The sequence below is a fragment of the Ovis canadensis genome, chromosome 6 (assembly GCF_042477335.2).
Source record: "Ovis canadensis isolate MfBH-ARS-UI-01 breed Bighorn chromosome 6, ARS-UI_OviCan_v2, whole genome shotgun sequence".
Classification (NCBI taxonomy): Eukaryota; Metazoa; Chordata; class Mammalia; order Artiodactyla; family Bovidae; genus Ovis; species Ovis canadensis.
Window position 1 is genome coordinate 21426497 of NC_091250.1, and position 72089 is coordinate 21498585.

Below are 72089 nucleotides of genomic sequence, written 5' to 3' on the forward strand. Positions count from 1 at the left end.
AGGGAAGAGCATCTATAATAGGGAATAATGAGAAAGCAGCGGTGAAGGAGGAGAGGGTGACTCCTCAAAGGCCTCAAAGCAGAGACAGTTAATACAGTAAATTCACTGAAACAGAAAATCTGACTACACAAGTGTTTAAAATGTTTCAGTGTATGACTCAAATCGATTGTTGGGTAGGAAATATATTTACAGACACTGAAGTAAAAATTTCAAATTGACTTGGGTGCTGTTCTAGAACTGTACCCTCATATACCACAGCTCTGTCAAAACAGGAGCAAGCTTGTGCTCTGGGCTTCTAGATAGGAAATGTCCCACAGTTTTCTTCTCTTTCCTTCCCTATAGGAGATGCTTTCCTTTATCAATCAAAAAGGGCCGTTCACAGAAGGCATCTTCCGAAAATCAGCCAGTATAAAATCATGCAGAGCCCTAAAGAAGAAACTAAACGCTGGACACAAAGTTAACTTTGATGATGAATCCGTTCTCGTAGTATCGTCTGTCTTAAAGGTAAGGAAAGTTTGAGCATCGTCCACACACAGAGTCAGTGTAAAGCTGTATGACTGGACCTTCACTATGAATGCCCAAGAAGCATAATAGGCATAAGAGAGGAAGGATCTGAAACGTGGAAAACACTTCACAAAGTCAAAAGTGAAGGAAGGTACCTCAAATGTTATGAGCCCCATACATTAGATATTTTCCTTTTTCATTGCACATCTTGCCTCCTGAACACTCCATGAAGAAGAATAATAAATTTCAAAATACCCACTTACACATTGAGCGTTTACCAAAACAAGCTTCCTGCTTTGGATGACTGCCTCATCACCTTCCTAATGAAGGCAACATTTCCAAAATAAAATTCATATTAAGCTTTTGGAAACAGTTAACAGAAGTAGCTTCCCAGGTGGCTCAGACAGTAAAGAATCTGCCTGCAATGCAAGAAACCTGGGTTCGATCCCTGGGTTGGAAGGATCCCCTGGAACAGGGACTGACATACGACTCCAGTCGTATGGACGGAGGAGTCTGGCAGGTTATAGTTTATGAGGGGGCCCAGAACTGGACTCGGCTATGGCAAGTGAGCATGGATGCAAGACAGATGTTTACTCACTATGGTAAACTCGTGTGTGTCTTTGTGCGTGTGCGTGCGTGTTATTCACCTAGTCGCATCCGACTCTCTGTGATCCCATTGACTGTAGCCCAGCAGACTCCTCTGTCCATGCAACCCTCCAGGCAAGAATCCTAGAGTGGGTTGCCATGCTCGACTCCAGGCGATCTTCCTGCCAGGGATCGAACCTGCCTCTCTTGCATCTCCTGCATTGGCAGGCAGGTTCTTTACCACTAGCCCCACCTGGGAAGTCCATTTGTCTTACAATGAATCAAAAAATGCTTAGTGAGGCCCCCAACATCTCTGATCACTTCATCATCCTTCCTTCCCCTGTCTCTCAATACCTTTTACTTTAAAATTAATGTACGGATGACTCCACCATTTGTTCGTCCTTTTTCCTCCTTTTTTCTCCCTTCCCATCTTTAACAACCTTTGTTAATATCTGTACGTTTAACCCATCACCCAAGGTTACAGTTACACGGTAACCAGTCTTACTACATGCCTCATCTTAAAAGCTTATTTTCAAAGTGAGCCCAACGGTCAAAATCAGTTGGGAATTTGGAAAAATTCGATAGATTTATACAAAAATAGACTGAGTTTGAAATGATACACCTAAATTACAAGCGTGTAGTTAAATTTCTACCAGGGCAATAATAGAACAGAAAAAAAAATACCTCTTGGAACTTTAGCAGCTATGAACAAAAATATATTGATGTAGTAATAACTATAGACAGGTTATTAAAATTATCTTAGAAACTAAATAACATGTGGTATTTCCTTGTCCCCTGTTAATGTTCGATTGTATGATAATAGCAACAGTGCAGATATGACTTAGAGGTGAGCCCTAGAACGCTTGCACCATCATAATACACACTAGGGATGCAAATAGCAAGTAGAGTGCTACCCTCTATAAGGTGCACACTTGGAACTGACTTGATTTGTGAGCAGGTGTTACTAGGCTCTTGCCTGTTTCCATGCTATAAGCATACAGGTCTTAGACAATCCCAGAGTGTTCTCTTCCTAAAGTTGATTGATCTTGGTGGGGAATCAAACTTTGCACCTTCGGCCTTGAGAATACCATATGTCCAAGCAACCACAGAGATGGTCTAAATCATAAATGAATACATCGTCAGAACCACATTGAGTTTTCCATTAAACTGTCTATAAACAGAGGGCCAATAGCAAATAGCCATGGCATATTCTGTATGAGTCATGTCCTGGCTTAACCACAAAGGGCCTGCTGCACACCCCCAGACTCCCAGAAGCCAAAGCCAGATGAGATGGTTGAATGGCATCACCAACTCGATGGACATGAATCTGAACAAGACCCAGGTGTTGGTGATGGACAGGAAAGCCTGGTGTGCAGTGCATGGGGTCGCAAAGAGTAGGACAGGACTGAATGGCTGAACTGAAATGGAGTGCTTCCTCCCTCCCAATACACTGTGGACACTCCATAAGAAGCATAGAGGAAACCTAATGACCATGATTGGGTACTGAATACCAATCACTAGAAAAAGTATGAGAGGACTGAGACTCTGTACGTTATCTTCATACTCTATCCTCAGTACTCAAAAGAGTGCCAGACACAAACAGCGGCTCAATAAGTACTGAAACAAGTGAACGCTGACAGGATTATAATCATGACAGTTGCCGCAGAAACACTGCCTGAAGCAGATACTCTTCAGAGAAGTCAGGCTGTATATTAAGACCAGTGGAAGCAAGTTGTGCCTTTGAAACTGGCAAGGCAATGCAATCATTTCCCCTCAGGCTTGCACAACAGTTTACAACTTCATCCATTTTCATAGGCCCCATTCTATCATATTAAGACTTGGTCACCAGGATAAACTTTCCAGGCCTCCACTTAGGAAGCTTACATTTGCAGATTCTATCCCACAGGTGTGAAGTTGCCATGTATGTAAATTTTCAGCTTCCTCTTTGGGGAGGATATATTCCATTCAAAGAGTTGCAAGGGTAACGTGTAGTTTACCCATTGGGGCTTTTGGTTTATTTCTAACACCTGCTGCTTAAAACTCTGTACAACTGAACTTTTATATGTTTTTTTTTTTTTTAAAGAAAATGACCGAAGCGATTTCGATACTAGCTTTTTCCCAAAGAGCACACATACCTCCGGTTTCTCTTAATATGTGTATAAGAGCATGTAGGGGTGTAGTCTTGTTTTATTTCAGAACTTCTCTTTCTTGAATTCAGAGCAAGCACTGTGTCTGAAGTAAACAAACAAAATGGGTATGTGCATTTCTTTTCAGGAAACGAATAGGATTTCGGGTGAGTTATCACCAGACCTTGCCAGTTTGTACTAATGTGTTAACATGTACACAAAGAATAAGCTCCAGGTGGTAGAAGGAGCTTTAGCCTCATTCTCACCACAGCCTAGACTCTACTTTTAGGCTTCCAATTTTAGCTGGGGAAAATCCAACCAGTACTTCTGAGTGTGCAAGGCTGTGGAGAATCACAGCCAAGCTCTGTGTGAAGCAGTCTGCGTGGCTGTGAAGGAATTGCGGACTGAATTGAATTTTTCAACTAAATATTTTCTTTGCAATTTCTCCATTGAACTTATCATAAGAATAATATATATTTTTTGATCTACATAAGGATTTTCTTCAAAATATCCAAGGAAGCATCTTTTCAGCCCGTCTCTACGATAAATGGCTTGATGTTATTGATCAAGGGAATGAGGAGGAGAAAATAACTGCGACCCAGAGGTAATGATGCTATAATTACTCAACTCTGAGAAAATGCAACCAACATACTCTTAGGAAAATATCAGCTTATAGTTTACAGCTGTGTCCTCTGAAATAATGAGCAGTATCAAGTGCTTTCACTTGAGGATACCCCTGGAAGCCAGTTTGAAAAGAGATGCATGCCTTATTGGCGACACTGTATTTTTCTCCTAATCTTATTAACATGGAATGCTTGGCCATTTTACACCTTCTGAATACATGAAACTGTTGGAGATAAAATCCACTGGCGTAGAAAGAGATGATAAAGAACCAATCCGCCAGGGGTATGATCTTAAATACAAACACATAACTAACCAGAGTAGGGCTTATCTGGTTCAGGAATTAAAATCAGTGAAACATTTTTGTGTGCATCCATGCCTGGCACTGTGAGAATGGACTGTGTACCTGGTAGAAAAAGGAGTACTGTGTTCTCTGTATTTCCACTTACTAAGCAAAATGACTCGCTTTATTCATAAGTGCTTTTTCTGTCATTAGGCTTGTAGACCAGCTACCAAGAGCCAATGTAGTGCTGTTGCGATACCTTTTTGGAGTGTTACACAACATTGAGCAACATTCCTCATCCAATCAGATGACATCTTATAATTTATCCGTGTGTCTTGCCCCAAGCATCCTTTCTCTGCTTAATTCTGGAAGCTCAGCATTTGAAAAAGTCACCAAAAAGGTAACAAGATCTCTCATTTTATGCCTTGTGGGGCAGAGTCCCCATTTTGAACCTGATATCTGTGGTATTAACACTGGTGAACCCGTGTTTTAAAGTGCACATTTTAATTACACCGCCTTGGAGTGGCAGAGTCCTACTCTGGTTGGGCATGGGAAGGTGTCTTTTAACTGAGAACAGTTGAGTCACTTCTCCCTTGCCATCCAAGGGATTAAACAACAGAGAGGTAAGAGTAGGACGATATGATAGAAAAGAACCTGGCTTTGGAACCGGAGAGCCAAGGTTCAACTCTCAGCCTCAACACTGAGGGTGTAAGAGCCTCCAAACTGTGAGTTCATCATTACACAACGATGACAGACCCAATACATCTGGTCCCTGTCGGCACATCTTAGGCGGCCTGGGCCATACAACCACCCGAGGCTCCACACACGCTGGCCGCACTCTGCCATTTGGGGCTCATTCAGGAAAATACTTGGCTTCTATTGTGTCTCCGCTAGAGGATGAGGAAGCTAGTAAAATATTTCAGAACATCCTAACAGAGCCATACCATGCCTAATAAGATCACAGCTCTTCTCCAAGCTCCCCTAGACAGCAAGTGTGAGGCAAGGAAATGTAGCCAGACAGACAGACATGTTTTCTCTCCAGATGCTTTCTTCCTTCACAACCCTCCTCCCACCCCCCACCCCACACAGAAACCTCTGCTACCTAACTTTCAGATATTTCTTCACTGAAGTGAATTTCACAATTTGTGTTGTATTTGATACTTTATAAGTTTTAATAAGATGCTATACATAAATTCTATATCATTGAAACTAGAAATATTTTAATAGAACTAAATAAAACGCAATAAGAGAATATACATTTTTGTCCCAAACATCCGATGTGATCTACTTACAAACCATCCTAGTTTTAAGCATGTAAGCATGATTAGAAAATTTTAGCTATTAAACCAGCCCACATATTATAACTTTAGCCCACTGACTAAAAGAATTTTAAAATTTGTGCCAAAAGTACTCTTGAAAGTATCACTTATTTCTTAGAAAAAACTGATATATATATATAATATATATATATATACACACATACATATATATATATTTAATCAAGTCTTAATTTTTCTCAGACCTCTTTTGCATTTTGTGTTAGAGCCCAGATTCACATATGAAACGTGATTTACTATTACGCCATATGTACAGTAATACGCTATTTTTCCCCCAAACTGTGTTACAGGTTTCTTTGATACAATTCCTCATTGAAAACTGTCTCAAGATATTTGGAGAAGATATCACTTCTCTCTTTGGAGAGAACTCAGTGAGTTGTGATAACAGTGATATCACTGATAACAGTGAGATTTCAGGTAGGTGAATAATGTAACTGGCTTTCATGCAAAAGACAGCAAGGCTGCCAGGGCTCCATGGGAGATCCTAGAGCCCAAATCACATTGTAAGGGTAGTAATTTCCATCAGCTCCAAGACATGGGAAGTTTCCCACTTGTGAGATCAAAGAAAGGATAAGGCTGTTCTGATTTCAAGAAGCAACTAGTAGAGCTTTAGGAGACATCACGGTTCAGTTTTGTTCAGTTGCTCAGTCGTGTCTGACTCTTTGTGACCCCAAGGACTACAGTGACCCCGAGTCCTTGGGGTCGAGGACTGCAGCGTGCCAGGCCTCCCCTGTGCATCACCAACTCCCGGAGCTTACTCAAACTCATGTCCATCGGATCGGTGATGCCATCCAACCATCTCATCCTCTCTCGTCCCCTTCTCCTCCTGCCTTCAATCTTTCCCAGCATCAGAGTCTTTTCCAAAGAGTCAGTTCTTCACATCAGGTGGCCAAAACCGAGGAGTTTCAGCCTCAGCTACAGTGAGATTGTTGTGTTTGGGGTGGCCTTTCTGTATTCTGGCAGCTTGTGGTTCCTCTTTATTGTGGAGGTTCCTCACTGTGGCTGGGGTTTTGCAGGTGGCTTCTCAAGGTTTCCTGGTTAGGGAATCTTGCGTCCATGTTCTGGTGGGTGGGGCTGGATTTCTCTCTGGAGTGGAATGAAGTGTCCGGTAGTGAGTTTTGAGATGACTGTGGGTTTGGTGTGACTTAGGGCAGCCTGTATATTGATGTTTGGGGCTATGTTCCTGCATTGCTGGAGAATTTGTGTGGTATGTCTTGCTCTGGAACTTGTTGGCTCTTGGGTGGTGCTTGGTTTCAGTGTAGGTATGGAGGCTTTTGGATGAGCTCTTATCCATTAATGTTCCCTGGAGTTAGGAGTTCTCTGGTGTTCTCAGGATTTGGACTTAAGCCTCCTGCCTCTGGTTTTCAGTCTTATTCTTACAGTAGCCTCGAGACTTCTCTATCTGTACAGCACCGATGATAAAACATCTAGGTTAATGATGAAAATCTTCTCTACAGTGAGGGACACCCGGAGAGGTTCACAGAGTGAGACGGAGAAGAGAAGAGGGAGGAGGGAGATAGAGTTGACCAGGAGAAGAAGAGGGGGAATCAAAGGGGGGAGAGCAAGCTAGCCAGTAATCAATTCCCTGTGTGCTCTCCACAGTCTGGACCCCTCAGAGAGGTTCATGGAGTTACACAGAGAAGAGAAGAAGGAGGAAGGAGACAGAGGTGACCGGGAGGAGAAAAGAGGGATTCAAAAGGAGAGAGACAGATCCAGCCAGTAATCAGCTCCCTAAGTGTTCTCCACAGCCCGGAACACACAAAGAGATTCACAGAGTTGGGTAGGGAAGAGAAGGGTGAGGTGGAGATAGAGGTGACCTGGTGGAGAAAAAGGAGAGTGAAAAGGGGGAGAGAGCCATCAAGCCAGTAATCACACTCCCAACTAAAAATGGGTAGAGAAGATTGGGTTCCTAAAGGTACAAAATTGATAACAAATACCAAAAAGCACAGATTAAAAGTCTAGAGTTAACGTGAACTCCCCAAAATACAATATTCAAAAAAAAGTCACCAAAAGTGATAAAAAATATATATATGTACTTTGATTACAAATAGGGTCCTTTTTCTGGAAGATAATAGTAGGTTATCAAAATGAAAATTAAAGGAGTACTAGAGGACTTAATAATTAAGAAAAAAATATTTTTAATGACAATGGTAAAAATATATCTAGGAATTTCTCTGGAGCTGTTGTGGGCAGTGTGGGGTTAGTTCAGTTTCAGATAGTTCCTTGATCCACCTTATACTTCTCAAGATCTATAGGCCCCTTCCAATGTAGTCAGTGCTAACTACAAGGTTTGAATCTGTTGCACCTGTCATTTCCAGAGCGGTTCCCTCTGTTTATTTTAACTTCTTCTGTTTGCTGGTCTCTTCAGTGTCTAATTTCCGCCCTGACATAGGGGATCGAAGGTGGTCACTCATTTAGGCTAACTGATTCAGTCGTGCTGTGGGCAGGTTGGAACACTGCAAACCAATATCACTGGCGTATGCTCACCAGGTCCCGGCCGCACTGGGTTTGCCCCCGCTCACGGTGTGTGTGCTTTCCCAGTCTACACTGCTCAGGCTCCAGGTTGCTCTGCCTGGAACTGTCTGAGGTGGGCCCTGGATTGCGTGCACTTCCCAGGTCTAAGCCACTCTGGTTCACGTTGGTTCTCAGGTAGTCCACAAAGGCTCAGACTCGGTTGGACCTGCCTCTTGTGCCCTTCCCCGGTCCGAGCAGCTCAGGCGACCAGGTGCTTGGCGGGCACAGTCACCCCCAGGTGTGGTGCGTCTTATCACCTCCTCCATCCCAGCCGCTCGGTTTCCTGGGTGGCAGCAGGTGTGCCCGTCTCAGGTATGCCTTGTGTCTCTTCTGGGGAGCTGATCTCTGGCTGCGACCCTCCCTGAGAATGTCAACCACCCAGAATCCCAAGAAGCCTTGGTAGGTAAATGGGAGCCTGCTTGCGGTTTTGTAGAGGATGCTCCTCTGGGGCTGACATTGCCCCTTTCTGGCTCTGGCTGCCCCCACCTGCCTCCCTGCCAGCTAGCTCTCTGGTGCTCAGTCCTTTGTTCTGTGAGTGGGCCAGGAAGTGCCTTAGGTTAGGGCTTTTCCCAGGATAGTTCTCTCTCTGTCTTTTTACTTTCTGTCTGGCTATCCCACAGTTTGGGTCAGATTGCCCTCAGGGCATTCAGGCCAGGTGCTTACAATGCAGCCCACACCTCCCTGTTCAGCCCCCTGCTTGCTGGTGGCAAATGTGAGTGTCTGGACTACTTCTCTGCTGGAAGTTGCTGTTAGGCACGTAATTGGTGGGTTTTATTTATTTATTTACGGTTCCTCCCCATTATGTTGCCCTCTGAGATTCCAAAACTCCCCACTGATCTGCCAGTGAGAGTGTTTCCTGGTGTTTGGAAACTTCTCCTCTTTTAAGACTCCCTTCCCGGATCAGATCTCTGTCCCTATGTCTTTTGTCTCTCTTTTTATCTTTTATATTTTTTCTTACCTCCTTTCGAAGACAGTGGTCTGCCTATCTGGGTGCCCGATATCTTCTGCCAGCATTCAGAAGTTGTTTTGTGGAATTTGCCCCGGCTCAAATGTTCATTCCATAAAGTTTTGGGGAGAAAGAAATCTTTCCATCCTATTCCCTCCGCCGTCTTAGGACCGCCCCTGAGACTTGAACTCTGGATTCTACCTCCACAGCAAGCTCACTTTCCATTCTGCTTCAGACCCAGGTTGCAAATGGAACTGGACTGAATGTTTACATGTCTGTATGTTTGTTTTAAAATCTTTCCTCTCACAATGATCCCTGCTACCACTCCAATATTGTCCCATGGACATTTCTTTATCTGAATAAAATGTCCTACTAATTTAGGAAGTATTCGGGCCAGAATAGAATTTCTACTGAAATTATTTGTCTTCTTATAGTTGTTATTCTACACCCACAACATTTCAAAATTTCACTTCTTAATGTTCAAACCCTAATTTGAGCATGAGGAAACACTAACCTAAATCTTGCCAGGACTGTTTAAGAAAGATGAGGTTATAAAGTTAACCTGTTTAACAGTCCCTGAAAACCCACTCCAGTATTATTATCTGGGACATCCACGGACAGGAGCCTGACAGGCTATAGTCCATGGGGTCGCAAGAGTTGGACACGACTGAAAAACTGAGCACCATACTTTTCATGGCTATACTATATATTTTTATTGGTCACAGAGCCAACAAGAACTCTAACACCAACCAATGTGCATGACGAATGGTCCATCTAGACCAGAAAATAAAAGTATAAGGCTTAATGTCTATTTTGCTTTCCGTCTCTGCTTCTAAATGAGCTGGACGTATAGCTTTGTAGCAACTGATAGAGCTTTCTTCCTAAGAGTATTCTTATTAAAGCTGAACAATGCATGAATACATTTGGAATATATGAATACCTGTGGGTAGCTTAGAAATAAAAGAATCAGGTTAAGAGTAGGGAAACCAGGGTGCATAAAGCAACTCCCCCCATATAAACATGTATTTTTGTTTAACATTTGTACATGTTAATTGGGAGAATCTCTTCCTGAATTTAAGAATGCATTTGCTTTCTTCATTATCTCCTTTTAAAATGATGGCAGTGGAATCTCAGGGCAGGAGGAGCCTAAGGCAAAATGATGGCATTCCTCTAGGAATGTGCACCTTCTGGAGGCTGCAAAATCAAATGGAGAATGGGGGTGGAGTCTGCTTGGGGGGAGGTGACCGATGTCTAGGCTGCCTTAGGCCCTTTCAAGGAGCGAAATTACCTTTATTAAGGCTGCTATGTGCCATGTCTTGTGATGAGTAGTACCTGATGTTATGTAGTCCAGTGAGGTGTAAGTAGCATCATTTCTGTTAAGTCTGAGCAAAGTGAAGCTCAAAGACTTTTAGGCAACTTATCCAATTAAGAGGCAGAATAGGAGCCTTCTAGTTCTCTCACCCAGCACCACAGTGCTTCAGTCCCTTGAAAGGACATGGTGATGTACTCACTATGTCTCAGAACAGACAAGAGGATGGGCATTTTAAAATATTTGGTTACATTCTCCTGTTGATTTTTCTACAACTTGGCTCCTCTGTTGACTTCTTTAGCTGGTTATTTAAGCAGGTTATTTAAGGAAATATTAAGCAGGTTTATTGAGCAAATACCAGGGAAACATTCTCAGCGGGCATGAGAAACTCTGAACTTCATTTTTCATTGCTGATCACTCTTTCTTTGAAAAGCCCTTCATCTGCATTCCTTTGACAGGGGCTGTTGGTAGTTAACATTCGTCTTTGGGTTAGCTGAGTAAGGTGTTACAGACAAAGGGCCAGCTGTAATCCTACCAAGTAGTCTGCATTTAATGACTACTTCCCAAGACCCTGAGGGCAGGAAGTCATCCTTGGAGCTGACTGAGGTGTGTGGCCTCCCAGAAGAGAGGTCCAGAGGCTGACTGAAAAGCAAAATCAGGCAGGATGTCTCATGAAAGGCGATTCTTTTGATGGGAGAAATTTGGGCATGACTGGTGTTCAGAAAGCCAAACAGGTCATTGAACCGAGGAAGGAAACTTACTACAAAAGTAAATGATAACCAAATGCTGCTTGATATGAATATTAAATATTTTGCTTTTAAAATGAGATCTGATACCCGAATCCACTGATAATAGTTACCATTAGGAAACCTGTATAACTACAGCTTAAGTGCCTCATGACACAGGGCAAAGGGAATAGATAGCACTGTCTGGGGAGTACTGTCACAGGGAGAATCACCCCTGAGTCTGATCACGCCTCTAGGTTTGCAGAATATGGGGAAGAAGAACATGTTAACACCACAAGGATGCAATTAGCCTGTTTCAGAGTGTGGGGAATTCTATATAACAAATGGTTCAGTTTCTCTCTTTCAGCCTCTGCCATGAACATGCTGCTGAATGTAACTGGTGGAAATAGGCTAAGTAAGCTAAACTACTACTACTGAAAATCTCTCTTCTACATTTGATTCAGACAAGAAGACAGTTAGTAAGAGTTCTGTCAAAAACTGGGCCTTCTGGTGTCGCTCCAGGACTCGCGAGGACAACCAACACCCACCTCTACCACCCAGAAAGCAAAAACAGCTCTTTGGAGTTGCTCTTGAGGAAGTATGTGATAATGACACCCTGCCCACCCCAATTCTGGTAGGTCTTCTTTTGGTTTCGGTAACCTTCCTGAGGAGGGGAGTTCGCAGAGATCAAGTGTTCTCTTCCCAATCTACTCCACATGAAGAAGTCTGGCTTTGTCCGATAAGTTTCACAATGTTATTTCAAAGAAAAAGATCTGATTTAGGTACTGCAGAGTCAGAAGGCAAATACAAGATGAAAAGTTACTCTCATCCATTCCACTGATTTCAACAAAGACCCATCTATCCCAGCTCAGACCAGTTAACGTGGATCTTTGAAGTAAGGCAGTTAGAGAAGGCGAGGTTGAGAAAAAGAATGAGACCTGGCACTTTACAGATCACCTTTAATGAGGTGAGACGGGGCAGCAGTCAGATTAGGGAGCTGCTGCCCTTACCCAAGAAGAGGAAGTCTATATAGGCATGGATGTGGAAAGCTACTGTCTTAAGGGCGCCGATTCTTCTGCAAGGTTGTTCAGAGTAGCTATCTCTTAAGCAGCTGGGGCAAGGAATTTTGGAGATCGGCCAGAGGCTGGGACCGGGTGGGAGCCGGGCGTAATCAACCCAATGTCCATTTTTTTCTTTCGGTGAGAGAGCTCTTGGTTTTGCATAGAATGGTGGGGAGGACCTGGAGGGGAGTTTAACTCCAGGCTATGTTGAGCCCTGTAACTTTCCTCAGACTCTGTGTGTAAGAAGCTCTGAGAGTCCACCTCATCCTCACATTGTCTCCCGGTCTCCTCCCTTGAAGTCCACACTAGTCTCAAGTCTCCTTCAGCTGAGTCTGCTCGCCCTATGACTCAAAATGTCTCACACGGATTCGATATGTAACTCAAGTGTTTAAGCATACAGTAGGCATCCTCTGGCAAAGATGAATCCTTTGATCCTGCCAGAATGTGTCAAAAGAGAGTCACAGAGTTTGGACTGTGCTATATCCAGCTAGTGTATTGAAGTGTAAGCATTAACTCTTGTTCACTGTCCACTCTCTCTCCAAGCACTACACTAGATGCAGGGAACTGTATGCTATATATGGAGAAATTTATCATACCAGTTATGTGCTAGCTACTACCCCAGACCTTGGGCTTTCACAGAAAATTTAGGCGGTAGCCGTGACTATCACCACCCTCACTTCATAAAAGAAAAACAAAAGAGCCTCACCCAAGAATGTGCTATGCCCAAAGTCACACAGTGGATGAGGAGCATAACAGATTCCACAATCCTTGAAACACCTGGTTCCAATATCTGTTATCTCTCTAACTTTGCAGACAGCAGAGGACATGAAAATACAGGAAAAGGAACTAGAAAGGCTGATGAGAAAGGAATGAGATCAGAGGAGGAGAAGCCTGGTTAAGCCTGAGTTTGAGGGGAGGGAATACAGGAAACAGGAATGAATGGGGTGGACAGTCCCTGGAAGGCGAATAAACAAATGGCGCATGAATATGGCAAAAAGATTTCCACACTCAGGGAAGAGCATCTATAATAGGGAATAATGAGAAAGCAGCGGTGAAGGAGGAGAGGGTGACGCCTCAAAGCAGAGACAGTTAATACAGTAAATTCACTGAAACAGAAAATCTGACTACACAAGTGTTTAAAATGTTTCAGTGTATGACTCAAATCGATTGTTGGGTAGGAAATATATTTACAGACACTGAAGTAAAAATTTCAAATTGACTTGGGTGCTGTTCTAGAACTGTACCCTCATATACCACAGCTCTGTCAAAACAGGAGCAAGCTTGTGCTCTGGGCTTCTAGATAGGAAATGTCCCACAGTTTTCTTCTCTTTCCTTCCCTATAGGAGATGCTTTCCTTTATCAATCAAAAAGGGCCGTTCACAGAAGGCATCTTCCGAAAATCAGCCAGTATAAAATCATGCAGAGCCCTAAAGAAGAAACTAAACGCTGGACACAAAGTTAACTTTGATGATGAATCCGTTCTCGTAGTATCGTCTGTCTTAAAGGTAAGGAAAGTTTGAGCATCGTCCACACACAGAGTCAGTGTAAAGCTGTATGACTGGACCTTCACTATGAATGCCCAAGAAGCATAATAGGCATAAGAGAGGAAGGATCTGAAACGTGGAAAACACTTCACAAAGTCAAAAGTGAAGGAAGGTACCTCAAATGTTATGAGCCCCATACATTAGATATTTTCCTTTTTCATTGCACATCTTGCCTCCTGAACACTCCATGAAGAAGAATAATAAATTTCAAAATACCCACTTACACATTGAGCGTTTACCAAAACAAGCTTCCTGCTTTGGATGACTGCCTCATCACCTTCCTAATGAAGGCAACATTTCCAAAATAAAATTCATATTAAGCTTTTGGAAACAGTTAACAGAAGTAGCTTCCCAGGTGGCTCAGACAGTAAAGAATCTGCCTGCAATGCAAGAAACCTGGGTTCGATCCCTGGGTTGGAAGGATCCCCTGGAACAGGGACTGACATACGACTCCAGTCGTATGGACGGAGGAGTCTGGCAGGTTATAGTTTATGAGGGGGCCCAGAACTGGACTCGGCTATGGCAAGTGAGCATGGATGCAAGACAGATGTTTACTCACTATGGTAAACTCGTGTGTGTCTTTGTGCGTGTGCGTGCGTGTTATTCACCTAGTCGCATCCGACTCTCTGTGATCCCATTGACTGTAGCCCAGCAGACTCCTCTGTCCATGCAACCCTCCAGGCAAGAATCCTAGAGTGGGTTGCCATGCTCCACTCCAGGCAATCTTCCTGCCAGGGATCGAACCTGCCTCTCTTGCATCTCCTGCATTGGCAGGCAGGTTCTTTACCACTAGCCCCACCTGGGAAGTCCATTTGTCTTACAATGAATCAAAAAATGCTTAGTGAGGCCCCCAACATCTCTGATCACTTCATCATCCTTCCTTCCCCTGTCTCTCAATACCTTTTACTTTAAAATTAATGTACGGATGACTCCACCATTTGTTCGTCCTTTTTCCTCCTTTTTTCTCCCTTCCCATCTTTAACAACCTTTGTTAATATCTGTACGTTTAACCCATCACCCAAGGTTACAGTTACACGGTAACCAGTTTACTACATGCCTCATCTTAAAAGCTTATTTTCAAAGTGAGCCCAACAGTCAAAATCAGTTGGGAATTTGGAAAAATTCGATAGATTTATACAAAAATAGACTGAGTTTGAAATGATACACCTAAATTACAAGCGTGTAGTTAAATTTCTACCAGGGCAATAATAGAACAGAAAAAAAAATACCTCTTGGAACTTTAGCAGCTATGAACAAAAATATATTGATGTAGTAATAACTATAGACAGGTTATTAAAATTATCTTAGAAACTAAATAACATGTGGTATTTCCTTGTCCCCTGTTAATGTTCGATTGTATGATAATAGCAACAGTGCAGATATGACTTAGAGGTGAGCCCTAGTACACATGTACCATCATAATACACACTAGGGATGCAAATAGCAAGTAGAGTGCTACCCTCTATAAGGTGCACACTTGGAACTGACTTGATTTGTGAGCAGGTGTTACTAGGCTCTTGCCTGTTTCCATGCTATAAGCATACAGGTCTTAGACAATCCCAGAGTGTTCTCTTCCTAAAGTTGATTGATCTTGGTGGGGAATCAAACTTTGCACCTTCGGCCTTGAGAATACCATATGTCCAAGCAACCACAGAGATGGTCTAAATCATAAGTGAATACATCGTCAGAACCACATTGAGTTTTCCATTAAACTGTCTATAAACAGAGGGCCAATAGCAAATAGCCATGGCATATTCTGTATGAGTCATGTCCTGGCTTAACCACAAAGGGCCTGCTGCACACCCCCAGACTCCCAGAAGCCAAAGCCAGATGAGATGGTTGAATGGCATCACCAACTCGATGGACATGAATCTGAACAAGACCCAGGTGTTGGTGATGGACAGGAAAGCCTGGTGTGCAGTGCATGGGGTCGCAAAGAGTAGGACAGGACTGAATGGGTGAACTGAAATGGAGTGCTTCCTCCCTCCCAATACACTGTGGACACTCCATAAGAAGCATAGAGAAAACCTAATGACCATGATTGGGTACTGTATACCAATCACTAGAAAAAGTATGAGAGGACTGAGACTCTGTACGTTATCTTCATACTCTATCCTCAGTACTCAAAAGAGTGCCAGACACAAACAGCGGCTCAATAAGTACTGAAACAAGTGAACGCTGACAGGATTATAATCATGACAGTTGCCGCAGAAACACTGCCTGAAGCAGATACTCTTCAGAGAAGTCAGGCTGTATATTAAGACCAGTGGAAGCAAGTTGTGCCTTTGAAACTGGCAAGGCAATGCAATCATTTCCCCTCAGGCTTGCACAACAGTTTACAACTTCATCCATTTTCATAGGCCCCATTCTATCATATTAAGACTTGGTCACCAGGATAAACTTTCCAGGCCTCCACTTAGGAAGCTTACATTTGCAGATTCTATCCCACAGGTGTGAAGTTGCCATGTATGTAAATTTTCAGCTTCCTCTTTGGGGAGGATATATTCCATTCAAAGAGTTGCAAGGGTAACGTGTAGTTTACCCATTGGGGCTTTTGGTTTATTTCTAACACCTGCTGCTTAAAACTCTGTACAACTGAACTTTTATATGTTTTTTTTTTTTTTAAAGAAAATGATCGAAGCGATTTCGATACTAGCTTTTTCCCAAAGAGCACACATACCTCCGGTTTCTCTTAATATGTGTATAAGAGCATGTAGGGGTGTAGTCTTATTTCAGAACTTCTCTTTCTTGAATTCAGAGCAAGCACTGTGTCTGAAGCAAACAAACAAAATGGGTATGTGCATTTCTTTTCAGGAAACGAACAGGATTTCGGGTGAGTTATCACCAGACCTTGCCAGTTTGTACTAATGTGTTAACATGTACACAAAGAGTAAGCTCCAGGTGGTAGAAGGAGCTTTAGCCTCATTCTCACCACAGCCTAGACTCTACTTTTAGGCTTCCAATTTTAGCTGGGGAAAATCCAACCAGTACTTCTGAGTGTGCAAGGCTGTGGAGAATCACAGCCAAGCTCTGTGTGAAGCAGTCTGCGTGGCTGTGAAGGAATTGCGGACTGAATTGAATTTTTCAACTAAATATTTTCTTTGCAATTTCTCCATTGAACTTATCATAAGAATAATATATATTTTTTGATCTACATAAGGATTTTCTTCAAAATATCCAAGGAAGCATCTTTTCAGCCCGTCTCTACGATAAATGGCTTGATGTTATTGATCAAGGGAATGAGGAGGAGAAAATAACTGCGACCCAGAGGTAAAGATGCTATAATTACTCAACTCTGAGAAAATGCAACCAACATACTCTTAGGAAAATATCAGCTTATAGTTTACAGCTGTGTCCTCTGAAATAATGAGCAGTATCAAGTGCTTTCACTTGAGGATACCCCTGGAAGCCAGTTTGAAAAGAGATGCATGCCTTATTGGCGACACTGTATTTTTCTCCTAATCTTATTAACATGGAATGCTTGGCCATTTTACACCTTCTGAATACATGAAACTGTTGGAGATGAAATCCACTGGCGTAGAAAGAGATGATAAAGAACCAATCCGCCAGGGGTATGATCTTAAATACAAACACATAACTAACCAGAGTAGGGCTTATCTGGTTCAGGAATTAAAATCAGTGAAACATTTTTGTGTGCATCCATGCCTGGCACTGTGAGAATGGACTGTGTACCTGGTAGAAAAAGGAGTACTGTGTTCTCTGTATTTCCACTTACTAAGCAAAATGACTCGCTTTATTCATAAGTGCTTTTTCTGTCATTAGGCTTGTAGACCAGCTACCAAGAGCCAATGTAGTGCTGTTGCGATACCTTTTTGGAGTGTTACACAACATTGAGCAACATTCCTCATCCAATCAGATGACATCTTATAATTTATCCGTGTGTCTTGCCCCAAGCATCCTTTCTCTGCTTAATTCTGGAAGCTCAGCATTTGAAAAAGTCAGCAAAAAGGTAACAAGATCTCTCATTTTATGCCTTGTGGGGCAGAGTCCCCATTTTGAACCTGATATCTGTGGTATTAACACTGGTGAACCCGTGTTTTAAAGTGCACATTTTAATTACACCGCCTTGGAGTGGCAGAGTCCTACTCTGGTTGGGCATGGGAAGGTGTCTTTTAACTGAGAACAGTTGAGTCACTTCTCCCTTGCCATCCAAGGGATTAAACAACAGAGAGGTAAGAGTAGGACGATATGATAGAAAAGAACCTGGCTTTGGAACCGGAGAGCCAAGGTTCAACTCTCAGCCTCATCACTGAGGGTGTAAGAGCCTCCAAACTGTGAGTTCATCATTACACAACGATGACAGACCCAATACATCTGGTCCCTGTCGGCACATCTTAGGCGGCCTGGGCCATACAAGCACCCGAGGCTCCACACACGCTGGCCGCACTCTGCCAGTTGTGGCTCATTCAGGAAAATACTTGGCTTCTATTGTGTCTCTGCTAGAGGATGAGGAAGCTAGTAAAATATTTCAGAACATCCTAACAGAGCCATAACATGCCTAATAAGATCACAGCTCTTCTCCAAGCTCCCCTAGACAGCAAGTGTGAGGCAAGGCAACGTAGACAGACAGACAGACATGTTTTCTCTCCAGATGCTTTCTTCCTTCACAACCCTCCTCCCGCCCCCCAGCCCACACAGAAACCTCTGCTACCTAACTTTCAGATATTTCTTCACTGAAGTGAATTTCACAATTTGTGTTGTATTTGATACTTTATAAGTTTTAATAAGATGCTATACATAAATTCTATATCATTGAAACTAGAAATATTTTAATAGAACTAAATAAAACGCAATAAGAGAATATACATTTTTGTCCCAAACATCCTATGTGGGCTACTTACATACCATCCTAGTTTTAAGCATGTAAGCATCATTACAAAATTTTTGCTATTAAACCAGCCCACATATTATAACTTTAGCCCACTGACTAAAAGAATTTTAAAATTTGTGCCAAAAGTACTCTTGAAAGTATCACTTATTTCTTAGAAAAAACTGATATATATATATAATATATATATATACACACACATACATATATATATATTTAATCAAGTCTTAATTTTTCTCAGACCTCTTTTGCATTTTGTGTTAGAGCCCAGATTCACATATGAAACGTGATTTACTATTACGCCATATGTACAGTAATACGCTATTTTTCCCCCAAACTGTGTTACAGGTTTCTTTGATACAATTCCTCATTGAAAACTGTCTCAAGATATTTGGAGAAGATATCACTTCTCTCTTTGGAGAGAACTCAGTGAGTTGTGATAACAGTGATATCACTGATAACAGTGAGATTTCAGGTAGGTGAATAATGTAACTGGCTTTCATGCAAAAGACAGCAAGGCTGCCAGGGCTCCATGGGAGATCCTAGAGCCCAAATCACATTGTAAGGGTAGTAATTTCCATCAGCTCCAAGACATGGGAAGTTTCCCACTTGTGAGATCAAAGAAAGGATAAGGCTGTTCTGATTTCAAGAAGCAACTAGTAGAGCTTTAGGAGACATCACGGTTCAGTTTTGTTCAGTTGCTCAGTCGTGTCTGACTCTTTGTGACCCCAAGGACTACAGTGACCCCGAGTCCTTGGGGTCGAGGACTGCAGCGTGCCAGGCCTCCCCTGTGCATCACCAACTCCCGGAGCTTACTCAAACTCATGTCCATCGGATCGGTGATGCCATCCAACCATCTCATCCTCTCTCGTCCCCTTCTCCTCCTGCCTTCAATCTTTCCCAGCATCAGAGTCTTTTCCAAAGAGTCAGTTCTTCACATCAGGTGGCCAAAACCGAGGAGTTTCAGCCTCAGCTACAGTGAGATTGTTGTGTTTGGGGTGGCCTTTCTGTATTCTGGCAGCTTGTGGTTCCTCTTTATTGTGGAGGTTCCTCACTGTGGCTGGGGTTTTGCAGGTGGCTTCTCAAGGTTTCCTGGTTAGGGAATCTTGCGTCCATGTTCTGGTGGGTGGGGCTGGATTTCTCTCTGGAGTGGAATGAAGTGTCCGGTAGTGAGTTTTGAGATGACTGTGGGTTTGGTGTGACTTAGGGCAGCCTGTATATTGATGTTTGGGGCTATGTTCCTGCATTGCTGGAGAATTTGTGTGGTATGTCTTGCTCTGGAACTTGTTGGCTCTTGGGTGGTGCTTGGTTTCAGTGTAGGTATGGAGGCTTTTGGATGAGCTCTTATCCATTAATGTTCCCTGGAGTTAGGAGTTCTCTGGTGTTCTCAGGATTTGGACTTAAGCCTCCTGCCTCTGGTTTTCAGTCTTATTCTTACAGTAGCCTCGAGACTTCTCTATCTGTACAGCACCGATGATAAAACATCTAGGTTAATGATGAAAATCTTCTCTACAGTGAGGGACACCCGGAGAGGTTCACAGAGTGAGACGGAGAAGAGAAGAGGGAGGAGGGAGATAGAGTTGACCAGGAGAAGAAGAGGGGGAATCAAAGGGGGGAGAGCAAGCTAGCCAGTAATCAATTCCCTGTGTGCTCTCCACAGTCTGGACCCCTCAGAGAGGTTCATGGAGTTACACAGAGAAGAGAAGAAGGAGGAAGGAGACAGAGGTGACCGGGAGGAGAAAAGAGGGATTCAAAAGGAGAGAGACAGATCCAGCCAGTAATCAGCTCCCTAAGTGTTCTCCACAGCCCGGAACACACAAAGAGATTCACAGAGTTGGGTAGGGAAGAGAAGGGTGAGGTGGAGATAGAGGTGACCTGGTGGAGAAAAAGGAGAGTGAAAAGGGGGAGAGAGCCATCAAGCCAGTAATCACACTCCCAACTAAAAATGGGTAGAGAAGATTGGGTTCCTAAAGGTACAAAATTGATAACAAATACCAAAAAGCACAGATTAAAAGTCTAGAGTTAACGTGAACTCCCCAAAATACAATATTCAAAAAAAAGTCACCAAAAGTGATAAAAAATATATATATGTACTTTGATTACAAATAGGGTCCTTTTTCTGGAAGATAATAGTAGGTTATCAAAATGAAAATTAAAGGAGTACTAGAGGACTTAATAATTAAGAAAAAAATATTTTTAATGACAATGGTAAAAATATATCTAGGAATTTCTCTGGAGCTGTTGTGGGCAGTGTGGGGTTAGTTCAGTTTCAGATAGTTCCTTGATCCACCTTATACTTCTCAAGATCTATAGGCCCCTTCCAATGTAGTCAGTGCTAACTACAAGGTTTGAATCTGTTGCACCTGTCATTTCCAGAGCGGTTCCCTCTGTTTATTTTAACTTCTTCTGTTTGCTGGTCTCTTCAGTGTCTAATTTCCGCCCTGACATAGGGGATCGAAGGTGGTCACTCATTTAGGCTAACTGATTCAGTCGTGCTGTGGGCAGGTTGGAACACTGCAAACCAATATCACTGGCGTATGCTCACCAGGTCCCGGCCGCACTGGGTTTGCCCCCGCTCACGGTGTGTGTGCTTTCCCAGTCTACACTGCTCAGGCTCCAGGTTGCTCTGCCTGGAACTGTCTGAGGTGGGCCCTGGATTGCGTGCACTTCCCAGGTCTAAGCCACTCTGGTTCACGTTGGTTCTCAGGTAGTCCACAAAGGCTCAGACTCGGTTGGACCTGCCTCTTGTGCCCTTCCCCGGTCCGAGCAGCTCAGGCGACCAGGTGCTTGGCGGGCACAGTCACCCCCAGGTGTGGTGCGTCTTATCACCTCCTCCATCCCAGCCGCTCGGTTTCCTGGGTGGCAGCAGGTGTGCCCGTCTCAGGTATGCCTTGTGTCTCTTCTGGGGAGCTGATCTCTGGCTGCGACCCTCCCTGAGAATGTCAACCACCCAGAATCCCAAGAAGCCTTGGTAGGTAAATGGGAGCCTGCTTGCGGTTTTGTAGAGGATGCTCCTCTGGGGCTGACATTGCCCCTTTCTGGCTCTGGCTGCCCCCACCTGCCTCCCTGCCAGCTAGCTCTCTGGTGCTCAGTCCTTTGTTCTGTGAGTGGGCCAGGAAGTGCCTTAGGTTAGGGCTTTTCCCAGGATAGTTCTCTCTCTGTCTTTTTACTTTCTGTCTGGCTATCCCACAGTTTGGGTCAGATTGCCCTCAGGGCATTCAGGCCAGGTGCTTACAATGCAGCCCACACCTCCCTGTTCAGCCCCCTGCTTGCTGGTGGCAAATGTGAGTGTCTGGACTACTTCTCTGCTGGAAGTTGCTGTTAGGCACGTAATTGGTGGGTTTTATTTATTTATTTACGGTTCCTCCCCATTATGTTGCCCTCTGAGATTCCAAAACTCCCCACTGATCTGCCAGTGAGAGTGTTTCCTGGTGTTTGGAAACTTCTCCTCTTTTAAGACTCCCTTCCCGGATCAGATCTCTGTCCCTATGTCTTTTGTCTCTCTTTTTATCTTTTATATTTTTTCTTACCTCCTTTCGAAGACAGTGGTCTGCCTATCTGGGTGCCCGATATCTTCTGCCAGCATTCAGAAGTTGTTTTGTGGAATTTGCCCCGGCTCAAATGTTCATTCCATAAAGTTTTGGGGAGAAAGAAATCTTTCCATCCTATTCCCTCCGCCGTCTTAGGACCGCCCCTGAGACTTGAACTCTGGATTCTACCTCCACAGCAAGCTCACTTTCCATTCTGCTTCAGACCCAGGTTGCAAATGGAACTGGACTGAATGTTTACATGTCTGTATGTTTGTTTTAAAATCTTTCCTCTCACAATGATCCCTGCTACCACTCCAATATTGTCCCATGGACATTTCTTTATCTGAATAAAATGTCCTACTAATTTAGGAAGTATTCGGGCCAGAATAGAATTTCTACTGAAATTATTTGTCTTCTTATAGTTGTTATTCTACACCCACAACATTTCAAAATTTCACTTCTTAATGTTCAAACCCTAATTTGAGCATGAGGAAACACTAACCTAAATCTTGCCAGGACTGTTTAAGAAAGATGAGGTTATAAAGTTAACCTGTTTAACAGTCCCTGAAAACCCACTCCAGTATTATTATCTGGGACATCCACGGACAGGAGCCTGACAGGCTATAGTCCATGGGGTCGCAAGAGTTGGACACGACTGAAAAACTGAGCACCATACTTTTCATGGCTATACTATATATTTTTATTGGTCACAGAGCCAACAAGAACTCTAACACCAACCAATGTGCATGACGAATGGTCCATCTAGACCAGAAAATAAAAGTATAAGGCTTAATGTCTATTTTGCTTTCCGTCTCTGCTTCTAAATGAGCTGGACGTATAGCTTTGTAGCAACTGATAGAGCTTTCTTCCTAAGAGTATTCTTATTAAAGCTGAACAATGCATGAATACATTTGGAATATATGAATACCTGTGGGTAGCTTAGAAATAAAAGAATCAGGTTAAGAGTAGGGAAACCAGGGTGCATAAAGCAACTCCCCCCATATAAACATGTATTTTTGTTTAACATTTGTACATGTTAATTGGGAGAATCTCTTCCTGAATTTAAGAATGCATTTGCTTTCTTCATTATCTCCTTTTAAAATGATGGCAGTGGAATCTCAGGGCAGGAGGAGCCTAAGGCAAAATGATGGCATTCCTCTAGGAATGTGCACCTTCTGGAGGCTGCAAAATCAAATGGAGAATGGGGGTGGAGTCTGCTTGGGGGGAGGTGACCGATGTCTAGGCTGCCTTAGGCCCTTTCAAGGAGCGAAATTACCTTTATTAAGGCTGCTATGTGCCATGTCTTGTGATGAGTAGTACCTGATGTTATGTAGTCCAGTGAGGTGTAAGTAGCATCATTTCTGTTAAGTCTGAGCAAAGTGAAGCTCAAAGACTTTTAGGCAACTTATCCAATTAAGAGGCAGAATAGGAGCCTTCTAGTTCTCTCACCCAGCACCACAGTGCTTCAGTCCCTTGAAAGGACATGGTGATGTACTCACTATGTCTCAGAACAGACAAGAGGATGGGCATTTTAAAATATTTGGTTACATTCTCCTGTTGATTTTTCTACAACTTGGCTCCTCTGTTGACTTCTTTAGCTGGTTATTTAAGCAGGTTATTTAAGGAAATATTAAGCAGGTTTATTGAGCAAATACCAGGGAAACATTCTCAGCGGGCATGAGAAACTCTGAACTTCATTTTTCATTGCTGATCACTCTTTCTTTGAAAAGCCCTTCATCTGCATTCCTTTGACAGGGGCTGTTGGTAGTTAACATTCGTCTTTGGGTTAGCTGAGTAAGGTGTTACAGACAAAGGGCCAGCTGTAATCCTACCAAGTAGTCTGCATTTAATGACTACTTCCCAAGACCCTGAGGGCAGGAAGTCATCCTTGGAGCTGACTGAGGTGTGTGGCCTCCCAGAAGAGAGGTCCAGAGGCTGACTGAAAAGCAAAATCAGGCAGGATGTCTCATGAAAGGCGATTCTTTTGATGGGAGAAATTTGGGCATGACTGGTGTTCAGAAAGCCAAACAGGTCATTGAACCGAGGAAGGAAACTTACTACAAAAGTAAATGATAACCAAATGCTGCTTGATATGAATATTAAATATTTTGCTTTTAAAATGAGATCTGATACCCGAATCCACTGATAATAGTTACCATTAGGAAACCTGTATAACTACAGCTTAAGTGCCTCATGACACAGGGCAAAGGGAATAGATAGCACTGTCTGGGGAGTACTGTCACAGGGAGAATCACCCCTGAGTCTGATCACGCCTCTAGGTTTGCAGAATATGGGGAAGAAGAACATGTTAACACCACAAGGATGCAATTAGCCTGTTTCAGAGTGTGGGGAATTCTATATAACAAATGGTTCAGTTTCTCTCTTTCAGCCTCTGCCATGAACATGCTGCTGAATGTAACTGGTGGAAATAGGCTAAGTAAGCTAAACTACTACTACTGAAAATCTCTCTTCTACATTTGATTCAGACAAGAAGACAGTTAGTAAGAGTTCTGTCAAAAACTGGGCCTTCTGGTGTCGCTCCAGGACTCGCGAGGACAACCAACACCCACCTCTACCACCCAGAAAGCAAAAACAGCTCTTTGGAGTTGCTCTTGAGGAAGTATGTGATAATGACACCCTGCCCACCCCAATTCTGGTAGGTCTTCTTTTGGTTTCGGTAACCTTCCTGAGGAGGGGAGTTCGCAGAGATCAAGTGTTCTCTTCCCAATCTACTCCACATGAAGAAGTCTGGCTTTGTCCGATAAGTTTCACAATGTTATTTCAAAGAAAAAGATCTGATTTAGGTACTGCAGAGTCAGAAGGCAAATACAAGATGAAAAGTTACTCTCATCCATTCCACTGATTTCAACAAAGACCCATCTATCCCAGCTCAGACCAGTTAACGTGGATCTTTGAAGTAAGGCAGTTAGAGAAGGCGAGGTTGAGAAAAAGAATGAGACCTGGCACTTTACAGATCACCTTTAATGAGGTGAGACGGGGCAGCAGTCAGATTAGGGAGCTGCTGCCCTTACCCAAGAAGAGGAAGTCTATATAGGCATGGATGTGGAAAGCTACTGTCTTAAGGGCGCCGATTCTTCTGCAAGGTTGTTCAGAGTAGCTATCTCTTAAGCAGCTGGGGCAAGGAATTTTGGAGATCGGCCAGAGGCTGGGACCGGGTGGGAGCCGGGCGTAATCAACCCAATGTCCATTTTTTTCTTTCGGTGAGAGAGCTCTTGGTTTTGCATAGAATGGTGGGGAGGACCTGGAGGGGAGTTTAACTCCAGGCTATGTTGAGCCCTGTAACTTTCCTCAGACTCTGTGTGTAAGAAGCTCTGAGAGTCCACCTCATCCTCACATTGTCTCCCGGTCTCCTCCCTTGAAGTCCACACTAGTCTCAAGTCTCCTTCAGCTGAGTCTGCTCGCCCTATGACTCAAAATGTCTCACACGGATTCGATATGTAACTCAAGTGTTTAAGCATACAGTAGGCATCCTCTGGCAAAGATGAATCCTTTGATCCTGCCAGAATGTGTCAAAAGAGAGTCACAGAGTTTGGACTGTGCTATATCCAGCTAGTGTATTGAAGTGTAAGCATTAACTCTTGTTCACTGTCCACTCTCTCTCCAAGCACTACACTAGATGCAGGGAACTGTATGCTATATATGGAGAAATTTATCATACCAGTTATGTGCTAGCTACTACCCCAGACCTTGGGCTTTCACAGAAAATTTAGGCGGTAGCCGTGACTATCACCACCCTCACTTCATAAAAGAAAAACAAAAGAGCCTCACCCAAGAATGTGCTATGCCCAAAGTCACACAGTGGATGAGGAGCATAACAGATTCCACAATCCTTGAAACACCTGGTTCCAATATCTGTTATCTCTCTAACTTTGCAGACAGCAGAGGACATGAAAATACAGGAAAAGGAACTAGAAAGGCTGATGAGAAAGGAATGAGATCAGAGGAGGAGAAGCCTGGTTAAGCCTGAGTTTGAGGGGAGGGAATACAGGAAACAGGAATGAATGGGGTGGACAGTCCCTGGAAGGCGAATAAACAAATGGCGCATGAATATGGCAAAAAGATTTCCACACTCAGGGAAGAGCATCTATAATAGGGAATAATGAGAAAGCAGCGGTGAAGGAGGAGAGGGTGACGCCTCAAAGCAGAGACAGTTAATACAGTAAATTCACTGAAACAGAAAATCTGACTACACAAGTGTTTAAAATGTTTCAGTGTATGACTCAAATCGATTGTTGGGTAGGAAATATATTTACAGACACTGAAGTAAAAATTTCAAATTGACTTGGGTGCTGTTCTAGAACTGTACCCTCATATACCACAGCTCTGTCAAAACAGGAGCAAGCTTGTGCTCTGGGCTTCTAGATAGGAAATGTCCCACAGTTTTCTTCTCTTTCCTTCCCTATAGGAGATGCTTTCCTTTATCAATCAAAAAGGGCCGTTCACAGAAGGCATCTTCCGAAAATCAGCCAGTATAAAATCATGCAGAGCCCTAAAGAAGAAACTAAACGCTGGACACAAAGTTAACTTTGATGATGAATCCGTTCTCGTAGTATCGTCTGTCTTAAAGGTAAGGAAAGTTTGAGCATCGTCCACACACAGAGTCAGTGTAAAGCTGTATGACTGGACCTTCACTATGAATGCCCAAGAAGCATAATAGGCATAAGAGAGGAAGGATCTGAAACGTGGAAAACACTTCACAAAGTCAAAAGTGAAGGAAGGTACCTCAAATGTTATGAGCCCCATACATTAGATATTTTCCTTTTTCATTGCACATCTTGCCTCCTGAACACTCCATGAAGAAGAATAATAAATTTCAAAATACCCACTTACACATTGAGCGTTTACCAAAACAAGCTTCCTGCTTTGGATGACTGCCTCATCACCTTCCTAATGAAGGCAACATTTCCAAAATAAAATTCATATTAAGCTTTTGGAAACAGTTAACAGAAGTAGCTTCCCAGGTGGCTCAGACAGTAAAGAATCTGCCTGCAATGCAAGAAACCTGGGTTCGATCCCTGGGTTGGAAGGATCCCCTGGAACAGGGACTGACATACGACTCCAGTCGTATGGACGGAGGAGTCTGGCAGGTTATAGTTTATGAGGGGGCCCAGAACTGGACTCGGCTATGGCAAGTGAGCATGGATGCAAGACAGATGTTTACTCACTATGGTAAACTCGTGTGTGTCTTTGTGCGTGTGCGTGCGTGTTATTCACCTAGTCGCATCCGACTCTCTGTGATCCCATTGACTGTAGCCCAGCAGACTCCTCTGTCCATGCAACCCTCCAGGCAAGAATCCTAGAGTGGGTTGCCATGCTCCACTCCAGGCAATCTTCCTGCCAGGGATCGAACCTGCCTCTCTTGCATCTCCTGCATTGGCAGGCAGGTTCTTTACCACTAGCCCCACCTGGGAAGTCCATTTGTCTTACAATGAATCAAAAAATGCTTAGTGAGGCCCCCAACATCTCTGATCACTTCATCATCCTTCCTTCCCCTGTCTCTCAATACCTTTTACTTTAAAATTAATGTACGGATGACTCCACCATTTGTTCGTCCTTTTTCCTCCTTTTTTCTCCCTTCCCATCTTTAACAACCTTTGTTAATATCTGTACGTTTAACCCATCACCCAAGGTTACAGTTACACGGTAACCAGTCTTACTACATGCCTCATCTTAAAAGCTTATTTTCAAAGTGAGCCCAACAGTCAAAATCAGTTGGGAATTTGGAAAAATTCGATAGATTTATACAAAAATAGACTGAGTTTGAAATGATACACCTAAATTACAAGCGTGTAGTTAAATTTCTACCAGGGCAATAATAGAACAGAAAAAAAAATACCTCTTGGAACTTTAGCAGCTATGAACAAAAATATATTGATGTAGTAATAACTATAGACAGGTTATTAAAATTATCTTAGAAACTAAATAACATGTGGTATTTCCTTGTCCCCTGTTAATGTTCGATTGTATGATAATAGCAACAGTGCAGATATGACTTAGAGGTGAGCCCTAGTACACATGTACCATCATAATACACACTAGGGATGCAAATAGCAAGTAGAGTGCTACCCTCTATAAGGTGCACACTTGGAACTGACTTGATTTGTGAGCAGGTGTTACTAGGCTCTTGCCTGTTTCCATGCTATAAGCATACAGGTCTTAGACAATCCCAGAGTGTTCTCTTCCTAAAGTTGATTGATCTTGGTGGGGAATCAAACTTTGCACCTTCGGCCTTGAGAATACCATATGTCCAAGCAACCACAGAGATGGTCTAAATCATAAGTGAATACATCGTCAGAACCACATTGAGTTTTCCATTAAACTGTCTATAAACAGAGGGCCAATAGCAAATAGCCATGGCATATTCTGTATGAGTCATGTCCTGGCTTAACCACAAAGGGCCTGCTGCACACCCCCAGACTCCCAGAAGCCAAAGCCAGATGAGATGGTTGAATGGCATCACCAACTCGATGGACATGAATCTGAACAAGACCCAGGTGTTGGTGATGGACAGGAAAGCCTGGTGTGCAGTGCATGGGGTCGCAAAGAGTAGGACAGGACTGAATGGGTGAACTGAAATGGAGTGCTTCCTCCCTCCCAATACACTGTGGACACTCCATAAGAAGCATAGAGAAAACCTAATGACCATGATTGGGTACTGTATACCAATCACTAGAAAAAGTATGAGAGGACTGAGACTCTGTACGTTATCTTCATACTCTATCCTCAGTACTCAAAAGAGTGCCAGACACAAACAGCGGCTCAATAAGTACTGAAACAAGTGAACGCTGACAGGATTATAATCATGACAGTTGCCGCAGAAACACTGCCTGAAGCAGATACTCTTCAGAGAAGTCAGGCTGTATATTAAGACCAGTGGAAGCAAGTTGTGCCTTTGAAACTGGCAAGGCAATGCAATCATTTCCCCTCAGGCTTGCACAACAGTTTACAACTTCATCCATTTTCATAGGCCCCATTCTATCATATTAAGACTTGGTCACCAGGATAAACTTTCCAGGCCTCCACTTAGGAAGCTTACATTTGCAGATTCTATCCCACAGGTGTGAAGTTGCCATGTATGTAAATTTTCAGCTTCCTCTTTGGGGAGGATATATTCCATTCAAAGAGTTGCAAGGGTAACGTGTAGTTTACCCATTGGGGCTTTTGGTTTATTTCTAACACCTGCTGCTTAAAACTCTGTACAACTGAACTTTTATATGTTTTTTTTTTTTTTAAAGAAAATGATCGAAGCGATTTCGATACTAGCTTTTTCCCAAAGAGCACACATACCTCCGGTTTCTCTTAATATGTGTATAAGAGCATGTAGGGGTGTAGTCTTATTTCAGAACTTCTCTTTCTTGAATTCAGAGCAAGCACTGTGTCTGAAGCAAACAAACAAAATGGGTATGTGCATTTCTTTTCAGGAAACGAACAGGATTTCGGGTGAGTTATCACCAGACCTTGCCAGTTTGTACTAATGTGTTAACATGTACACAAAGAGTAAGCTCCAGGTGGTAGAAGGAGCTTTAGCCTCATTCTCACCACAGCCTAGACTCTACTTTTAGGCTTCCAATTTTAGCTGGGGAAAATCCAACCAGTACTTCTGAGTGTGCAAGGCTGTGGAGAATCACAGCCAAGCTCTGTGTGAAGCAGTCTGCGTGGCTGTGAAGGAATTGCGGACTGAATTGAATTTTTCAACTAAATATTTTCTTTGCAATTTCTCCATTGAACTTATCATAAGAATAATATATATTTTTTGATCTACATAAGGATTTTCTTCAAAATATCCAAGGAAGCATCTTTTCAGCCCGTCTCTACGATAAATGGCTTGATGTTATTGATCAAGGGAATGAGGAGGAGAAAATAACTGCGACCCAGAGGTAAAGATGCTATAATTACTCAACTCTGAGAAAATGCAACCAACATACTCTTAGGAAAATATCAGCTTATAGTTTACAGCTGTGTCCTCTGAAATAATGAGCAGTATCAAGTGCTTTCACTTGAGGATACCCCTGGAAGCCAGTTTGAAAAGAGATGCATGCCTTATTGGCGACACTGTATTTTTCTCCTAATCTTATTAACATGGAATGCTTGGCCATTTTACACCTTCTGAATACATGAAACTGTTGGAGATGAAATCCACTGGCGTAGAAAGAGATGATAAAGAACCAATCCGCCAGGGGTATGATCTTAAATACAAACACATAACTAACCAGAGTAGGGCTTATCTGGTTCAGGAATTAAAATCAGTGAAACATTTTTGTGTGCATCCATGCCTGGCACTGTGAGAATGGACTGTGTACCTGGTAGAAAAAGGAGTACTGTGTTCTCTGTATTTCCACTTACTAAGCAAAATGACTCGCTTTATTCATAAGTGCTTTTTCTGTCATTAGGCTTGTAGACCAGCTACCAAGAGCCAATGTAGTGCTGTTGCGATACCTTTTTGGAGTGTTACACAACATTGAGCAACATTCCTCATCCAATCAGATGACATCTTATAATTTATCCGTGTGTCTTGCCCCAAGCATCCTTTCTCTGCTTAATTCTGGAAGCTCAGCATTTGAAAAAGTCAGCAAAAAGGTAACAAGATCTCTCATTTTATGCCTTGTGGGGCAGAGTCCCCATTTTGAACCTGATATCTGTGGTATTAACACTGGTGAACCCGTGTTTTAAAGTGCACATTTTAATTACACCGCCTTGGAGTGGCAGAGTCCTACTCTGGTTGGGCATGGGAAGGTGTCTTTTAACTGAGAACAGTTGAGTCACTTCTCCCTTGCCATCCAAGGGATTAAACAACAGAGAGGTAAGAGTAGGACGATATGATAGAAAAGAACCTGGCTTTGGAACCGGAGAGCCAAGGTTCAACTCTCAGCCTCATCACTGAGGGTGTAAGAGCCTCCAAACTGTGAGTTCATCATTACACAACGATGACAGACCCAATACATCTGGTCCCTGTCGGCACATCTTAGGCGGCCTGGGCCATACAAGCACCCGAGGCTCCACACACGCTGGCCGCACTCTGCCAGTTGTGGCTCATTCAGGAAAATACTTGGCTTCTATTGTGTCTCTGCTAGAGGATGAGGAAGCTAGTAAAATATTTCAGAACATCCTAACAGAGCCATAACATGCCTAATAAGATCACAGCTCTTCTCCAAGCTCCCCTAGACAGCAAGTGTGAGGCAAGGCAACGTAGACAGACAGACAGACATGTTTTCTCTCCAGATGCTTTCTTCCTTCACAACCCTCCTCCCGCCCCCCAGCCCACACAGAAACCTCTGCTACCTAACTTTCAGATATTTCTTCACTGAAGTGAATTTCACAATTTGTGTTGTATTTGATACTTTATAAGTTTTAATAAGATGCTATACATAAATTCTATATCATTGAAACTAGAAATATTTTAATAGAACTAAATAAAACGCAATAAGAGAATATACATTTTTGTCCCAAACATCCTATGTGGGCTACTTACATACCATCCTAGTTTTAAGCATGTAAGCATCATTACAAAATTTTTGCTATTAAACCAGCCCACATATTATAACTTTAGCCCACTGACTAAAAGAATTTTAAAATTTGTGCCAAAAGTACTCTTGAAAGTATCACTTATTTCTTAGAAAAAACTGATATATATATATAATATATATATATACACACACATACATATATATATATTTAATCAAGTCTTAATTTTTCTCAGACCTCTTTTGCATTTTGTGTTAGAGCCCAGATTCACATATGAAACGTGATTTACTATTACGCCATATGTACAGTAATACGCTATTTTTCCCCCAAACTGTGTTACAGGTTTCTTTGATACAATTCCTCATTGAAAACTGTCTCAAGATATTTGGAGAAGATATCACTTCTCTCTTTGGAGAGAACTCAGTGAGTTGTGATAACAGTGATATCACTGATAACAGTGAGATTTCAGGTAGGTGAATAATGTAACTGGCTTTCATGCAAAAGACAGCAAGGCTGCCAGGGCTCCATGGGAGATCCTAGAGCCCAAATCACATTGTAAGGGTAGTAATTTCCATCAGCTCCAAGACATGGGAAGTTTCCCACTTGTGAGATCAAAGAAAGGATAAGGCTGTTCTGATTTCAAGAAGCAACTAGTAGAGCTTTAGGAGACATCACGGTTCAGTTTTGTTCAGTTGCTCAGTCGTGTCTGACTCTTTGTGACCCCAAGGACTACAGTGACCCCGAGTCCTTGGGGTCGAGGACTGCAGCGTGCCAGGCCTCCCCTGTGCATCACCAACTCCCGGAGCTTACTCAAACTCATGTCCATCGGATCGGTGATGCCATCCAACCATCTCATCCTCTCTCGTCCCCTTCTCCTCCTGCCTTCAATCTTTCCCAGCATCAGAGTCTTTTCCAAAGAGTCAGTTCTTCACATCAGGTGGCCAAAACCGAGGAGTTTCAGCCTCAGCTACAGTGAGATTGTTGTGTTTGGGGTGGCCTTTCTGTATTCTGGCAGCTTGTGGTTCCTCTTTATTGTGGAGGTTCCTCACTGTGGCTGGGGTTTTGCAGGTGGCTTCTCAAGGTTTCCTGGTTAGGGAATCTTGCGTCCATGTTCTGGTGGGTGGGGCTGGATTTCTCTCTGGAGTGGAATGAAGTGTCCGGTAGTGAGTTTTGAGATGACTGTGGGTTTGGTGTGACTTAGGGCAGCCTGTATATTGATGTTTGGGGCTATGTTCCTGCATTGCTGGAGAATTTGTGTGGTATGTCTTGCTCTGGAACTTGTTGGCTCTTGGGTGGTGCTTGGTTTCAGTGTAGGTATGGAGGCTTTTGGATGAGCTCTTATCCATTAATGTTCCCTGGAGTTAGGAGTTCTCTGGTGTTCTCAGGATTTGGACTTAAGCCTCCTGCCTCTGGTTTTCAGTCTTATTCTTACAGTAGCCTCGAGACTTCTCTATCTGTACAGCACCGATGATAAAACATCTAGGTTAATGATGAAAATCTTCTCTACAGTGAGGGACACCCGGAGAGGTTCACAGAGTGAGACGGAGAAGAGAAGAGGGAGGAGGGAGATAGAGTTGACCAGGAGAAGAAGAGGGGGAATCAAAGGGGGGAGAGCAAGCTAGCCAGTAATCAATTCCCTGTGTGCTCTCCACAGTCTGGACCCCTCAGAGAGGTTCATGGAGTTACACAGAGAAGAGAAGAAGGAGGAAGGAGACAGAGGTGACCGGGAGGAGAAAAGAGGGATTCAAAAGGAGAGAGACAGATCCAGCCAGTAATCAGCTCCCTAAGTGTTCTCCACAGCCCGGAACACACAAAGAGATTCACAGAGTTGGGTAGGGAAGAGAAGGGTGAGGTGGAGATAGAGGTGACCTGGTGGAGAAAAAGGAGAGTGAAAAGGGGGAGAGAGCCATCAAGCCAGTAATCACACTCCCAACTAAAAATGGGTAGAGAAGATTGGGTTCCTAAAGGTACAAAATTGATAACAAATACCAAAAAGCACAGATTAAAAGTCTAGAGTTAACGTGAACTCCCCAAAATACAATATTCAAAAAAAAGTCACCAAAAGTGATAAAAAATATATATATGTACTTTGATTACAAATAGGGTCCTTTTTCTGGAAGATAATAGTAGGTTATCAAAATGAAAATTAAAGGAGTACTAGAGGACTTAATAATTAAGAAAAAAATATTTTTAATGACAATGGTAAAAATATATCTAGGAATTTCTCTGGAGCTGTTGTGGGCAGTGTGGGGTTAGTTCAGTTTCAGATAGTTCCTTGATCCACCTTATACTTCTCAAGATCTATAGGCCCCTTCCAATGTAGTCAGTGCTAACTACAAGGTTTGAATCTGTTGCACCTGTCATTTCCAGAGCGGTTCCCTCTGTTTATTTTAACTTCTTCTGTTTGCTGGTCTCTTCAGTGTCTAATTTCCGCCCTGACATAGGGGATCGAAGGTGGTCACTCATTTAGGCTAACTGATTCAGTCGTGCTGTGGGCAGGTTGGAACACTGCAAACCAATATCACTGGCGTATGCTCACCAGGTCCCGGCCGCACTGGGTTTGCCCCCGCTCACGGTGTGTGTGCTTTCCCAGTCTACACTGCTCAGGCTCCAGGTTGCTCTGCCTGGAACTGTCTGAGGTGGGCCCTGGATTGCGTGCACTTCCCAGGTCTAAGCCACTCTGGTTCACGTTGGTTCTCAGGTAGTCCACAAAGGCTCAGACTCGGTTGGACCTGCCTCTTGTGCCCTTCCCCGGTCCGAGCAGCTCAGGCGACCAGGTGCTTGGCGGGCACAGTCACCCCCAGGTGTGGTGCGTCTTATCACCTCCTCCATCCCAGCCGCTCGGTTTCCTGGGTGGCAGCAGGTGTGCCCGTCTCAGGTATGCCTTGTGTCTCTTCTGGGGAGCTGATCTCTGGCTGCGACCCTCCCTGAGAATGTCAACCACCCAGAATCCCAAGAAGCCTTGGTAGGTAAATGGGAGCCTGCTTGCGGTTTTGTAGAGGATGCTCCTCTGGGGCTGACATTGCCCCTTTCTGGCTCTGGCTGCCCCCACCTGCCTCCCTGCCAGCTAGCTCTCTGGTGCTCAGTCCTTTGTTCTGTGAGTGGGCCAGGAAGTGCCTTAGGTTAGGGCTTTTCCCAGGATAGTTCTCTCTCTGTCTTTTTACTTTCTGTCTGGCTATCCCACAGTTTGGGTCAGATTGCCCTCAGGGCATTCAGGCCAGGTGCTTACAATGCAGCCCACACCTCCCTGTTCAGCCCCCTGCTTGCTGGTGGCAAATGTGAGTGTCTGGACTACTTCTCTGCTGGAAGTTGCTGTTAGGCACGTAATTGGTGGGTTTTATTTATTTATTTACGGTTCCTCCCCATTATGTTGCCCTCTGAGATTCCAAAACTCCCCACTGATCTGCCAGTGAGAGTGTTTCCTGGTGTTTGGAAACTTCTCCTCTTTTAAGACTCCCTTCCCGGATCAGATCTCTGTCCCTATGTCTTTTGTCTCTCTTTTTATCTTTTATATTTTTTCTTACCTCCTTTCGAAGACAGTGGTCTGCCTATCTGGGTGCCCGATATCTTCTGCCAGCATTCAGAAGTTGTTTTGTGGAATTTGCCCCGGCTCAAATGTTCATTCCATAAAGTTTTGGGGAGAAAGAAATCTTTCCATCCTATTCCCTCCGCCGTCTTAGGACCGCCCCTGAGACTTGAACTCTGGATTCTACCTCCACAGCAAGCTCACTTTCCATTCTGCTTCAGACCCAGGTTGCAAATGGAACTGGACTGAATGTTTACATGTCTGTATGTTTGTTTTAAAATCTTTCCTCTCACAATGATCCCTGCTACCACTCCAATATTGTCCCATGGACATTTCTTTATCTGAATAAAATGTCCTACTAATTTAGGAAGTATTCGGGCCAGAATAGAATTTCTACTGAAATTATTTGTCTTCTTATAGTTGTTATTCTACACCCACAACATTTCAAAATTTCACTTCTTAATGTTCAAACCCTAATTTGAGCATGAGGAAACACTAACCTAAATCTTGCCAGGACTGTTTAAGAAAGATGAGGTTATAAAGTTAACCTGTTTAACAGTCCCTGAAAACCCACTCCAGTATTATTATCTGGGACATCCACGGACAGGAGCCTGACAGGCTATAGTCCATGGGGTCGCAAGAGTTGGACACGACTGAAAAACTGAGCACCATACTTTTCATGGCTATACTATATATTTTTATTGGTCACAGAGCCAACAAGAACTCTAACACCAACCAATGTGCATGACGAATGGTCCATCTAGACCAGAAAATAAAAGTATAAGGCTTAATGTCTATTTTGCTTTCCGTCTCTGCTTCTAAATGAGCTGGACGTATAGCTTTGTAGCAACTGATAGAGCTTTCTTCCTAAGAGTATTCTTATTAAAGCTGAACAATGCATGAATACATTTGGAATATATGAATACCTGTGGGTAGCTTAGAAATAAAAGAATCAGGTTAAGAGTAGGGAAACCAGGGTGCATAAAGCAACTCCCCCCATATAAACATTTTTGTTTAACATTTGTACATGTTAATTGGGAGAATCTCTTCCTGAATTTAAGAATGCATTTGCTTTCTTCATTATCTCCTTTTAAAATGATGGCAGTGGAATCTCAGGGCAGGAGGAGCCTAAGGCAAAATGATGGCATTCCTCTAGGAATGTGCACCTTCTGGAGGCTGCAAAATCAAATGGAGAATGGGGGTGGAGTCTGCTTGGGGGGAGGTGACCGATGTCTAGGCTGCCTTAGGCCCTTTCAAGGAGCGAAATTACCTTTATTAAGGCTGCTATGTGCCATGTCTTGTGATGAGTAGTACCTGATGTTATGTAGTCCAGTGAGGTGTAAGTAGCATCATTTCTGTTAAGTCTGAGCAAAGTGAAGCTCAAAGACTTTTAGGCAACTTATCCAATTAAGAGGCAGAATAGGAGCCTTCTAGTTCTCTCACCCAGCACCACAGTGCTTCAGTCCCTTGAAAGGACATGGTGATGTACTCACTATGTCTCAGAACAGACAAGAGGATGGGCATTTTAAAATATTTGGTTACATTCTCCTGTTGATTTTTCTACAACTTGGCTCCTCTGTTGACTTCTTTAGCTGGTTATTTAAGCAGGTTATTTAAGGAAATATTAAGCAGGTTTATTGAGCAAATACCAGGGAAACATTCTCAGCGGGCATGAGAAACTCTGAACTTCATTTCTCATTGCTGATCACTCTTTCTTTGAAAAGCCCTTCATCTGCATTCCTTTGACAGGGGCTGTTGGTAGTTAACATTCGTCTTTGGGTTAGCTGAGTAAGGTGTTACAGACAAAGGGCCAGCTGTAATCCTACCAAGTAGTCTGCATTTAATGACTACTTCCCAAGACCCTGAGGGCAGGAAGTCATCCTTGGAGCTGACTGAGGTGTGTGGCCTCCCAGAAGAGAGGTCCAGAGGCTGACTGAAAAGCAAAATCAGGCAGGATGTCTCATGAAAGGCGATTCTTTTGATGGGAGAAATTTGGGCATGACTGGTGTTCAGAAAGCCAAACAGGTCATTGAACCGAGGAAGGAAACTTACTACAAAAGTAAATGATAACCAAATGCTGCTTGATATGAATATTAAATATTTTGCTTTTAAAATGAGATCTGATACCCGAATCCACTGATAATAGTTACCATTAGGAAACCTGTATAACTACAGCTTAAGTGCCTCATGACACAGGGCAAAGGGAATAGATAGCACTGTCTGGGGAGTACTGTCACAGGGAGAATCACCCCTGAGTCTGATCACGCCTCTAGGTTTGCAGAATATGGGGAAGAAGAACATGTTAACACCACAAGGATGCAATTAGCCTGTTTCAGAGTGTGGGGAATTCTATATAACAAATGGTTCAGTTTCTCTCTTTCAGCCTCTGCCATGAACATGCTGCTGAATGTAACTGGTGGAAATAGGCTAAGTAAGCTAAACTACTACTACTGAAAATCTCTCTTCTACATTTGATTCAGACAAGAAGACAGTTAGTAAGAGTTCTGTCAAAAACTGGGCCTTCTGGTGTCGCTCCAGGACTCGCGAGGACAACCAACACCCACCTCTACCACCCAGAAAGCAAAAACAGCTCTTTGGAGTTGCTCTTGAGGAAGTATGTGATAATGACACCCTGCCCACCCCAATTCTGGTAGGTCTTCTTTTGGTTTCGGTAACCTTCCTGAGGAGGGGAGTTCGCAGAGATCAAGTGTTCTCTTCCCAATCTACTCCACATGAAGAAGTCTGGCTTTGTCCGATAAGTTTCACAATGTTATTTCAAAGAAAAAGATCTGATTTAGGTACTGCAGAGTCAGAAGGCAAATACAAGATGAAAAGTTACTCTCATCCATTCCACTGATTTCAACAAAGACCCATCTATACCAGCTCAGACCAGTTAACGTGGACTCTTTGAAGTAAGGCAGTTAGAGAAGGCGAGGTTGAGAAAAAGAATGAGACCTGGCACTTTACAGATCACCTTTAATGAGGTGAGACGGGGCAGCAGTCAGATTAGGGAGCTGCTGCCCTTACCCAAGAAGAGGAAGTCTATATAGGCATGGATGTGGAAAGCTACTGTCTTAAGGGCGCCGATTCTTCTGCAAGGTTGTTCAGAGTAGCTATCTCTTAAGCAGCTGGGGCAAGGAATTTTGGAGATCGGCCAGAGGCTGGGACCGGGTGGGAGCCGGGCGTAATCAACCCAATGTCCATTTTTTTCTTTGGGTGAGAGAGCTCTTGGTTTTGCATAGAATGGTGGGGAGGACCTGGAGGGGAGTTTAACTCCAGGCTATGTTGAGCCCTGTAACTTTCCTCAGACTCTGTGTGTAAGAAGCTCTGAGAGTCCACCTCATCCTCACATTGTCTCCCGGTCTCCTCCCTTGAAGTCCACACTAGTCTCAAGTCTCCTTCAGCTGAGTCTGCTCGCCCTATGACTCAAAATGTCTCACACGGATTCGATATGTAACTCAAGTGTTTAAGCATACAGTAGGCATCCTCTGGCAAAGATGAATCCTTTGATCCTGCCAGAATGTGTCAAAAGAGAGTCACAGAGTTTGGACTGTGCTATATCCAGCTAGTGTATTGAAGTGTAAGCATTAACTCTTGTTCACTGTCCACTCTCTCTCCAAGCACTACACTAGATGCAGGGAACTGTATGCTATATATGGAGAAATTTATCATACCAGTTATGTGCTAGCTACTACCCCAGACCTTGGGCTTTCACAGAAAATTTAGGCGGTAGCTGTGACTATCACCACCCTCACTTCATAAAAGAAAAACAAAAGAGCCTCACCCAAGAATGTGCTATGCCCAAAGTCACACAGTGGATGAGGAGCATAACAGATTCCACAATCCTTGAAACACCTGGTTCCAATATCTGTTATCTCTCTACCTTTGCAGACAGCAGAGGACATGAAAATACAGGAAAAGGAACTAGAAAGGCTGATGAGAAAGGAATGAGATCAGAGGAGGAGAAGCCTGGTTAAGCCTGAGTTTGAGGGGAGGGAATACAGGAAACAGGAATGAATGGGGTGGACAGTCCCTGGAAGGCGAATAAACAAATGGCGCATGAATATGGCAAAAAGATTTCCACACTCAGGGAAGAGCATCTATAATAGGGAATAATGAGAAAGCAGCGGTGAAGGAGGAGAGGGTGACTCCTCAAAGGCCTCAAAGCAGAGACAGTTAATACAGTAAATTCACTGAAACAGAAAATCTGACTACACAAGTGTTTAAAATGTTTCAGTGTATGACTCAAATCGATTGTTGGGTAGGAAATATATTTACAGACACTGAAGTAAAAATTTCAAATTGACTTGGGTGCTGTTCTAGAACTGTACCCTCATATACCACAGCTCTGTCAAAACAGGAGCAAGCTTGTGCTCTGGGCTTCTAGATAGGAAATGTCCCACAGTTTTCTTCTCTTTCCTTCCCTATAGGAGATGCTTTCCTTTATCAATCAAAAAGGGCCGTTCACAGAAGGCATCTTCCGAAAATCAGCCAGCATAAAATCATGCAGAGCCCTAAAGAAGAAACTAAACGCTGGACACAAAGTTAACTTTGATGATGAATCCGTTCTCGTAGTATCGTCTGTCTTAAAGGTAAGGAAAGTTTGAGCATCGTCCACACACAGAGTCAGTGTAAAGCTGTATGACTGGACCTTCACTATGAATGCCCAAGAAGCATAATAGGCATAAGAGAGGAAGGATCTGAAACGTGGAAAACACTTCACAAAGTCAAAAGTGAAGGAAGGTACCTCAAATGTTATGAGCCACATACATTAGATATTTTCCTTTTTCATTGCACATCTTGCCTCCTGAACACTCCATGAAGAAGAATAATAAATTTCAAAATACCCACTTACACATTGAGCGTTTACCAAAACAAGCTTCCTGCTTTGGATGACTGCCTCATCACCTTCCTAATGAAGGCAACATTTCCAAAATAAAATTCATATTAAGCTTTTGGAAACAGTTAACAGAAGTAGCTTCCCAGGTGGCTCAGACAGTAAAGAATCTGCCTGCAATGCAAGAAACCTGGGTTCGATCCCTGGGTTGGAAGGATCCCCTGGAACAGGGACTGACATACGACTCCAGTCGTAAGGACACAGGAGTCTGGCAGGTTATAGTTTATGAGGGGGCCCAGAACTGGACTCGGCTATGGCAAGTGAGCATGGATGCAAGACAGATGTTTACTCACTATGGTAAACTCGTGTGTGTCTTTGTGCGTGTGCGTGCGTGTTATTCACCTAGTCGCATCCGACTCTCTGTGATCCCATTGACTGTAGCCCAGCAGACTCCTCTGTCCATGCAACCCTCCAGGCAAGAATCCTAGAGTGGGTTGCCATGCTCGACTCCAGGCGATCTTCCTGCCAGGGATCGAACCTGCCTCTCTTGCATCTCCTGCATTGGCAGGCAGGTTCTTTACCACTAGCCCCACCTGGGAAGTCCATTTGTCTTACAATGAATCAAAAAATGCTTAGTGAGGCCCCCAACATCTCTGATCACTTCATCATCCTTCCTTCCCCTGTCTCTCAATACCTTTTACTTTAAAATTAATGTACGGATGACTCCACCATTTGTTCGTCCTTTTTCCTCCTTTTTTCTCCCTTCCCATCTTTAACAACCTTTGTTAATATCTGTACGTTTAACCCATCACCCAAGGTTACAGTTACACGGTAACCAGTCTTACTACATGCCTCATCTTAAAAGCTTATTTTCAAAGTGAGCCCAACGGTCAAAATCAGTTGGGAATTTGGAAAAATTCGATAGATTTATACAAAAATAGACTGAGTTTGAAATGATACACCTAAATTACAAGCGTGTAGTTAAATTTCTACCAGGGCAATAATAGAACAGAAAAAAAAATACCTCTTGGAACTTTAGCAGCTATGAACAAAAATATATTGATGTAGTAATAACTATAGACAGGTTATTAAAATTATCTTAGAAATTAAATAACATGTGGTATTTCCTTGTCCCCTGTTAATGTTCGATTGTATGATAATAGCAACAGTGCAGATATGACTTAGAGGTGAGCCCTAGTACACATGTACCATCATAATACACACTAGGGATGCAAATAGCAAGTAGAGTGCTACCCTCTATAAGGTGCACACTTGGAACTGACTTGATTTGTGAGCAGGTGTTACTAGGCTCTTGCCTGTTTCCATGCTATAAGCATACAGGTCTTAGACAATCCCAGAGTGTTCTCTTCCTAAAGTTGATTGATCTTGGTGGGGAATCAAACTTTGCACCTTCGGCCTTGAGAATACCATATGTCCAAGCAACCACAGAGATGGTCTAAATCATAAGTGAATACATCGTCAGAACCACATTGAGTTTTCCATTAAACTGTCTATAAACAGAGGGCCAATAGCAAATAGCCATGGCATATTCTGTATGAGTCATGTCCTGGCTTAACCACAAAGGGCCTGCTGCACACCCCCAGACTCCCAGAAGCCAAAGCCAGATGAGATGGTTGAATGGCATCACCAACTCGATGGACATGAATCTGAACAAGACCCAGGTGTTGGTGATGGACAGGAAAGCCTGGTGTGCAGTGCATGGGGTCGCAAAGAGTAGGACAGGACTGAACGGCTGAACTGAAATGGAGTGCTTCCTCCCTCCCAATACACTGTGGACACTCCATAAGAAGCATAGAGAAAACCTAATGACCATGATTGGGTACTGTATACCAATCACTAGAAAAAGTATGAGAGGACTGAGACTCTGTACGTTATCTTCATACTCTATCCTCAGTACTCAAAAGAGTGCCAGACACAAACAGCGGCTCAATAAGTACTGAAACAAGTGAACGCTGACAGGATTATAATCATGACAGTTGCCGCAGAAACACTGCCTGAAGCAGATACTCTTCAGAGAAGTCAGGCTGTATATTAAGACCAGTGGAAGCAAGTTGTGCCTTTGAAACTGGCAAGGCAATGCAATCATTTCCCCTCAGGCTTGCACAACAGTTTACAACTTCATCCATTTTCATAGGCCCCATTCTATCATATTAAGACTTGGTCACCAGGATAAACTTTCCAGGCCTCCACTTAGGAAGCTTACATTTGCAGATTCTATCCCACAGGTGTGAAGTTGCCATGTATGTAAATTTTCAGCTTCCTCTTTGGGGAGGATATATTCCATTCAAAGAGTTGCAAGGGTAACGTGTAGTTTACCCATTGGGGCTTTTGGTTTATTTCTAACACCTGCTGCTTAAAACTCTGTACAACTGAACTTTTATATGTTTTTTTTTTTTTAACAAAAGAATAAGATCGAAGCGATTTCGATACTAGCTTTTTCCCAAAGAGCACACATACCTCCGGTTTCTCTTAATATGTGTATAAGAGCATGTAGGGGTGTAGTCTTATTTCAGAACTTCTCTTTCTTGAATTCAGAGCAAGCACTGTGTCTGAAGCAAACAAACAAAATGGGTATGTGCATTTCTTTTCAGGAAACGAATAGGATTTCGGGTGAGTTATCACCAGACCTTGCCAGTTTGTACTAATGTGTTAACATGTACACAAAGAGTAAGCTCCAGGTGGTAGAAGGAGCTTTAGCCTCATTCTCACCACAGCCTAGACTCTACTTTTAGGCTTCCAATTTTAGCTGGGGAAAATCCAACCAGTACTTCTGAGTGTGCAAGGCTGTGGAGAATCACAGCCAAGCTCTGTGTGAAGCAGTCTGCGTGGCTGTGAAGGAATTGCGGACTGAATTGAATTTTTCAACTAAATATTTTCTTTGCAATTTCTCCATTGAACTTATCATAAGAATAATATATATTTTTTGATCTACATAAGGATTTTCTTCAAAATATCCAAGGAAGCATCTTTTCAGCCCGTCTCTACGATAAATGGCTTGATGTTATTGATCAAGGGAATGAGGAGGAGAAAATAACTGCGACCCAGAGGTAATGATGCTATAATTACTCAACTCTGAGAAAATGCAACCAACATACTCTTAGGAAAATATCAGCTTATAGTTTACAGCTGTGTCCTCTGAAATAATGAGCAGTATCAAGTGCTTTCACTTGAGGATACCCCTGGAAGCCAGTTTGAAAAGAGATGCATGCCTTATTGGCGACACTGTATTTTTCTCCTAATCTTATTAACATGGAATGCTTGGCCATTTTACACCTTCTGAATACATGAAACTGTTGGAGATGAAATCCACTGGCGTAGAAAGAGATGATAAAGAACCAATCCGCCAGGGGTATGATCTTAAATACAAACACATAACTAACCAGAGTAGGGCTTATCTGGTTCAGGAATTAAAATCAGTGAAACATTTTTGTGTGCATCCATGCCTGGCACTGTGAGAATGGACTGTGTACCTGGTAGAAAAAGGAGTACTGTGTTCTCTGTATTTCCACTTACTAAGCAAAATGACTCGCTTTATTCATAAGTGCTTTTTCTGTCATTAGGCTTGTAGACCAGCTACCAAGAGCCAATGTAGTGCTGTTGCGATACCTTTTTGGAGTGTTACACAACATTGAGCAACATTCCTCATCCAATCAGATGACATCTTATAATTTATCCGTGTGTCTTGCCCCAAGCATCCTTTCTCTGCTTAATTCTGGAAGCTCAGCATTTGAAAAAGTCACCAAAAAGGTAACAAGATCTCTCATTTTATGCCTTGTGGGGCAGAGTCCCCATTTTGAACCTGATATCTGTGGTATTAACACTGGTGAACCCGTGTTTTAAAGTGCACATTTTAATTACACCGCCTTGGAGTGGCAGAGTCCTACTCTGGTTGGGCATGGGAAGGTGTCTTTTAACTGAGAACAGTTGAGTCACTTCTCCCTTGCCATCCAAGGGATTAAACAACAGAGAGGTAAGAGTAGGACGATATGATAGAAAAGAACCTGGCTTTGGAACCGGAGAGCCAAGGTTCAACTCTCAGCCTCATCACTGAGGGTGTAAGAGCCTCCAAACTGTGAGTTCATCATTACACAACGATGACAGACCCAATACATCTGGTCCCTGTCGGCACATCTTAGGCGGCCTGGGCCATACAACCACCCGAGGCTCCACACACGCTGGCCGCACTCTGCCATTTGGGGCTCATTCAGGAAAATACTTGGCTTCTATTGTGTCTCCGCTAGAGGATGAGGAAGCTAGTAAAATATTTCAGAACATCCTAACAGAGCCATACCATGCCTAATAAGATCACAGCTCTTCTCCAAGCTCCCCTAGACAGCAAGTGTGAGGCAAGGCAACGTAGACAGACAGACAGACATGTTTTCTCTCCAGATGCTTTCTTCCTTCACAACCCTCCTCCCGCCCCCCACCCCACACAGAAACCTCTGCTACCTAACTTTCAGATATTTCTTCACTGAAGTGAATTTCACAATTTGTGTTGTATTTGATACTTTATAAGTTTTAATAAGATGCTATATATAAATTCTATATCATTAAAACTAGAAAGATTTTAATAAAACTGAATAAAACTTATTAAGAGAATTTACATCTTTGTCCCAAACATCCTATGTGGGCTACTTACAAACCATCCTAGTTTTATGCATGTAAGCATCATTACAAAATTTTAGCTATTAAACCAGCCCACATATTATAACTTTAGTCACTGACTAAAAGAATTTTAAAATTTGTGCCCAAGGTACTCTTGAAAGTATCAGTTATTTCTTAGAAAAAACTGATATATACATATAATATATATATATACACACACATACATATATATATTTAATCAAGTCTTAATTTTTCTCAGACCTCTTTTGCATTTTGTGTTAGAGCCCAGATTCACATATGAAACGTGATTTACTATTACGCCATATGTACAGTAATACACCATTTTTTTGCCCCATTGTGTTACAGATTTCTTTGATACAATTCCTCATTGAAAACTGTCTCAAGATATTTGGAGAAGATATCACTTCTCTCTTTGGAGAGAACTCAGTGAGTTGTGATAACAGTGATATCACTGATAACAGTGAGATTTCAGGTAGGTGAATAATGTAACTGGCTTTCATGCAAAAGACAGCAAGGCTGCCAGGGCTCCATGGGAGATCCTAGAGCCCAAATCACATTGTAAGGGTAGTAATTTCCATCAGCTCCAAGACATGGGAAGTTTCCCACTTGTGAGATCAAAGAAAGGATAAGGCTGTTCTGATTTCAAGAAGCAACTAGTAGAGCTTTAGGAGACATCACGGTTCAGTTGAGTTCAGTTTCTCAGCCGTGTCCGACTCTTTGTGACCCCAAGAAGTACAGTGACCCCAAGTCTTTGGCGTCAAGAACTGCAGCGTGCCAGGCCTCCCTGTGCATCCCAACTCCCAGAGCTTACTCAAACTCATGTCCATCAAATCGGTGATGCCATCCAACCTTCTCATCCTCTCTCGTCCCCTTCTCCTCCTGCCTTCAATCCTTCCCAGCATCAGGGTCTTTTCCGAAGAGTCAGTTCTTCACATCAGGTGGCCAAAACAGTGGAGTTTCAACTTCAGCATCAGTCCTTCCAATGAATATTCAGGACTGATTTCCTTTAGGATGCACTGGTTGGTTCTCCTTGCAGTCCAAAGGACTCTCAAGAGTCTTCTCCAATACCACAGTTCACAATGTACATCTCAGTATTTTATTGCATTTGGTAATATTTAAAATAAAACTTTAAATGCAACTCATGTATAAAAGATGTGCTCTGGCTGAACCTAGGGTGAGGGGCTCAGAGCACTGCCTGGTTTATTCTCCTCTCCTTCCTTTTTCTGGTCAGTGGTCCCTGAGGCACTGCAGGTTTCTAGTGCCTTTGAAGTAGTTTGAAAAGAACCAGCATCACTGAGGAAAAAAAGGACTAATATCAGAATAACTTTCCAGACTATAAACTCTTGTACCACTATTCACCAGTTGCGTTAACTTTGGCCAATTATTCTAGCTCAGTTTCAGTTTCTTTATCTCTAAGATGTGAATAATAAATATCTAAATCTTAGGGTTGCTGTAAAGATTAAATATATAACTGATATAAAATAAATCCTTAAAGAAGCAATTCATAGGGCTAGTAGAAGTTTTCATGAGATTAGAGTTAGTACTACTTGAGCCTAGCTAATCACAGCTTACTGGTAGCAGTCCATTTTTACAAGGCAGCATTTAGATTCAGAACCTGAGGACATGAATCATTGGTCCCTTTATATTTTTAATATATCTTGGTTTTATGACACTTATCTCATTGCTTTGAGGAAATCTTTAGGACAATCCATTTAATTAGGCATTTAAATGTGTCTAATATCTGAGAACATGCTCAAACTAAGACAACTATTTGCTTTCATTTCATCAGGGACAACAGAACAATCTCTTGAATCCAAGCCGGTGAGGGTGACAATGATTTACGAGAAGGTACAACTGCAATATGATGCTATGACCTCATCAAGGATGGGTCCACCCACTGACCTGTCTACAGTATTCTAAATCCCTGAAGATTACAGTCCCCATAATCACACTTTACCCTTCCTTTTTCTTTATCCTATAATATCTCACTTCAAGAACACTTAGTTATAAAACATTTGCACGATTTTGTTGAGTTTGAATTAAATGCTCAGATATATCCAGAAATAAATGAATCTCCTGGCACAAGAATGAACATGAGGCACTTATTCCAAGAAAACCACTTTGGATCATTCAGTGAAAAAGAAGACCTTTCAAGGTCCCAGCTTATACCATTTCAGTTTTTCTTGACCCTGTATATCCATATTTGAGAAAATATTCCCCCCAGAGTATCTCTTCTTTCATTCCTACCATATTATATTATTTTTTGTACGGTATTATACATTTTTATATTGATGCAATAAAAATAGGTTAGAAAACCATTTCATTTGCTTATGATTCATTTTAACACTTTGGTAGAGGCTCAACTGGCAGTTTGGGTCTCAACTAAGATCGCTTATGAACCTGTAATCAGTTGGCAGCTCAACCTGGAGTAAGCTACATGTCTGCTGTTTGAAGTTGGCTCTGGGTTGATCCCCATGTCTTCAACAAGAAAACTGGTCTACTTCATATGGTGGAAGAAGAGTTCCCAACAGCAAGAGAGGCTTTTCAAGAGTCAGCGTAGAAAAGGGCTCCACAGAAGACTACAGAGACAATGAGTTATTCATTATTTACTGAGGAAAGTAAGGGAGTTCCGGAAAAACATCTCTGTCTGTTTCAGTGACTATGCTAAAGCCTTGGACTGTATGTATGCATGGTGCTCAGTTGTGTCAGGCATGTCTGACTCTTTGCAACCCTATGGACGGTAGCCCACCAGCCCGTCTGTTCATGGGGCTTTCCAGGCAAGAATACTGGAGTGGGTTGCCATTTCCTCCTCCAGGGGAATCTTCCTGATCCAGGGATCAAATCCATGTTTCTTGAGACTCCTGTGCTGGAGGTGGTATCTTTACCTGTTGAGCTATCAGGGAAGTCCTTTGACCATATGGATCACAACAAACTGAAAGATGATTAAAGAGATGGGAGTACCAGACCACCTTCTCCTGGGAAACCTGTATGCCAGTCGAGAAGCAACAGTTAGAATCGAACATGGAACAGAGGACTGGTTCATAATTTAGAAAGGCTGTATATCATCACTCTGCTTATTTAATTGATATGCAGAGTATATCATGTGAAGTGCTGTGCTAGATGAATCAAGTTGGAATCAAGATTTCTGGGAGAATTATCAACAACCTCAGATATACAGATGATACCACTCTAATGGCAGAAAGTGAAGACAAACTAAAGAGTCTCTTGAAAAGGGTGAAAGAGGAGAGTGAAAAAGCTGGTTTGAAACTAACCATTAGAAAAACTAAGGGACAGCTAGATCATTTCCTCAGAGGAGAGGAAATTACAGAAGTATAAGAGAAAAAGAGAGCATTTTGTGGCTTCTGAGTTTTGAAAACTTAGTTTCCTAGGAAACAAAAACAATGCATGGCAGAGGGTAAAGATCTAGGTAGAAACCTCATGGGAAAAGCCTCAAATCATTAGGTGTATGGAACACATGCCACATTTCATAAATAGAAACCAAGGGGAAATAGGAAGCCCCCAGAGAACAATTAAATAACATGTCTAAGAAAGATGGGGCATTGTACATTCATACAGAATTACTGGTACCTCAACATGGAACAGATCAGTGAAGTTATTCCCATCAACATGAGAATTACCATATGGAAGGAACAAAGAGAACCACTGGATCTGAGTAACACATGTCTCAGTAAGAGTGGTACAGGCCAGTCACCTGGGACAAGAGAGCAAGTAGGACATTCCAGCAGATGTCCAGCATACACAGATGACACAGTGGATAAATGTCATGCCTCACTCCACAATCACCTAACTCCTTAGCATTAGAAGACTCCAGAACATGGGTACATTCATGGAGAAAATGGAAAGACCTTGAATTTCTGCCAATCTGGGAACAAAGGATTACACTAGAAATAAAATGTACCATTTAAAACTATACAACAGTACGTATCAATATATCACAGTTTGTAGACTGAGATTGATACCAACATATATAGAATGCTCGATCCATGCATTGTTTCCCTAGCAAGGGTTCCAGGGTCAAACAGGTTTGAGAAATGCTGTATTTTCCTACTGGAAATCAAAATGCCCAGTAACATATTAATGTCTTAGAGAAGACTCACAGTAAAGAAACCCAGTATTTTCCACATCTGACCTGAGAGGTTGTTTTGGAGGAACCCTATTAATGAACGATCCTAGGAACATACATAAATAAACACTGCTCTATCGACTTAGGTCACCGAAGATCCTCTGCAATGCGACCTGCTCCAGTAATCCATTTTTTCTTCACTATGTCTCAGTGTAGATCCTTTTCTTTAGCTAGGTCAGACACTTCACTGTTTCCTGAACAAGATACACACATATCTCTAAGTATAATTATCAACTCCTCTTTGTCTCTAAATATACACAAACTAGATAGCTACTTGGGTTCTACTCACTCAGAAATTTCACGAAAGATATCCGTGACCATTCCAGCTCAAATTAATTGCTCTTTTATAATGCATAAACATTTGACCCCATTAGATACTGGCTCACATGCTGCTATGCACCATCAGGAACTACACTGGTATTTTTATACATAGCTCAACAATCCAAATTCCTGTGGTAAATGATTATTCGTTGTGTTAGTTTTATATTACTTTTAATGCCTGGGTAAATGATTATTCGTTGTGTTAGTTTTATATTACTTTTATTTATTTATTTATTTTCTTTTTTTTTTTGGTTGGTCTTTTATTTATTTATTTTTTTTTTATTTTTTAAATTTTAAAATCTTTAATTCTTACATGCGTTCCCAAACATGAACCCCCTCCCACCTTCTTCCCCATTATATTACTTTTAATGCCTGGGTAAATGTCTACTAAAAAAGGTATAAATGAATTTGTGAATTTTTCTAAGTATGGAAATTTTACATTAACTGGTAATGACTGCAAATTTTAAAACTGAAGAGGTAGAAAACAACGCAAATGGAATTTTAGTGAGTAGCAGTAAGACATAAGTTTTAGATAGTCACTCTTTTTATTCATCTAGCAAAAATGGGATACTGGTGTGACATATTTGGGGATAATTGCATGCTTGTATAAATTTTCTTTTAAGTAGAAACAATTCCATAACAAAAAGGGGTAAAAACATGGCTGGGCAGTGTATCTGTGAGTTTTTAGGCCAAGAAAGATAAACAAAAGTCTCTCAAATCTGAAAAGGAGAAATAACAGGCGATAAAGAAAAGCTGAAAATAGTCTGTCAACTGTAACTCACAGAGGAGATTCTTGCCATGTAGAAATGGCAAATAAAGGTTAGCTTTCCCATAGGAGACTCACCAAGAAAATCAAGTTATTAATTTTTAGAAAAGATTCTAGGAACTGATAAACTATAAAAGGACCCACTTGTCTAATGTAGAATGAATAAAAGGCAATTCGATTTTCTGATATTAGTCTTTACTATAGCTAGTAAGATCTGTGTAATCATCAGACAACTTTCACTTAGTGATGTAATTAAGGTTAAATATTTTCAAAAGCAAAGCAAAGATACTAAGGATGAAAATATTGATTTATTCCAGAAAGAAAGCTATTCAAAGGCTTTAAGAGGAAACTAATTCTTTATGGTGATTAATAATTATGATATATTGCTAGAATATGAATGTAATACAAATATTCAATTTTTATTCCACTGCATTAGCTATATCATAATTATTTTTATTTTTTAGTATTTTAGTTTTTTAATCATTCAGTTAATACATGTTATAATTTTGTGAATTATTCTTTAATCCATACATTGTTTATACTTTCCTTTTTTTCAGGTTCCTATACTGAAGAATTTTCATTACTATTTGTAATAGTTAATTTATAATTTTAATAGAGTAGTGACTAGATAATATGTGAATGATTGTGATTCTTTGTGACTGCAAGTATATAGTAAATTGTAAACTTTTAAATGTTGTATGCATGCTTTAGAAGAGTGTATATTCTCTGTTGGGTTCTCTTTTGGGTACAAAGATGCATATATATTTAAAATTGTGCTATATATGTTACTCTGGAGAAGGACATGGCAACCCACTTCTGTACTCTTGCCTGAAAAATCCCATGGATGGAGGGGCCCTGGTGGGCTGCAGTCCATGAGATCGCGAAGAGTTAGACACGACTGAGCAACTTCACTTTCACTTTCACTTTCCTGCATTGGAGCAGGAAATGGCAGCCCACTCCAGTGTTCTTGCCTGGAGAATCCTAGGGACAGGGGAGCCTGGTGGGCTGCCGTCTATGGGGTCACACAGAGTCGGACACGACTGAAGCGACTTAGCAGCAGCATATGTTTTACTCAAATCCTCTTTGTACATTCTCCAAATTAGTAGTTTCTAAGAGAGATGTTAAACTCTCCCATTATGATAATAAGTTTGTCAATTTTATTTTGTAATTCTGAGTTTTTATAGTTGTTTTTGGAGGGGGCTTACAGCCTACATCTATATGAAGCATACACAAAGTTATAATTTTTATACTCTTTTCATAAATATTCTTTATTAACGTTAATGCATCTGCCTTATATTCTATTCTGAATAATATTTTTATTTCAGCTCTTCTTTTGGTCCATATATGCCTGGAATATCCCTTTTGCTTTTTCTCTTTTTAAATTTTCCGTGTTGGGGTGGGTACGCACCGATTTGGTGGTGTGTGTGTTTTTGCGTCAGTGTCTCCTATAAACACCATATAACTGATTTTTTAAATATCTAAGCTAGTAATTTTATTTTGAATTTAACCAGAGTCATGTAATCTATTTACATTTGTTGTCACTACAATGTATTTTGAGTTACACCATTTTATTCCATAGTTTGCTTTCATCAGCAGTTTATAATGGCTTCATTTGTCCTCCTTCTTCTAACTTTTCTTGGATTAGTACACTGTAGATGAGTATTTTTCCTATTTATACATATTAAAACTTCTCAGACATTATCTCACTGAATATGTTGCTGTAACATTCCTCTATTGAACATCATATCTCAAAATTTTTTCAATTTTTTTCTTTATACTGCATCTTGGGTACAATTCTTAGTTCTCTCTTCCAGTTTGTTAGGTCTTTAAGTTTGTCCCATTCCAGAGTTTATGTTTTAAATTTTATGAGTTTTCAAATGCTGATATATTTTCTAGGGTTACCAACTGGATCTTTTCCCTATCCAAATGATTATATATACATATATTTTAATACAGATCATTCCTTTTCCTTTCCAATTCTGGTACCAAGAAGTAGGCTGCTGCTGTAACAATACCTAAAAATGTGGAAGGTAAACTGGATAGTGAGCAGAGGCTTGGAGGAGTTTTTGAGATATATGCTAATAAAAGCCTGAGTTACTGTGACGACAATATTGTTAGAACTATAGAAGTTAGAGGTGATTCTAGTAAGGATTCAGAAAGGAAAGAGGAGAGCTTGAGAGGCAGTCTATCTTCTTGGAGAATAAACAAATAATTATGAACAGAATGTTAGTAGAAATATGGACATTCAAGGTCATCCTGGTGAACCCTCAGATGGAAATGAAGAACATGTTACTGGAAACTAAGAAAAGATAACCACGTGATAAAAGGCAAAGAACTTGGTTGAACTGGTGTTCTACTTCTGTGAAAAAAAGAACTTGCAAGCAATAAAAATGGGTGCTTAGTTCGGCGGCAGTGATTTGCACTACTCTGTCTTCGGGCTCACTGATCTGTTGCCCTGTGCCATTCAATCTACTGTCGGTCCTTCGAGTGTATTTCTATTTCAGTTACTGTGCTCTTCACCTCTATTTGGTTGTTTGACTCTTTGTTAAAAGCTTTTAACTTCTCACGTGGTGCATCCACTCATACTGTGGAAAACACTGTGGAGGTTTCTAAGCAAAACTAAAAAGAGAACTACCATATGACTCAGCAATCTCACTCCTGGGCATATATCTGGAAAATACAAAAATTCCCTAGAAAATATACATGCACCCCAATGTTCATAGCAGTATTATTCCACTTTCAAGACACAGAAGCAACCTAAGGTCCATTGACAGATGAATGGAATGCACATATATACAATGGAATACCACTCAGCCATAAAAAAGAATACAGTTTTTCCATTTTCAGCAATATGGATGGACCTGGGGCAGAGCATTATGCTAAGCGAAATAAGACAAAGAAAAATACTGGATGATATCACTGATATGTGGAATCTAGTGAATAAAAGGAAAAAGCAGCAGACTTACAGATATAGAGAGCAAATAGTGGTTACAAACTGGGAAAAGGAAGAGGGGAAGGGCACGATAAGAATAGGGAATTAGGTACAAGCTATTAAGGATAAAATCAGCTACAAGGGTATACTGTACAATAAGCAAATAACAGTGAATATTTTATGATAACTATAAATGGAATATAACCTTTACAAATTGTGAACTATTATATCAGACACTGACAACATGTAGCAACTATACTTAAAAAATTGATTTTTATAATAAAATAAAATGGAATATCCAAAAAAGTGGGTTTTTAGCTGTACAGGTTGCTCAGCAAAGTGTTAAAGGACCAGTGTGGTTCCTCCTGACTGCTCACAGTAAAATGCAAGAAGAGGGAGCGGGAATGAAGAAGGAACTGTTGCGCAAAAAGGAAGCAGCACTTGAACACTTAGAAAATTTTCCCATCTATGCATTTTACAAAAAAAAAAAAGATTAAGGTTTTCTACAGAAAAAACAGAGGGTATGGCTATACAACCTTTGACAATAAGACTACTAGGGATTAGAATCACAAAATTATCCACCACCTCAGCAAAAACCAGGAACAGATACAGGATTTTATTAGCAGAAACACTGCCAGTTAGGGATACTGAAACAGGATGAAATGCAAGAAGGCTGTTAAACTGCTTAGATTCTGTAAGAGGGAAGCACAGAGCTATCTGGCTGCAAATGTACACTCTTCTTTAAGAAACAAAGAGAGACTCCAAAGGCCATTCAGAGATCATCAGATTCCTTCTTAAGCTTGAAAGCAGGGCCATCACCTTGGTTTCAACAGGTCATATGGCCTCCAACTGAAGCCTTGGGGATGAGACCTCCACCTGGCAAAGCCACAGGACTGCCACCCCAGTGGGTCCAGGAGGTGGGGCATGGAGCCAAAGAGGATTATTCCCAAGATATATGCTGGAGAGGGTATGGAGAAAAGGGAACACTCTTACACTGTTGCTGGGAATATAAATTGATACAGCCACTGTATCAGCTGTGGAGAACAGTATAGAGGTTCCTTAAAAAATTAAAAATAGAACTATCATATGACCCAGAAATCCCACTCTTGGCATACGCCTGGAGAAAACCATAATTCCAAAAGATACGTGCCCCTCAATGTTCATTGCCGCACTATTTACAATAGCCAGGACATGAAAGCATCCTAAACATCCATCAACAGAGGAATGGATAAAGCGTGGATAGATATGTATGTATGTATGTACGCATGCATGTTAAGTTGCTTTAGTTGTCTTTGACTCTTGGCAACCCTATGGACTATAGCCCATCATCCTCTGTCCATGGGATTCTCCAGGCAAGAATACTGGAGGGGATTGCCATGCTGTCCTCCAGGGGGTCTTCCAGACCCAGGGATCGAACCCACATTTCTAACATCTCCTGGCAGGCAGGTTCGTCACCACTAGCACCACCTGGGAAACCTAATGTGTGTGTGTGTGTGTAAGTTCAGTTCAGTAGAGTTGCTCAGTTGCACACCAGGCTTCCCTGTCCGTCACTAACTCCCAGAGCTTGCTCAAACTCATGTCCATCAAGTCAGAGATGTCATCCAACCATCTCATCCTCTGTTGTCCCCTTCTTCTCCCACCTTCAGGCTTTACCAGGATCAGGGCATTTTCAAGTGAGTCAGTACTTTTTATCACGTGGCCAGAGTATTGGACTTTCAGCTTCCACATCAGTGCTTCCAAAGAATATTCAGGACTGAATTCCTTTAGGATTGATTCATCTCCTTGCAGTCCAAGGGACTCTCAAGAGTCTTATTCAACACCACAGTTCAAAAGCATCACTTCTTTGGCACTCAGCTCTTTATAGTCCAACTCTCACATCCATACATGACTACTGGAAAAACCATAGCTTTGACTAAACAGACCTTTGTTGGCAAACTAATGTCTCTGCTTTTTAATATGCTGTCATAACTTTTCTTCCAAGGAACAAGTGACTTTTAATTTCATGGCTGCAGTCGCCATCTGCAGTGATTTTGGAGCCCCCCAAAATAAAGTCTGTCATTGTTCCCACTGTTTCCCCATCTATTTGCCATGAAGTGATAGGACCAGATGCCATGACCTTACCTTTCTGAATACTTAGCTTTAAGCCAACTTTTTCACTCTCCTCTTTCACTTTCATCAAGAGGCTCTTTAGTTCTTCTTCACCTTCTGCCACAAGGGTGCTGTCATCTGTGTATCTGAGGTTGTTGATATTTCTCCTGGCAAACTTGATTCCAGCTTGTGCTTCATCCAGCCTGGTATTTTGCATGATGTACTGTGCATGTAAGTTAAATAAGCAGGATGACAATATACAGCCTTAACGTACTGCTCTCCCGATTTGGAACCAGTCTGTTGTTCCATGTCCAGTTCTGACTGTTGCTTCCTGACCTGCATACAGATTTCTCAAGAGGCAGGTCAGGTGGTCTGGTATTCCCATCTCTTTAAGAATTTTCCAGTTTGATGTGGTCCACACAGTCTGCACAGTAAATAAAGCAGAAGTAGATGTTTTTCTGAAACCTTCTTGCTCTTTGGATGATCCAACAGATGTCAGCAATTTGATCTCTGGTTCCTCTGCTTTTTAAATCCAGCTCGAACATCAGGAAGTTCATGGCTCATGTACAGTTGAAGCCTGGCTTGGAGAATTTTGAGTATTACTTTGCTAATGTGTGAAATGAGTCCAATTTTGCAGTAGTTTGAACATTCTCTGGCATTGCCTCTCTTTGGGATTGGAATGAAAACTGACCTATTCCAGTCCTGTGGCCACTGCTGAGTTTTCCAAACTTACTGGCATATTGAGTGCAACACTTTCACAGCATCATCTTTCAGGATTTGAAATAGCTCAACTGGAATTCTATCACCTCCACTAGCTTGGTTCACAGTGATGCTTCCTAAGACCCATTTGATTTTGCATTCCAGGATATCTGGCTCTAGGTGAGTGATCACACCTTTAGGATTATATGGGTCATGAAGATCTTTTCAGTATACTTCTTCTGTGTAATCTTGCCACCTCTTCTTAATATCTTCTGCTTCTGTTAGGTCCATACCATTTCTGTCCTTTATTGAGCCCATCTTTGCATGAAATTTTCCCTTTGTACCTCTAATTTTCTTGAAGAGATCTCTAGTCTTTCCCATTCTCTGTTTCCCTCTATTTCTCTGCACCAATCACTGAGGAAGGCTTTCTAATCTTCCCTTGCTATTCTTTGGCAAGGTGTATTCAAATGGGTATATCTTTCCTTTTCTCCTTTGCCTTTCACTTCTCTTCTTTTCACAGCTATTTGTAAGGCCTCCTCAGACAACCATTTTCCTTTTTGCATTTCTTTTCCTTGGGCATGTTCTTGTTCCCTGCCTCCTGTACAATGTCATGAACCTCTGTGCATAGTTCTTCAGGCACTCTGTCTAACATATCTAATCCCTTGAATCTATTGGTCACTTCCACTGTTATCAGTTCAGTTCAGTTCAGTTGCTCAGTCTTGTCTGACTCTTTGCGACCCCATGAATCGCAGCACGCCAGGCCTCCCGATTCATCACCATCACCTGGAGTTCACTCAGACTCACATCCATCGAGTCAGTGATGCCATCCAGCCATCTCATCCTCTGTCATCCCCTTCTCCTCCTGCCCCCAATCCCTCCCAGCATCAGAGTCTTTTCCAATGAGTCAACTCTTCGCATGAGGTGGCCAAAGTACTGGGGTTTCAGCTTTAGCATCATTCCTTCTAAAGAAATCCCAGGGCTGATCTCCTTGAAGTCCAAGGGACTCTCAAGAGTCTTCTCCAACACCACAGTGCAAAAGCATCAAGTCTTCGGCACTCAGCATTCTTTATGGTCCAACTCTCACATCCATACATGACTCCTGGAAAACCATAGCTTTGACTAGACAGACTTTTGTTGGCAAAGTAATGTCTCTGCTTTTTAATATGCCATCAAGGTTGGTCATAGATTTTCTTCCAAGGGACAAGGGTCTTTTAATTTAATGGCTGCAATCACCATCTGCAGTGATTTTGGAGCCCCCCAAAATAAAGTCACTGTTTCCACTGTTTCCCTATCTATTTGCCATGAAGTGATGGGACCGGATGCCATGATCTTAGTTTTCTGCATCTTGATCTGTAAGCCAAATTTTCACTCTCGTCTTTCACTTTCATCAAGAGGCTTTTTAGTTCTTCTTTGCTTTCTGCCATAAGGGTAGTGTCATTTGTATATCTGAGGTTATTGATGTTTCTCCCTGCAATCTTGATTCCACCTTGTACTTCATCCAGCCTGGCATGTCTCATGATATACTCTGCATATAAGTTAAATGAACAGGGTGACAATATACAGGCTTAACATAGTCCTTTTCCAATTTGGAACCAGTCTGTTGTTCCATGTCCAGTTCTAACTGTTGCTTCTTGACCTGCATACAGATTTCTCAAGAGGCTAGTCAGGTGGTCTGCTATTCCCATCTCTTTAAGAATTCTCCACAGTTTTGTATGGTCCACACAGTCAAAGGCTTTGGCATAGTCAATAAAGCAGATGTTTTCCGGAACTCTCTTGCTTTTTTGATGATCCAACAGATGTGGGCAATTTGATGTCTGGTTCCTCTGCCTTTTCTAAATCCAGTTTGAACATCTGGAAATTCATGGTTCACATACTGTAGAAACCTGGCTTGGAGAATTTTGAGTATTACTTTGCAACTGTGTGGGATGAGTGCAATTGTGCAACAGTTTGAACATTCTTTGGCATTGCCTTTCTTTGAGATTGGAATGAAAACTGATCTTTTCCAGTCCTGTGGCCACTGCTGAGTTTTCCAAATTTGCTGGCATATTGAGTGCAGCACTTTCACAGTGTCATCTTTTAGGATCTGAAATAGCTCAACTGGAATACCATCACCTCCAGAAGCTTTGTTCATAGTGATGCTTCCTAGGGCCCACTTGACTTTGCATTCCAGGATGTCTGGCTCTAGATGGGTGATCACACCATTGTGTTTATCTGGGTCATGAAGACCTTTTTGTATCGTTCTTCTGTGTATTTTGTGTATCAATGCAAAGAAATAGAGGAAAACCATAGAATGGGAAAGACTAGAGCTCTCTTCAAGAAAATTAGAGATACCAAGGGAGCATTTCCTGGAAAGATGGGCATAATAAAGGACAGAAATGGTATGGACCTAACAGAAGCAGAAGATATTAAGAAGAGGTGGCAAGAATACACAGAAGAACATTAATAATACATAGTTTAAATATGAGACCTATAAGAGGAAATAGCACAATATACTCGTCTAATTTAGAAAGATGTTGCTCTCCCATTACCTCCTGAATCAAATAAAATTTCCTCATTTTACATATAATTTTAAACATCCACTATGTATTGGGTAAAGCTATAAGTGCTGGATGTTTACAGGTAACCCAGTACTTCAGGGTCTCAATCTTTCCAGATGTGTTTCAACTAGTACTCATTGTGCAGGTTCTTTGTTCTGCATGGTCAGTCTCCCAATATCAAGTTCCATCATTCCAGCTCCAGCACTGGTGTTCTCGCTGTCGCCACTCCTCTGTGGTTCCCTTCTTGTCCTCTTCTCCTGTCCAGATTCAGCATACAGAGTGTCAGCTTCCCAGTAAAGTCTGTCTTGATTTGTTCAGTCAGACTGGCATTTCCTCTTCTGAATTTCTACAGCCTTGTAATCATTTTCACATAATTTTTGTGAAATGTAGTCTTAAGGCACATGTTTTTTTTATTTTTAAAAAATTTTGTGAAATTGAAATATTTCTTTATATATACATGAGTGCCGAGGTCCAGCCTCAGCAGAGTCCAGGGATATCCTCAGGATGGACGACGTCGGCGAATGAAGAAAGATAGATAAAGAGATAAAGAGACAACACGGGGTGACTAAGCTTTTTCAGTGAGCGAGGCCCATTTACTTTATTTTTGGGGGGGCATTTATACCCTGAGTTATACATACAGCAAGGTGAAAAATGCAGAGTCAACTCAACATTTTATCAGTAATAATTTTTGTCAATATCCGGTTCCTTCTTGTAAGAGTCTTATTCTCTGTACATCATCTTTTGTTTCGGAGGCCTGTTGATATTTCATGACCTCCTTTTGATAAAGGTTGGTCAGCCAGAACACCAGAACAATGATTTTCACTTAAAGTGTTTTTTCTTAAATTCTTAGCCTGCATCACCCTTAAAGTACAGAGTTACATTTTTATGGAGCAAAGATTTAGCAGGTTACAGCAAAAAAAGAACTTATTAACTCAAAGTCTAATGTTGCTAATGTTAAAGCTGCTGCTTATTATTTTTATATCTTAACTATATGTACTCCCAGGAACACAATGGATAAGGGATGTGAGAACCTGGCAGCAAGCATAGGCCCAACAATGTTGCAAGAGTCTGGATAAATCTGCCAAGTAAGCTAGAATGCTAACAGAGGATTTGAAACACTCCTTTCATGCCCAGGAGATTTATTAACTAAAGCCCTAAGTTAACTCTTTTGGTCAGGGACAGCCCCCTGCTAATGTCAGAAGAGCTGGTGAAAGACATAAAATAGGAAGACAGACAGATTCTGGTTCAGGGTAGATGCTCGAGCAGGTCCAGGGGGTCCGTCAAGTCCTGAGGCCTTGCTCATCAGAACTCTTTTGCATGACCTTGTCATGGGTCGGATGGCCCAGGGATTCCCTCGAGTCCTGCATGACCTTGTCATGGGTGGGATCTCCCGTGCTGGCTCCCGGCGCATGAGTAGTTTTTTTTTTTTTCCCCAGTGATTCTCTGCCTCCAAGCAAATGTGTTCAAGTGAATGCGTACATATAATCCATGGGCTCTAGAAACTGGGAAAATAGGAAATCTTGACCTCTCAATGGCTCTCAGGTGGTGTTCCACAGCACCTCCAGGAGCCACCAGGAACAGGGCTGAAACAGTGAGAAACCAAGATACACCAGTGAAGCCCTGCTCTGGTCACTCCTATAACTTCAACAAGCAGCTCAACTTATTCTCTTTTTTAAATATAATTTTTGCTTTATTATTTTATTCATGCATATGAACAAAAGATTTTGTGAACCTAGAAATATGTATGTAAATGCTTAGTATGTTTCAGCTTTGTCTTTCTCATTAGATTCCAGGCTTCTGCACCCAAAGGGCCTGGCACAGTAATTGCTAGATGACTGGGTCAGCTTGTTCCCGATGGGCTCCTCTGCACATGTACAGATGACAACCATAGTGATCACGTCTCTTAATCTTTTCAAACAACTCTACTCTAGTCTCCTAAATGCTAGTTCCTTTCTGTGTTCTCTCATTTTCTTAAATAATGGTGTCTTGGGCCTCCCAGAATGAACATGACTTATAGCTCCATTATTTCTTTATAGATAGCAAGTTTTAGCTTTCTTTCCAAAGCACACAAATGGATTTTAAGGAGGTCTGTAAATGGTTATAATTTAAGATCAGAGGGTATTATCCTTGAGATAAGATTAGAATATGGCAGGAAAAAAAAAAAAAAACCACAACTTTTATTTAGAAACTTGGCAACTTGAACATAGAAGCTTACTGCAGCAGAATTTCAAGTCAGACACTTGGTTGGGATGCAAGAAGTAAAGGTTGGAAAACAAGAAGTAGGTTACATTTGAAAGGACTAAGGAGTGACTGAATTTACATCTTAAACTGTTATCTTCTTCCCCATATTTACTCTGTTGTACTGAAATGTGTTGTTTCAGGCAGAGAGACAGAGAATGCACAAGCACTTCATTATAAGAAGCTCGCTTACATGTTCATGACGGCTGACAAGTTAGAAATCTGGAGGGCAAGCTGACAGGCTAGAAATTCATGTAGATTTAATGTCACAGTCTTGAGTCGAAATTCTGAAGGCTGGTGAGGCAAGCGAGCAACTCAGGCAGGGTTTCTACACTGGAGTCTTGAGGCTGAATTCCTTCTTTGGAAGCTAGACTGGTGCTGACCAAACTACTGCACGCCACAGGCTAGTCGAGTTGACATAAAATTGAGCATTACTGTGTCTTGTTACTGATCGGCCTCTGTTTTCTGAAATCTTTTCCTCAGTCAGCTCTACTCAGTTCCACCTCACTTCACAAAGTAAAATAAAACTTAATTTTAGTCTTTTAAGGGTCTTTCATTTGCTACAGACCAGCAATCCCTGAACTAGTCTGGATTTCAGAGAGCTTCTGGATGACACAGCCACACAGGCCAAATCCCCAAGCAGCCTTGTGTGACAGAGGCATTCCTGGCTGTTAGGTTTGGTAGAAGAGAGAACAGAGAGAGAAATGGATTATATGAGGTAGGTTGACCCCAAAATTTCAATACAGACTTATCAGTGAATCAGTACTATTACAGACAGTATATCATTTGTATTGTTATTGCTAAAAGTAAATTTTCAAGAAGACTGAGGCAGTCCACCTACGAGGTACACACTTTAAGAATGTGGGTGAGGGTAGCTCTGAACTGCTCTTTCATCCTGTGTTTGGAATCTCAGTGGTCATCTCTATGGATTTGTTTAGAGAAGAACTGAGGTATTCAACACCCTAATTCAAGCTCCCAAAATGACATCTGTCCAAATGAACACAAGTGGCTGCATAAAATGAGCACTAAAAAATGAGGTTAACCGTAGTCATGCTTCATGAGCTCTTGTATGCTGCTTCAGTCTGCTTAAAAAGCAGACATATGCATTTCTATATTTGATGTCCTATAGATATGTAACTGGTGATATTCAGAGTTCACTTGCTAAAGGACAACTAGTAAACACCGGGGTCAGAACTAGATCACAGCCTTTTCCACTATGTCATCTAGTCTGTTAAACATTCATAATTACTATTCTGGGAAATAGAATCATTAGGCTTCTAAAGTAAATTATGGACAAACAGCACGGAACCTATTTGTTTAGAGGTAGGGTTTCTGACAGAAAAGAAAAAAAAAACAGTGGCATTACTTTGAAAATCTCTTATTGTGAATTGACATAGAAAAAATAAAATTTACATGAATCCCACTGATATAAACTGTAACGTTAAAAAAATGGAAGAATAAAGAAATGGCATTTTTCAGTTATGATAATAAAGGAAGCAATTTTCTTTTGTGCCTGGTAATTACACTGAAAACATAACTGCAAGTCAAATTTAGCTGAATCTCTGAAGAAGTAGGGCAGGGTTAGAGACTCATTTGTGGTTCTGAGAATCAGCTTGATCTTTCCTTCCATCACAAAAATCAAAAAGGTTATTGTAACTTGAGAAGGAAAAGCAAGATTCAACAATGGCTGAGATGAAAGACACCGGGAGCAGATTTGCTGCCTTTTTAGTATTTTCTAATTGGGCATCCTGTCTCCAACTGGATACTCTTCTAATTGATTCTTCAAAATCTTAACTTCCAATAATTAAACTTCCACGGGGTTGCAAAGAGTCAGACACGACTGAGCCACTGAACTGATATAGAGGTGACAGTCCAGAAGGAAATTAGCATTCATTGGATACCAGTCAGTTTCTTTCATGTTGCCTTGTTTTATTTACTTCAGAGCTTTAGCTACTGCCTGAAACGACCTGAGTTGTTTGTGGCTGGTCTGCCCTTACTAGAATCAAGTTCCCTGAAAGCAGAGCTCTGCTCAGTCATGTCTTCCAGATGCTGAGGCACCAAAAGACCATAGTTGACATGGAGTAGGAGTTCACGTTTTTCAGTAAACTCTAGGCACAAGACTAGACACACTGTGAATATTACATTATATGCTCTCAAAGTGATCTTGAAATGCAAATACTATCATTCCTGTCCTTAGTAAGAAATCAAGGTTTAGAGAAAATACGTAACTTGTTAAAAATCAGGCAATTAAGGAGAGGGGATTTGAGCTAAGGTATGATTCACATTGTTTGTGTTCCATGTCATAAGGCATGTTTCCCAAAATAAATCATGGTTGGAAACAAGATGTTCATGGGGATTTTTGGACATGGTGGTGGGGGAGGGTGAATTGAAAGAGTAGCATTGAAACATATACATTCAGTTCAGTTCAGTTCAGTTCAGTTGCTCAGTTGTGTCTGACTCTTTGTGACCCCATGAATTCCAGCATGCCAGGCCTCCCTGTCCATCATCAACTCCCGAGTTCACTCAGACTCACATCCATCGAGTCAGTGATGCCATCCAGCTATCTCATCCTCTGTTGTTCCCTTCTCCCCCTGCCCCCAATCCCTCCCAGCATCAGAGTCTTTTCCAGTGAGTCAGCTCTTCACATGAGGTGGCCAAAGTACTGGAGTTTCAGCTCTAGCATCATTTCTTCCAAAGAACACCCAGGACTGATCTCCTTCAGAATGGACTGGACTGGTTGGATCTCTCAAGAGTCTTCTCCAACACCACAGTTCAAAAGCATCAATTCTTCGGCACTCAACTTTCTTCACAGTCCAATTCTCACATCCATGCATGACCACTGGAAAGACCATAGCCTTGACTAGATGGACCTGTGTTGGCAAAGTAATGTCTCTGCTTTTGAATATGCTATCTAGGTTGGTCATAACTTTTCTTCCAAGGAGCAAGCGTCTTTTAATTTCATGGCTGCAATCACCATCTGCAGTGATTTTGGAGCCCCCCAAAAGAAAGTCTGACACTGTTTCCACTGTTTTCCCATCTATTTCCCATGAAGTAATGGGACCAGATGCCATGATCTTCATTTTCTGAATGCTGAGCTTTAAGTCAACTTTTTCACTCTCCGCTTTCACTTTCATCAAGAGGCTTTTTAGTTCCTCTTCACTTTCTGCCATAAAGGTGGTGTCATCTGCATATCTGAGGTTATTGATATTTCTGCTGGCAGTCTTGATTCCAGCTTGTGCTTCTTCCAGCCCTGCCCACAATTGCACTCATCTCACACACTAGTAAAGTAATGCTCAAAATTCTCCAAGCCAGGCTTCAGCAATACATGAACTGTGAATTTGCAGATGTTCAAGCTGGTTTTAGAAAAGGCAGAGGAACCAGAGATCAAAGAGCCAACATCTGTTGGATCATCGAAAAAACAAGAGAGTTCCAGAAAAACATCTATTTCTGCTTTATTGGCTATGCCAAAGCCTTTGACTGTGTGGATCACAATAAACTGTGGAAAATTCTGAAAGAGATGGGAATACCAGACCACCTCACCTGCCTCTTGAGAAACCTGTATGCAGGTCAGGAAGCAACAGTTAGAACTGCACATGGAACAACAGACTGGTTCCAAATAGGAAAAGGAGTACGTCAAGGCTCTATATTGTCACCCTGCTTATTTAACGTATACATTACCATATGTAAAATTAGATAGCCAGTGGAAATTTATTGCATGATTCAGGGAGTTCAAATCCACTGTTCTGTGACAACCTGGAAGGGTAGGCTGGGATGGAAGGTGGGATGGAAGTTCAAGAGGGAGAAGACGTATGTATACCTACGGCTGATTCATGTTGATATGTGCAGAAAGCAACACAATATGGTAAAGCAATTATCCTCCAATTAAAAATAAATAAAAATTTTTTAAAACTTGCATGAAGTAACATATCATTAGATCATAAGAAACCCACTCCTTTATAAACTTCCTTCGATTAACTTGATTGCATCAACGGTAAAGACTGAGATTAGTGCCACTGTGTATTTAATGCTTCTCTAATAACTGCTACTCTCTTTCTCCCTCTTTCAGTTGAGAGCTGGTAAGAAAATAAAGCCAAAGCTTTGTTTCCAGTGTATTATTTTAATCTATATAATTAGTCTATAGGTGATTATACCTATAAATTATATGCTTGTGCATGCTTCGCTCAGTCTTGTCCAGTTCTTTTGTGAGCCGATGGACTGTAGCCTGCTAGGCTCCTTAGTCCATGGGATTACCCAGGCAAGAATATTGGAGAAGGTTGTCATTTCCTCCTCCCGGGGGTCTTCCTGAACCAGAGATGGAACCTGCATCTCCTGCACTGTAGGCAGATTTTTTACCACCGAGTCATTGAAGTGAAGTGAAGTCACTCAGTCGTGTCTGACTCTTTGCGACCCCATGGATTGAAGCCTACCAGGCTTCTCCCTCCATGGGATTCTCCAGGCAAGAGTACTGGAGTGGGTTGCCATTTCCTTCTCCAGGGGATCTTCCCGACCCAAGGATCGAACCCCGGTCTCCCGCATTGCGGGCAGACATTGTAACCTCTGAGCCACCAGGGAAGCTGAGTCATTGGAGAAGCCCATAAATTATATAAACATAGTTTATTAATAAAAGATCTATACAACTACTGCAAATCACTTGCCTTATTCTGTTTTCCCATTGCAATAGTTAGATAGTTCCTTCACAAGTAAATTTTAGATAAAAGTCTTGAATTTATTCAAAGAAAATATTAATTAGGTTACAGTACAAATGATATATTTGGCAAAAACTGTGGAGGTTGGTATACAATGTCTAGTTTGAAAAACCCTACTGTGAAGCAATTTATAGGTCCTAGAATAGAAATAAGCAACAGAAGGTATTGCTATGATAAGGAAATTCAGACATGGAAAATAATTCTCCCCAAAGTACTGTAAAACTTGTGTGCTTGAGGTACAAAAGTTAAAGAATCCTAATTCTTGACATAACTGGGGAAAATGCTAGAGTATAATTAAATTATAGTCCCTGGCTTGTTGTTCCTAAAATATAAAGGGGGAGATATGAAAATAATCAGAATACAAGTTAGGAGACAAAAAATACGCCCAAAGGGAAAAAAAATACATGTGATATGAGAATTCATAGTTCTATAAAGTATTAACTACCCTTGTTATCATTAAATGTGTAACTAATAATTAACTACATATTTTATTTGTTATATAAATTACAGAAATATCATAAGTTCATTCACTTGGTTATAAACTTATAATTAACAATTTTATCATGCATGCTCAGAATAATAATGAATATCCTTGCTGACTCTGCATGCATGCATGCTAAGTCACTTCAGTCGTGTCCAACTCTTTATGACCCCATGGTCTATAGCCCACCAGGCTCCTCTGTCCATGGCATTCTCTAGGCAAGAATACTGGAGTGGATTGCCATGCCCTCCTCCAGGGGATCTTCCCGACCCAGGGATCAACCCATGTTTGTTAAGTCTTCTGCATTGGCAGATGGGTTCTTTACCAGTAGTGCCACCTGGGAAGCCTGACTCTCATACAGAAATAGAAATGCTGTATCCTCTGTTTTGGATGAGCAACAAATGAAAAATGTTCACTTGTCAATGTGCAAGGCATTTTTTTTCTATAAATGAGAAAAGCTTTGAGGGGTTTGGCAAAGATAATCTGCTAAATTGCCAGCCATTTAAACAATAATCAAATTCATAACCCTGGTCAAGCTTACACATCTTTAATATGGCACAAAGTTAGAGCTTCACTAATGTTGGGTGCTGCCTGAGAAACTGTCATCACTTAGTTTATTTTAGGATAAACTTTTAACAATGAAGGGACTGGTTTTCCTCTTAAAATTTTTTTATGCTGACATCTGTTTATATGGAGTATCAAAATAAAATCACATGGTCCAAAAGCTTGGACTTTCTGTGTGGCCACTTCAGTAAACTGGAGTACAGAACAGTGCTTATCTCATTAAGCTACTTTGAATGTTAAGTGAAATAAAGCAAGCCAATCTGAGGTATCTGGCACATAATAAGCCCTCAGTTATCATTTAGCAACTAAATATTAGCCTGTTAGGAAGCACAGTGTTCTCTCCCCTGGGCTTTCCCAGACACCTCAGGAAACATGATCTTTTTAACCTTTCTTGGGCTGGTGCCTACTCTAGTGCTTCAGCCAAGTCACCCTAGGTGTACACCTCACTCTGTGACTCAGGTCTGTTTCCCTCTGCTAGTACAACCAAGGGCTTCCAGGTGGTGCTGGTGGAAAAGAACCTGCCTGCCAACACAGGTAGACATGACAGACTCGAATTCGATCCCTGGGTTGGGAAGAACCCTAAAGAAGGGGTTGACAGCCCACTCCAGTATTCTTGCCTGGAGAATCCCATGGACAGAGGAGCCTGGCAGGCTACAGGCCAGGGTTGCAAAGAGTCGGACACGACTGAGGCGACTTAGCACGTTGCAGGACAGCCAAATACAGAGGTTGCATTCAGACTTCAACAGGGCCTTTTTGATTTCTCCATACTGTGAGCAGTGACTTTTTATCATACCCCTTGTCGTCTCAAACACCCTTCTCTTTTGTCATTTTTTTCTTCAGCTAGATCAGCTAAGGGTAACATTTAATACAATGCTTCTCTTAATGTTTTTATAGCCACTAACTATAGCTCTCTGGAAACTTTTGCCTCTGACAAACAGTATGTTAGACATTTTCCCAAACAATATTTAAAGAAAACGTTGAATGCAGCTTGTTCTATTTCTGCGTACCTTTTTCTTACAGTCAAGGGCTAGGATAAAGAGGATGCATAAGTTCAGTGAGATTAAAAAAAAAAAAAGTATTCCCTTAGACTCATTCATTTATGTATAAAACAAAATGCTTTAATTCTTCGGAACATCTATTTGGAGGAAGACTCATTCCCAAATTTTATATTTTCACCCATGTATGCTGATTGTGAATTAAGCCCCTATTGCTCTGTTCTATGTCCTGTCATGATGACCACAGCTGATTGATCCAACAGTCAGTTGGATTCTTGAGAGCCAGCTGGAGCCATGAAACAACAGAACTCTCACTTCTGAGATCCATAGAATCACCCTGGTTTTCACTCTTCCTAGTTCAGTTCAGTTCAGTCGCTCAGTCGTGTCCAACTCTTTTGCGACCCCACGGACTGCAGCATGCCAGGCCTCCCTGTCCATCACCAACTCCCAGAGCTCACTCAATCTCATGTCTATCGAATCGGTGATGCCATCCAACCATCTCATCCTCTGGCATGTTCACTCTTCCTAAGGTGTTTTCAAATCTCCTTGCTTACTCAACATATCTGAATATCCTCATTGTAAATTTCCTCTTTCAGCTCAACCAAGTAGAAGTGGATATCTGTTGCCTATAAGCTAAATGATCCTAGTTTATGATTTACATTTTAAAAGTTAAAGATATCAGGTATGTCAGTAATATATCAGACCTTTGTATGTTTCTAAACATATTAAATATGGGATGAGAAAGACAGATGTTTTTTCACTATAAAACCCATGCTACTTGTTTCAACAAGCAGTTAACTGCCTATAAAAAGGAAAGAGAAACACTCTTATTCAGTGAATTTCTCAAAGTAACAGCTACTTCCCAGGTGGCACAGTGGTAAAGAATCCACCCGCCATTGTAGGAGAATTGGGAGACACAGGTTTGATCTCTGGGTCAGGAAGACTCCCTGGAGCAGGAAGTGGCAACCTGCTCCAGTATTCTTGCCTGGAAAATTCCATGGACAGAGAAGCCTGGGCAGGCTACAGTCCATGGGGTTGCAAAGAATCAGACACGACTGAGTATACACACACAGTCTCAAAGTAACAGGGCATTTTTTTTAAAAAAATGCACATAACATTTCAAATGTCATCAAAATTATCTTATTAAAATGACATAAATCTTTTAAATTAAAATAATAGGAGTTTCTTGTGGTATTCAAGCAGTTAATAGTACATATAAAATTTAAAGTAGTGATATGATATACTTCTGCAAATAGGTATCATTTCTAATAGCAACAGATTTTAAGTAATTTGATATACTAGGAAGTCACAGTAACTATCTTACTTCTTTTTGTAACATATATGTTATGAAATTTGGCCCCAATATACTTTCTCAGTTTCTTCTCTTACTGCACATACTCTTCCAACATACAGTTTCTTATCTCTGTACATTTATTATTGTGGATGTGATCTAAAATTCTATCTCTGCATCTCTCCCAAGCTAATTTGAAAGGAAAACTCATAATATCCTGCAAGGCCCTACATAATATCACTACCTCTGGCAATTATTCTTCATGCACTTTCTACACCTCTTTAACCAGATTCAATTTTACTTCTAATCTATTTTTTACCATATCATTTTGTAAATCCTCAAGTACTTCCATGATTTTCTCTGTTAGTAATTTCAGGTCTGTCGCCTGAAAATATCCATGAATCTCTTTTGGCAAGGACTATGCCTTGTTCATATTTGTGTCTTTCTAGCAAGTACTCATCTGAACACTTCAATTCAGAAAAATGTGGGGAAAGTTTGAGATGGTCTGAGTAATGATTTTGAGAGTTACTAGAATGTTCTTAAACATAGTATTGGTACTTTTTATGGTTTGGATATATTTTTTCAATTTAGGAATTTATTAAAGTTTGCTAAGAGATTTTTAAAACACTTTTAACAAATTTCTATTCCTAGCAACAGCATATGAAACTTCCAGTTGTTCCATACCTTACCAACACTTAGTATTTTCACATTATATTTATATATTTATACATACATACACACACATACACACTCTGCTTGATTTGGTTGGGCATTAAGCATTTTTGTTTCTAATGTTGTAAGTGAAATTGCTCCATATTAATTAATTTCCATTCTTAATTTGATCATTTCCTTCATTCTATTTTCTTTGTGTACACTCTTGCTTTTTTCTAGTGTTTTATATTGGATACTTAGGTTCACATAAGTATAATATTTTATATATATGTGTGTCTGTATATAAAAAAATGTTTATATATTAGCTAGAATTATATATATATCTAAGTAATATCTTGGTAATATATTAATAGTACTAATATTGTTATATTAATGGTATTATCAATATTGTATCATATATTAAAATATCTACTTTTTACTATAAGTATTTTACTAATACATTGATAAATAATGTAATTACTATATTAATATTATCTATGTTAATACTGTGCAAAATTTTTTTCTGAATGAAGCAGCTTAAGATCTGATGAATTATATAAACATAGATTATATATAAAAAGTATAATATATACTAGGTCTATCTATATAATATGTATATATAGATCTAGGATTCCCTGGTGGCTCAGACGGTAAGAATCCACCTGCAATGTGGGAGACCTGGGTTCGATCCCTGGTTTGGGAAGATTCCATGGAGGAGAGCATGGCAACCCATTTCGGTATTCATGCCTGAAGTATCCCCATGGACAGAGGATCCTGGTGGACTACAGTCCATGGGGTCCCAAGGAGTCAGACGTGACTAAGCGACTAAGCACACAATATAAATATATATCATGTGATATAAATATATATCATGAGACCTTATAGTTCTTTATTTTAAAAGAATTCTAACTGAAGATACATTTTTTTCCAATGTTAACACACCCAAATAAGTTCCTTTTTTCTTGGTAATAGCCTGAAACCATTATTTTCTCTTTACTTTAGACTTTTCTGTGTCATTATGTCTTAGGTATCTCTTTTAAAACAGAATACAATAAGATTTCTAAAATCCAATTCATAAGCTTTGATTATCTCTCTTTTAACTGGAAAATTAATTATATTTAAAAAGTGACACTTTGGGAATCTTCCTATATCTTATTTTGTAATTTTGAGGTATGATACTTTTCTCCCTTTTCTTTCCATCCCACTTCCCTGATAGCTCAGTTGGTAAAGAATCCTCCTGCAGTGCAGGACACCCCGATGATTCCTGTGTCAGGAAGATCCCCTGGAGAAGGGATAGGCTACCCACTCCAGTATTCTTGGGCTTCCCTTGTAGCTCAGCTGGTAGAGAATGTGCCAGCAATGCAGGAGACCAGGGTTTGACCCCTGGGTTGGGAAGATCCCCTGGAGAAGGGAAAAGCTACCCATGCCAGTATTCTAGCCTGGAGAATTCGAGGGACTATACAGTCAATGGGGTCGCAAGAAGTCAGACACCACTGAGTGACTTTCATTTCACTTTCCATCCCACTACTACATTCTACTAGACTCAGCAAGTTTACTAATTTTTCCTTTTCTTTTTACTGCTTTAAAATTTATATATTCTTTTTATCTATATTGCTGGGTTTCAAGGAGGATGCTCATTACTATAAACTGTAATATCCAAAGTTACGTAAATTAGTTCAGGCATTCTCCCAAAAGACAGCCATATTGTGGGCACCCTATCTAGTAGGCATGACAGGTTAACAGGGACCACGAGCAGAGCTGACTTAAGAGTAGAGTTCTGGTATTACTGGGTTCAAGAGTTTACTTTTGTTTCAGATGTTTGGCAAAGTTTATTTTGATTCTAATTTGTGCAGGACCAATAATATTTCCCTTTTCTGTCATGCTATGTCTGCCATGTCCAACTCTGCAACCCTATGGACTGTAGCCCTCCAGACTCCTCCGGCCATGTGACTCTCCAGGCAAGAATATTGGAGTGGGTTGCCATGCCCTCCTCCAGGAGATCTTCCCTACCCAGAAATCAAACCAGAATCTCTTGCACCTCCTGCATTGACAGGCAGGTTTTGTTTTGTTTTGTTTTGTTTTTACCACTAGTGCCACTATATTTCCCTTGAAAGAAAGTTAAAGTTAAGTTGCTCAGTCGTGTCCAACTCTTCGGGACCCCAAGGACTGTAGCCTAGCAGGCTCCTCTGTCTATGGGATTTTCCAGGCAAGAGTAACGGAATGGGTTGCCAGGTCCTTCTCCAGGGGATCTTCCCCACCCAGGGATCGAACCCAGGTCTCCCGCATTGCAGGCAGATGCTTTACCTTCTGAGCCAACAGGGAAGCCCTTGGGTGGCAACAAACACTTCAGATCCAATTCTATGGTCTCAACATGTGATGAACTTGATTGCTGAGAGATAACAAAGAGTTTTTTTTTCTCTCTCCTTTTTTTGTCTTTTTATACTTCAATTTTATTGGAAAGAAGAAGAACACATTGCAATGTTAACAACTGTGATACAGTGTTTCTGTACTAACTTTTGACCTATTACTAAAGGTATAAAACTAGATACAAAATCTTTTCTATCTACAATTGAGAACAGTCTTATCTCTCAATGTAAGCATGAAATATTTTCCTACCGTCACAGTCATTAATAAATTAACTTCTATAAATCAATAAATGAAAGATCTTTTAAAATAAAAATCAATTCTGATTCATTTATAGAAAATGTAGGTGTTTCAGTTCAGTTCAGTTCAGTCGCTCAGTTGTGTCCAATTCTTTGCAACCCCTTGAATTGCAGCACACCAGGCCTCCCTGTCCATCACCATCTCCCGGAGTTCATTCAAACTCACGTCCATCAAGTTGGTGATGCCATGCAGCCATCTCATCCTCTGTCGTCCCCTTCTCCTCCTACCCCCAATCTCTCCCAGCATCAGAGTCTTTTCCAATGAGTCAACTCTTCACATGAGGTGGCTAAAGTACTGGAGTTTCAGCTCTAGCATCATTTCTTCCAAAGAACACCCAGGACTGATCTCCTTTAGAATGGACTGATTGTCTCAAGAGTCTTCTCCAACACCATAGTTCAAAAGCATCAATTCTTCAGCACTCAGCTTTCTTCACAGTCCAACTCTCACATCCATACATGACCACTGGAAAAACCATAGCCTTGACTAGATGGACCTTTGTTGGTAAAGTAATGTCTCTGCTTTTGAATATGCTATCGAGGTTGGTCGTATCTTTCCTTTCAAGGAGTAGGCGTCTTTTAATTTCAT

The 72089-nt window shown here is 41.5% G+C and overlaps 1 protein-coding gene across 1 annotated transcript; it reads left to right on the top strand.

Moving 5' to 3' along the window:
* Positions 1-348: 348 nt before the first annotated feature.
* On the top strand, positions 349-46745 carry LOC138442268 (uncharacterized). Its single transcript, XM_069593380.1, has 20 exons — positions 349-504; positions 3710-3819; positions 4333-4519; positions 5747-5873; positions 11415-11584; positions 13355-13516; positions 16716-16825; positions 17339-17525; positions 18753-18879; positions 24421-24590; positions 26361-26522; positions 29723-29832; positions 30346-30532; positions 31760-31886; positions 37424-37593; positions 39374-39535; positions 42739-42848; positions 43362-43548; positions 44773-44899; positions 46217-46745. The coding sequence occupies exons 3-20, from the start codon at positions 4427-4429 to the stop codon at positions 46345-46347; spliced, it is 2619 nt and encodes an 872-aa protein (XP_069449481.1). The 5' UTR covers positions 349-504; positions 3710-3819; positions 4333-4426; the 3' UTR covers positions 46348-46745.
* The last annotated feature ends 25344 nt before the right edge of the window (positions 46746-72089 follow it).

Excerpts from the sequence above, each read along its gene's own strand:
- LOC138442268 (XM_069593380.1), top strand. The coding sequence starts at position 4,427 with ATGACATCTTATAATTTATCCGTGTGTCTTGCCCCAAGCATCCTTTCT. Across the intron at positions 13,517-16,715 it reads TAGTATCGTCTGTCTTAAAG|GATTTTCTTCAAAATATCCA; the intron begins GTAAGGAAAGTT and ends GATCTACATAAG. Across the intron at positions 18,880-24,420 it reads TGATAACAGTGAGATTTCAG|ACAAGAAGACAGTTAGTAAG; the intron begins GTAGGTGAATAA and ends CATTTGATTCAG.